Raw genomic sequence first — 72,089 nt, forward strand, 5'->3', positions numbered from 1 at the left:
CTCCAGAGCAGTCCAGGCAGGGAAAGCATTTTTTCAGCATTTCATGTGACTGCATGGCTTTCACTTTATGCATGCTCCATATATGTGCATGGTTTATGTACCAGAGTCATCAGCCGTGATGTCAAAGGATAGCCCTTGTTTCCCAGTATAGTCACTCTTTGGTTTGCCATTATGGCTGAAATGCAACCGGCACAGTGAACCGCTGCAGTATGAAGGTATCATGACTGCTGCCAGGATACTGAGCAGTGACATGCATCATTCTCTGCCTCCAGTCACACATCAATTGGGTGTTGAGGGTGTGGAATTCCTTTTGGTTCCAGTACAGGTCAGAGTTGAGATGCTGCACCTGCAAAGGGATGTGTGTGCAGTTAATGACACCATGACCCAAGGGAAAGCCTGAAACCCTAGCGAAGTTGTGTGTTTGCTCTGCCTGCTTCTTGCTGACAAGAAAGGATGAAATAAAATTAGCTCTCGTTGAATAGAGAGCCTCAGTGACCCCCACTACACAATGAACAGGACAGCAAACTGAAAGGTGTAGTAAATATTCTCAGCTCCAGCCTGGAAAGAGTGAGGCATATAAAAGTTAATTTCCATAGTCACCTTCACAGCCAGTGCCCTGCCCTGAGGTTCCTGCTGTGGCTGTAGAGGGCGGCATATTTCAGTGAGGATGCTCATACTAAAGTACATACCTTGCACACATTGTTCTTCACTGGGGTTCAGGAAGGAGAATTATGCTCTTAACACGCTGCTGAGAGCCCTTCATTACTCTTCCCTCTCCCTCTTCCAGTATCTTGTCCTGCTCTGTGTGGCCTCTGTTCTTTCTCCAAGCCTTGCTGTGTTCCAAGGGGAATAGCTACTGGTGCACCCATGTCTGAGAGCAACTGGTTTGTGCAGAAGCTTTGAAGTCAGCAATAAGTCCTTCAGCACCTATCACACTACTCCCTGTGGACTTTTGCAACTTTAAACAGCTATTAAAAAGCACCAAACTCTTGTAGAATCAAAGCAACAGCCAGAAGGAATCAATATGCAAATAATGTGTCAGTAGTTGATCATCCCTTTAGATAGCACTGGTGGTGGCGGGGGTCATTCCTGCTGCTGAACACGTGCAAGGTTAAGAGAGGGTATTACCTGGAGCAGTGAGCTCCGAAAGGCTCCCCTCATGCCAAATCTGCATGTGTCCGTCACGATCTGCCAGCTCTGCATGCTTCTGTGGCTGTTCACTGTGCGTGCACAAACACCCTCACCAGTGTGATGCAACTCATCTCAAACATATATAAGGATATAATCCAGGATCTTAATACTGTATAGCATATTGTGCATTGAGAATCTAGGAGGGTTACACAATGTACGCAGTATTATTAAATAATCCAGGAGCATTATACTATGCACAGTGTATTTTATCATCCAGAATTGTTGCATCATTTAACACACGCTCTATTATTACATATTACATTGGGGCTATACTGCATCAGTAGAGCTATGGAAACCCTGGAAACATATTGAACATCTGGGCCAACCGGGAAAGAAATAGTTTTGCTTCATGAGCTGCATGATGCCGGCACTGACAGAACCTCCCAAAAGAGGAGAAGCTCCATCTATCCATGAAAAGCTAGAAGGCAACCTTAACCCCAGCTTCTGTCCACTTGTGTCAATCTAGCTTGGCCCAGGCAGTTACATTTTCCACTTCCTGACTGAAGATTCCTTAGAACTCCATCTACACACAGCTGCACACCAGGAGTAAGGGCTGAGGACTGCGCCAGGCCTATTTTGGTTAGATAAACAAGGTGGCACTGTGTTGCCCCAGTGCCACAAAGCAGAACTACAACTGTACCATCTGAGGAGACAGCAATAGAGAAGATGAGAATTGTTTTTACACAACAAGTTGTTATGAACATATGAACAAGGAGCAGGAGTAGGTCATTTGACCCATCGAGCCTGTTCCGCTATTCAATAAGATCTGGCTAATCTGATAGTAACATCAAATCTGCATCCTACCTACCCCGATAGCCTATCACCCCCTTGCTTACCAAGAATCTATCCACCTCTGTCTCAAAAATATTCAAGGATTCTGCTTCCACCGCCTTTTCAGGAAGAGATTTCAAAGACTCACAACTCTTTGAGAGAAAATTTTTTGCCTCATCTCTGTCTTAAATGGGAAGCCCCTTATTTTTAAACAGTGACCCCTAATTCTAGATTCTCCCACAAAAGGAAACATCCTCTCACATCCACCCTGTCAAGACCCCTCAGGATCTTACATGTTTCAATCAAGTCGCCTTTTACTCTTCTAAACTCCAGCGGATACAAGCCTAGCCTGTCCAACCTTTCCTCATAAGACAACCTGCCCATTCCAAGTATTAGACTGGTAAACCTTCTCTGTTTCCAATGCATTTACATCTTTCCTTAAAAAAGGTGACCAATACTGTACGCAATACTCCAGATGTGGTCTCACTACTGCTCTGCATAACTGAAGCATAACCTCCTTACTTTTGTATTCAATTCCCATCGCAGTAAATGCTAACATGCTATTAGCTTTCCTAATTACTTGCTGCACCTGCATACTAGCCTTTTGAGATTCATGCATTCATGCACAAAGACACAAAGATCCCTCTGAATCTCAGAGCTCTGTGGTCTTTCACCATTTAGATAATATGATTCTCTTTTATTCTTCCTGCCAAAATGGACAATTTCACACTTTTCTACATTATACTCCATTTGCCAGAACTTTGTCCACTCACTTTACCTATCTATATCTTTTTGTAGCCTCCTTATGTCCTCTTCACAATTTACTTTCCTACCTATCTTTGTGTTATCATCAAATTTGGTAACCATCCCATCCATCCCTTCATCGAAGTCATTATATAAATTGTAAACAGCTGAGGTCCCAAGACTGATCCCTGTGGCACACCACGCGTTACATCTTGCCAACCTGAAAAAGACCCATTTATGCCTAATCTTTGCTTCCTGTTAGCCAGCCAGCCTTCTATCCATGCCAACATGTTACCCCTATACCATGAGCTTTTATTTTCCACAATAATCTTTGATGTGGCATTTTATTCAATGCCTTCTGGAAATCTAAGTACAGTACATCCACTGGTTTCCCTTTATCTACAGCACATGTTACTTCCTCAGAGAGCTCCAATAAGTTGGTTGAACATGATTTCCCTTTCACAAAAGCATGTTGACGCTTCCTGATTACCTTGAACTTATCCAAGTGCCCTGCTATAGCTTCTTTAATAATAGCTTCTAACATTTTCCCTATGACAGAAGTTAAGCTAACTGGCCTGTAGTTTCCTGGTTTCTGTCTCCCTCCCTTTTTGAATAATGGAGTTACATTTGGTATCTTGCAATCTAATGGGACCTTCCCCAAATCTAGGGAGTTTCGGAAAATTAAAACCAATGCATCAAACATTAACTCTGTTTCTCTCTCCACAGATGCTGCCAGACCTGCTGAGATTTTCTAGCATTTCCTGTTTTTATTTCAGACTTCCAGCATCCGCAGTATTTTGCTTTTAGCTTTTAGCATCAACTGTCTCACTAGCCACTTCTTTTAAGACTCTAGGATAAAGCCCATCAGGACCCGGGCACTTGTCAGCCCGCAGCTCCAACAATTTACTCAGTACCACTTCTCTGGTGACTGTAATTTTCCTGAGTTCCTCCCTCCCTTCCATTTCCTGATTTATAGCTGTTTCTGGGATGTTACTTGTATCCTTTATTGTGAAGACTGACGCAAAATACCTGTTCAATTCATCTGCCATTTCCTTGTTTTCCATTATGAATTCTCCAGACTCACTTTCTATAGGACCAACACTCACTTTGTTACCTTGTTGCTTTTTAAAATATTTATAGAAATTCTTACTATCTGTTTTTATATTTCTGGCTAGCTTTCTCCTGTACTCTAATTTTTCCCTCCTTATTAATATTTTAGTCTTCCTTTGCTGTTCCTTATGTCAATCTTCTGGCCTTCCACCCATTTTTGCACAATTATATACTTTTTCTTTAAGTTTGATACTATCTTTAACCTTTCTAGTTAACCACAGATGGTGTGTCCATCCCATGGACTTTTTCTTACTCATTAGAATGTATCTATTTTGTGTATTCTGAAATATCCCCTTAAATGTTTGTCACTGCATCTCTATTGACCTGTCCCTTAACCTAATTTGCCAATTTACTTTAGCCGACTCTGCTTTCATGCCCTCACAATTGCCCTTATTTAAGTTTAAAAACATAGCCTTGGACCCACTCATCTCTCCCTCAAACTGAATGTAAAATTCAATCATATTATGGTCACTGCTACCTAGGGGCGCCTTCATTATGAGATCATTAATTAATCCCATCTCATTCCACAATACCAGGTTATGCTTGTGATCAGTTGTAAATAATAAATACTGCTGAATGGGAACATATTTTGCTAATATTTGCCTTAAAGAGTGGTTGGAGCATATTCAACTTTCAAAAGAGAATCCGATTTATACTTGGAAAAGAAAGTTTTGCAGGGCTATGGGGAAATAGCAGGGGAGTTGGATTTATTGGATAGTTTTTTTCAAAGAACTGACATAGATGTGATGGGCCAATTGGCATCCTTTTGATCCATAAAATTCTATGATATTATAATGAAATTTGTTAAAAAGAGAGCCATATTCCTGAAGCTTTTTGTCTTGCACTCATCCGGACAAATGCAAGAATGCCAAATTGCAAACGATCACAAAATGTATACTACAGGAGAAAAGGGGTACTGAGTGGTTGGCAAGTCAACTCTGATTGGCCAAGGTGTTGCCATGGAGAAAACAATGGGGAACTATAGGCTCCAGGTAATTCTGGGTAATTCAGAAAAGGCTCAAAGCTTGAACATTTGTTTATAGAGAACCCGTCCCTAGGTATGAATGTATGTTGCTTCTACCGGGTGTAAATGAGCCATGTTACAAGCTCAACTGATTATCTTAAATTGGTTGTTAGTGTAGCTATGAGTGCACTCAGGGTTGTTCAGCAAGTGCTGCGAAATTGCAGAATCGCATCTAACAGTAGATGTTTTGTTTTGGGTTTTACAAGTGCAGGCTGGTTGAGTATAGTCTGTGCTCTGCCTATTGTGAACAGCCAGAGGGACATGTTGTTTAATTCGATCAACCAGTCTTTGGGATGGATAGCCTACATATCTGGCATTGCATCAGCACTGAAATTCATAAACAACATTGCTTATAGTTGTCAATTGTTTTTTGCATGGTAATGCCTCAATCAATCAGATTCAACTTGCCAACCATTTAGTTTTTCTCCCGTAGTAGTATGAATTGTGTGATCATTTGAAATTTGGCATTCTTGCATTTGTCCTGATGAGTAAAAGACAAAAAGCTTCAGCAACATGACTCTCTTTTCAACAATATTCAAGTTCTGTGCTACCAAGCATCTGTTTGGATAATATAATGATCCAAACAGGAGATCCAATCAAATTAAGAGAAGCTTAGCTTGAAGCAAAATCATAATATTATTATTCATGTCAACTGAACAGTGTCATGCCCTGCTGTGCCTACTAATCATGAAGAGAACTGCACCAGGTAATTAGCAATACACCCAAAGCAAGCATCACTGCAACTTGGCAAATCGAAAAATAAGGGTGGAAAATTACTCCATTGCGGAGCTCTATTTTAGTTGGGCCAGTGAGGGTGATCCTGGTTTATGCCAAATACCACCAATCATTCTTCACGCGCTCTCCTTTGAGCAGGTGCCACTAATAAAATACAACTGAACCCCCAACGTTATAATAAAATCATGCCTGGGCTACTGCTGGGTGTCAAATCTCACTCTAATAAATCTTGATGAGACGACTGGCAATGGAAGTCTGCAAGTGCACATGGCTTAGTTATACCCAGTTGCCACTAGAGGCCCTTGAACTGGAGCAAGTGGGCAGAGAGAAAGTTCCTGATGATCCTGGACCTGCATGCTTAGAGAAGCTTTTCACCAGGACCAGATGTGGATCTACTGGGAGTTCCTGCCACCTGCTTGCCTTGTGTACGACTTGGCCAAAGGTAAGCATTATAAGTGAGAAATGGAGCCAGAGATCAAGGAGTAGCCCCTTTAAATAGTGGGAAACAGGCTACAACCTTGGGTAGCTGCCTCTATCTCTTGCATCAATATGATGAACAAAACCTTTAAGTTCTTGCAAGTCAAATGACCTTCAAGAGCTCATCATGTGAATGATTTGACGAGAACTGATTGAAGGACAATCAGTAAATCCAAAGTGCCAATAGGAGGTTGATAAATCACACTGTGCCAGTACAGTAGGTTGATAAATCTTACTGTGCCAGTACAGAAGGTTGGTAAATCACATTTTGCCAATACAGGAGGTTGGTAATTCATACTGTGTCAGCACAGAAGGTTGGTAAATCACATGTTGCCAGTATAGGAGGTTGATAAATCACACTGTGCCAGTACAGGAGGTTGGTAAATCACATTTTATGAGTACAGGAGATTGGTAAGTCACACTGCGTCAGTACAGAAGGTTGGTAAATCACATTTTGTCAGTACAGGAGGTTGGTAATTCATACTGTGTCAGCACAAGAGGCTGGCAAATCTCATTGTGCTAGTACAAGAGCTTGGTAAATCATATTGTGCCATACAGGAGGTTGGTAAATAATATTGTGCCAGTACAGGAGGTTGACAAATTTCATTGTGCCAGTAAGGAGATTGGTAAATAACATTGTGCGTACTCCTGCCCTCCTGCCATGGAGTTGCAGCATCACACCTGTTTTGATTGCACCAGTAATCTCTGAGATTTGTCTTTCTTTCACTGAAGACAGGCTTATCCCAGCATTCCTAGTGGTAGTGAAAGGCCTCTATTAAAACTGCAGGATGTACAGTTTTAATAGAAGGCTTTCACTTACAGTTATGAATGCTGGGATAGCACTCATGTAGTAGAAAGACTTGCATATACTATAGCCTTAGGGTCTGTGGAAGAAAATAAAAGAAAGAAATATGGAGATAGATAAGACAAAATTGACAAAGGGAAAGACAGAAGAGAGAGAAAGGGATGTGTCTCCTGTTGCCACTTTTATAAAAGTTGCAGCTTATGTAACTTTGCTTATGTTGTACTGCCAATCACTGTGGGCATGTAGTTTGTGACTAAACTTCCACTAGATTCTACCTCTCACCACCACACAACCCACCCCCCCCCAAATGTTGAGAGTAGGCTGTGTGACTGCTCACTCACTGTTCAATATAACCTAGCAATCATGTGGTGCCACAAGCAATATAATGCCATTCGTATAGATGTAGATCTGCTGTTATACAAAACTGTCCAGACCTTTGAATTCATGTGCAGATACAAAAGATGCAATGCTTCAGCTCAGGACTGGAAAAATATCTATGTGGGTTGAGAATGAAAGGGCACGTGGGTGGGCGACCGCATGCCACTGTACAGGGCAGTCCAATGGGTTCATTTATTTTCAAGTGATTAGAGTTGTGCCAGTTAATTATCCTCAGAAATCACTCAGCGAGATAAGTTACGCACTTCATAATGAGAGCTCCAAGATCTCCCTGTGTGCCTGTGCTTGTATGCTTTCAAACTACTGGTCAAAGGCATCTTGAAAAGCAGACATTTTGTGCATAGTCCCTTAATGACATCAGCAGTGAGATAAGAGGGTTATGGTCAGCACACTCAATTCCTGCTGCCACTGAAAAGCAGATTCTCCACAAAATGTCTCCTCCCAGCTGCCTCTAACCAAAACCCAGAGCACAGAAAGGGGGGGGGGGGGGGGGGTGCAGCTAAAGCACACAGACCATTAAGTGTGAGGACATGTTTCTGATAAATAATTACCCTTGCCCTTCATGTAAATGGAGGGAACGAGGCTAAGCGTTGCTGGAGCGAACGCACGAAAAAGGAAGCGGTTCCTCTCTTAAAGGCACAGTAAAAAAAAAATGTGATCCTACAGTAAAGGACTCCATATTAATACGTTCAGGAAGCCTTCCTTGCTGCAATTAAAAGAAGCGACCTCAAAGCACCGGTGAATGGAACGGGCGAAATCCTGCAACTCTGACCCGAAGTTATCTCAATAAATTAATGTAGTAAAGGGAGAAACGGGGGGGCGGGGGGGAGGAATAAAATGTAGTCTACCGATCCCTACCGTGTTAAACAATATGCAAGCTGCAATCTAAACATTCGGTAACTGCCTGACCCCATTCATTTTTCCCCTGCCTTGCTTAAAATGTAATCGCCTCACTACCATATTTGGACATCGTGCTACCAAAATGACCTTGGATTGTTGCTGCGGACCTTACCGGGGGCGGGGAGAGGTTTTGGGGGGGGGGGGGGGAGATGTATTGCAAATATATGTCAAAAAATTATGTATAAAGGGGGCAGAACTCAAGAGCAAGTTAACTTTTTTTTCCCCTATCGGAGTAAACAATAGAAAGTTTTGATGAAAAGTTAAAAGCGGTTTTATTTATTTAACGTGAGGGTGGCAACAAATAACGTGGTTATGCCGTTGCATTTATTTATTCTTTTTTTAAATATATATAACCGGGTGGTCCCAATGCACGGTTACATATTTAATTAAAAGTGGGGCAAAAGATGGATGAGGGGGTTGCATTTCGCATTGTATTGCAGCAGCTATGGGACATGGTGCTTTGTTCGCATTTTTGTTCGATTACCGGGAAATGGGGGAGGAGGAGGAGGAGGGGGAATCAATGGTCCCGGTTGACCGGCTACAAAGCGGTTGTATTTGTGTGCATGTGTGTGTAATTGGCCGCCGAGGCCGCTCGGCCGGCGCCCCCTCTGCTAGCCTGTCCTGTCGCCCTCGCGCCGCCTCAGCGCCCCGGGAGCTCTCAGCCCACTCCGGTCATGTGACCGGCGAACGTAACGGAACGTGCAGCAACCGTTTGGCAGTTTGGTTGGGAGGGAGGAAGGCGGCGGCGGCGGAGCGGAGCTTCGGTCGGTGTGCGAGAGAGCAGAAACCGAGAGAGGGGAGTGCGCGTAGGTGGGAGAGGGAAAGGGGGGGCAAAAGGGCCGGATTTGGACAAATATTAACCGAAACGCCGCACGGAGCTGGAGGAGGCAGGTCGGTACCGGGGGATTTTCTTCTTAAGGAGGGGAAGGGGGGGGGGGAGGGAGAGGGAGCGGGACCGGGAGTTGGTTGGGAAGGAGAGGGGTGGGGAGGCTGTTCGCTGGGGGGGGTCGGAGTCTCCTCGCACGGGGCGGCGTGCTCGGGCTAGGCCCCCGGGAGGACGGTCACGCCGCGCGCACGGCCCGCGCCGAGCGAGCCAGTCCGGCGAGATTGCCGGTCCCCGGTCTCTTCTTTGTCCCGCCCGCCATGTCCTCCCCACCCCCTCGAGGTGCGGAAGTGGCGGCCTGTGATCAGAGATACTCATCCGGTCACACGGGGAGAGAGAGAGAGAGAGTGAGTGAGTGTGTGGCGGCCCCACAGCGCCACCAGCAAAACGGGGCGGGATCCCAGCGAACTGCTGCAGTAATGCCGGGGCCGGGGCCGGGGCTGGGCCGGGGAGTCGGTCACAGCCCCCGCCAACACCTTCTCCGGACTCCTCCATCCCCACTCTCTTTTATTTCTTTCACTGTTAGAGAGTCCGCCGCCGCCGCCCCCCCCCCCTTTCCCTCCCTTGCACCTTTCCTCGGACGGGCGATTCTTCCACCATCCCTCCCCTCCCCTCCCAACTCTACTTTTAAAATCACATCACTTTTCTAAAATCAATTTGCAGCTTTCAATTGGCTGAGCACTTTATTTCTTTGATATTCGTGTATGTAAATTTTGTGTGTGATCGGTAAGGTTTGAGATGTGACTTTCCGCTGGTGATTTTGTGTGTGTGTGTTTGAGGAGAATACTGGGAGTTTGCCGACTTCCTTTAACTAGTCACTGTCCCCCGGGTGTAGGAATTTGGTACCGTTAACTTGGCAGACGAAGGCTTTAAATCGTACTGGTAAACGTCAGCGCGATGTTAGTTTAAATATAGTATGAACAGTCTGTGAACGATTCATGTAGTACAAATTGCAAGAGTACATTGATGTACTGCTTTGTTGAACAGTAAATGTGCTCCTTGGTACTTGAGTCTCTTCTCTTCCCCCCCCCCCCCCAATATGTCCATATGTGACAAATAAAGCAGCTGGAACTATGACCATCACCTTTTAACTAGTTGACTGATGACTGGGTCATGACTCGATGTTGTTTCCCTAAATCAATGGGTACTAGCTTAAAGGAAAGCCACTCTTGGCACAATGATAATGGATTGTATTCCGAGAGTGAACAGTGCCTCATGTTTCTGTACTTAATCATATTTAAGTTGCTATCTTTGTTGCTATTGCCACCAACTAAATGATCAGTATTTAGTGATCCTCATTAGGAAGTTTACCAGAAGGCAGTTGCTCATTTCTGGAGAGGAGGTTCACACCTAATTTTTTTTTTAATATATTTTTCTTTTCCTACCTATTTCCATTATTATTAAATGTATTTCCATGCATTGTTTTATCTCTACCTTTTAGCCTATTTCGATCCCTTCCCCCACCCCCATTAGGGCTATCTGTCACTTGCTCATCCTGCTTAATGTCATCATTAGCACATTCCTTAGCTAATATCACCACCGTCAACACCCTTTTGTCTATGACATCTTTGGCAATCTATTCTTTGCCTCCATCTATCACTGGCCCGCTATCCAGCTCTACCTGTCCCACCCCCTCAACCAGCTTATATTTCACCTCATTTCTATATTTCTTAGTTCTGATGAAGAGTCATACGGACTCAAAACGTTAACTGTATTCCTCTCCGCAGATGCTGTCAGACCTGCAGAGTTTTTCCAGCTATTTTTGTTTTTGTTTCAGATTTCCAGCATCCGCAGAATTTTGCTTTTATCACACCTGAGGTCCCTGGTTTTCTTGGAAAATCACAATGTTATCCTAGAAATATGGTATAAGTTCCAGGGAATAAAAAGCATTTGACTGAATCACCATGGTTATAAGGGGTTAGCAACCCTTTGTATACAATCGGAAAGCATTGTTTTTATTTTATTTTTTAAAATGTGGATGAAATCAAAGTAGTCCCCAAAACACCAATAACAGTATCCAAAACTTTTATGACCAGTTGAAAAGGAGTGAACCTGGCTCCCTTCTATTCAACTTCCTCAGTTGGTCACAACAGGGTTTTAAGTTTCTTTTTCATGAGGATATGTCTTTTCCAAACCCAAGTGTATTTAACTGGTTATACAGTGAACAATGAAGAGCCAATCAAACAATGTTTTCTTGATTTAAAGAAAGAGCAAATTTAACCACTAAACCTAAGGGGAAAAAAATATTAAAATGCACCGTCTCTCTCTCTTTCGCGTGCGCGCACACACATAGATATCAGAAGGGAAGTTAGAGTCCAACTTTTATAAAGTTAAAAGAATATACGGTTAAGTGTCCTTCGCTTGTCCTTGAGGCATAGATTGTTAAACGTCGCAGCCAATTTAGGTTAGCTGGTTTCTTGGATGCAGTTGGAGATGTTGCAATTATTATGAGATCTTAGTTCATTGGTAGGTTTCTGTTAGTTGACTTCTCAAACTGGGTGACACACACTTTTTCCAAAAGAGAGAGAGGGAGAGAACGCAGCTTTTTATCCTGTTTCCACTGCTGAAAACTTCTTGGCACTTCATGTCACTTTCAATCTCTCTTCAGTGGCTGCAGACTGACCTGTTATACTTCACCCATTGTGTATTTCCAAAGGACTTAGGCTATGTCTGTGCAGCCATTGTTTTAACATCCAGAAATTTGCATATTAATGCCTCTTCTTTAGACAGTGACGAGTTTCAGTGGATTTTTGAATTATAAGAAATGGCCTCTCTTCACAGTCCTGAGGGTATCTGATTGCTTTTTCACCTTCACCTTGGCAAGTGGCCTTGCATTTTTAAGTAGTTTGTTCTGTCTCACTTAAAATTGCAAAATTTGCAGTCAGTTGAAAAGTCCTGTTTTCAAAAATAATGGGGTATAGCCTCGTGATGATACCCATGACATAAAAATGAAATTTAGCTTATTTGGTTACTATGTAAACCTTGCAGGTGACCTTATCTGTTATCTACACTTAAAATAAAAACTTGCATTTATATAGTGCTTTTCATGAGCACTGGATGTCTCAATGCACTTTACAGCCAATGAAGTACTTTTGAATTGTAGTCGCTACTATAATGTCAGAAACACAACAGTCAGTTTACATACAGCAAGCTCCCATAAACAGCAAAAGGATACTGGGCAGATAATCTGTTCCTGTCACGTTGACTGAGGGATAAATATTCACCAGGATACTGGAAATAACTCTCTGGCTCTACTTCAAAATAGTGCCATGGGATCTTTGACCACCTGAGAGGGCGGATGGTGCCTTGGTTCAATGTCTCACCCGGAAGACAGTACCTTTGGCAGTGCAATAGTCCCTCATTACTGCACCGGAGAATTAACCTTGATTTTGGTGCTCCAACCCTGGAGTAGGATTCACCCGGGACATTCTAATTTGGCAAGAATGCAACCAACTGAGTTACAGCTGATACCTGAAAGTAAAAACAAATACGGCTTATTCCATGTGTGGGTTTATCATTTAGTGGATATACTACCGCAGGTAATAATCACAGCTGACTACATTAAATGGTCACTTGTTACATTTCTGAGTGCAGACTTGGGGAAAATGGAGTAATTTGTATATAAACTGTTGTATTAATAGTAAGCATTTTATTTAAGAATATTTGTCCCAGAGATAACCAGCTGGTCCTGCTTTTGGTCATTTTGAAATGACCTTTACGAAAGTTGTTAGTCTTTATTGGAGCAGATCCTTAAAACGCCCATAAACCGTTATTAATGCATCTAACCTATAGTACGGGCCTAACACATATTACTGCAGAATCCTAACTCTATCCAGATGTCAAGCATCTCAGACTTCTCATCTGCAGCATGACCTCAGTCATAACCTGTCAACTAACTGGAGGAGTTGACATGTAGTCTCAGCTCCCCCAAGTTGGGTTCAGCATATGTACGCCCTTTCCAGTTTATCCTGTTGTAATTTTTAACTGGGGTTGTAGTATAGTTGAAAGACCGAATAAAAAACATATCAGAAGAACACACTTCAATAAATAGTACCAAAGTCACTATTAGTGTAACCACAAGCTAATTTGAAACATAATCAAGCAGCCCTGCAAATGGTACTGAAATAGAATTCTGCAACTTAAATTGGCAGCCCTGCTGCCATTTTAAGTACAACAGCAGGGGGCAGCTATATGTGTCATCTACATTCAGAGTTCAGCTCCACTTTTATGAGGGGTGTTCTACAATGATTCCATTTTTGCATATTTTTGGTGAAAGGAGTCGTATTTTGAAGTGCCAGTTCGCACTTTGGGAGATGTGGTGTTAGGGCTGGAATTTTGCCCTTTCATCTGTGAAATCTAGGTTTGAATTAATGATAGGCTCAGAGTGAAAGTATCCTGTCTGCTGGTTTAAAAGTGTCCTATGTAAAATGAGCTTAGGAATTCTGAGAAACCTTTTGTTCTGAAATCAAAATCTAATTCTTAATGAATGAATTCAAAGCAAAAGACTGCCCGATGTCCACTACAAATTGGCCATAAGGAAGGTTGGTTTGGGGAATCAGAAAAAATTCTTCTGGTGCCATCAGGCTGAGTCTTGAAGTTTAGTTGGGATAGAGTTGAGAATTCTACTGAGTCTTGTGTTTGAATCTGACATTGGATACCCACAGGCCTTTTATTTCATCACTGTTGACATTGCCTGAATAAATGGACCCAGAAATTCAAATTTAAAGCTTTTATTACAGAGCTAGAATAAAAGAAAATCTGTGATTAGGATTGGTCAATTGGGTAAGAGTATGGAGAGATATGGATCAAAGGAGCATAAATGGATTTAAAGTGCAGATCAGCCATGATCTATTTGAATTGTGGATCATGCTGAAGGAGATGAATGGCCTATTCCAGACAGTTGCTATTGTAATTAACAACAAATTCACCACTTGGTGCCAACATCCAAATAACTAACAAAAAAATAATAATTTGAAAGTGGGTCTAAAGTTGAGCCTTGTGTGACCAATTAAATGGTTTGTATGAGGCTGTCAAATAACATGGGAATTAGGGATGTTGGGTTGTGGGAGAGATTGTAGCTACTATATGTATCAAATTCTTAGATATGTTTCAAACAAGGGGCTTATGATTTTGTTATATGTAACAAGCAGAGGAAACCATACTCTGATATGACTGCAATTTACACCAAAAGGTATGGGGAAAGGGAGGGGGTCACTTTTTTGGGCATAAATTGCTGAGGTTAAACTTTAAGTTTTTGAATCCATTGAGACAAATCTAGGAGTCTGTTTGGAGAGGAAAAATAACTAAGAGGTTTAGTTTATATTTGCCACATCATCCACACTTGACAACCCAGTAAAAATAGCAACAAAAACTTGCATTTATGTATTCATTGGATTTATTAATGTTGTAAAACATCCCAAGGTGCTTTGCAGGAGCATTATCAAACCAAATTTGAAATCAAGCCACATATGCAGACCTTGGGGCAGATGGGAAAGGTAGGTTTTAAGGAGGTGGAGACATATAGGGAGCAAATTCCAGAGTTTGAGGTCTTGGTAGCTGAAGGCACCGCTGCCATTGGTGGAGAGATTGAAATTGGGGATGCTCACCAGAGAGGATGAAGAAATGGAGGAGGGCAGATATTTTGGGGAATTGTAGGCCTGGAGGAGATTACATTAATGGGTCAGGGGGAGGCCATGAAGGGATTTGAAAAGAAGGATGAGAATTTTAAAATAAAGGTGTTGCTTATCTGGGAGCCAGTGTATGTCAGCAAGAGCAGGGGTGATGGGTGAATGGGAATTGTTGAGAATTAGGATGCGGGCAGCAGAGTTTAGAATGGCCTTTATGGAGGTTGGAGATGCATTGTCATGGAGATGAAAATAAGCTGTCTTAGCAATGGTGTGGATATGTGGACTGAAACTCATCTCTGGATCAAATAGGATGTCAAAGTTGCGAACAGTTGGGTGCAGCAAGAAGGCAGTAAAAAGAGGCAGTCATATTTTTACAACTAACGGGCTGAATATTTCATCCTGCACCTAGAGACCCGCAAAGTGGTTTTACCTCAGTCATTCTGGAAAGGAGAGCAGCTAGATAATCCTAAATAGTAACTTCAAGTAGCTGTGTGAGCACAAGTGCACTTCGTGCTCTGGTTGCTGTAGAAGTCACATTGACGCATCGTTGCAGAACATGTTCAGGAAATGGTTCCAATATAAATAAATGTACTTCTTTTGATAGCGTCCCTGGTCTTGAGAGGTAATGATACCAGCTCGTCTAGTGTGTTTCATCACCATCTGGGCTAGTGGTGTGGTAAAATACTATGTCATTTGAGCAATGTTAGCTGTGTAAGTGATACTTTTTCTTTCCCTACTGGTTGAGTTAAGAGAAAAATGGATAAACTATTTGCATATATTATTGTATAACGTTTTAAGCATTTACATGGAAGACTCCATGTAAATTTGAGGGACAGTCGTGGTTCAGTTCCCAGCATTCTTGCCTCTGAATCACGGTGGTCCAGGTCCCACTCCAAGGCATTCCAGTGCAGAACTGAGGGAACACTGCAGTGTTGAGGTGCTGTCTTTTGGATGAGCCCTTAAACTGAGGCCCCTCTGCCTACTCAGATGGATGTAAAAAATCCCATGGCACTATTTCGAAGAAGAGCAGGTGAGTTATCCCTGGCCAATATTTATCCCTCAATCAACATCACAAAGGACAGATTATCTGGCCATTGCACATTGCTGTTTGTTGGAGTTTGATGAGTCCATATTGGTTGCCATGTTTCATACATTACAGCAGTGGTTACCCTTCACAAAGTTCCTTGTATCTGTGAAGTACTTTGAAATGTCCGGCCTTTCTTTCTTTACTCCAAGAATCATATATGTGTACATTGTAATTTTAATGGCCAAAGGACTTTAAAGTGTTGCCTCTATGGGTTTTAGAAGTCTTCAAGAATGTTATCATTCATATTCTGGTGATAACGTTACACAAAAAAAAGTTATCTTCCTGTCATGCCACAGTGATTTAACATATTTGTTCTTCAACTTTGGTCACGTAGTTCTAATCTCTGTGCTCCAATGCCCCCAAGTGGTTGATTTGCTATGCACCAGAAATCCAAATAAATATCGTTCGTTGTAAATTGAACTTCCAGCATGCTGGAATTTTGGCAGATGCTAAGGAAGGGTGTGGTCTGGCACAGCAGGCTTTTAAACTTTTAAAAATAAAAATGACAACAGAATTTGAAAACTCAAAGTCTGTAAGCACCGAAACAAAGCTCTACTGACATTGGATTCATAGTTTAATTTTCCTGACTTGCTGCTTATAACGTGTGCAAACAACTAATCTCCATAATCAGAGATTAAATTAATGAACGCACAGAAATGCATGAGCTAACTGGACCATTCAGCATGATTTATAAAGGGCTTGACTTAACATTTGTTATTTTATCAAAAAGCTCAAATAGATAAAGGAAACATGATGGATATTGTTTATATAGATTTTCAGCAATTGTTTGATGTACTACATATAGTTTACATGCAAAGTATTAAAGTAAATATTGTTATGACTGCAGCTGATGTTATTCGCTGAGCAAGCCAAATCCCAGAGGGAAAATTGTGTTACTGATCATAACTTTTTTTCTTATATTTTGAAAATGAGGGGAAAACTACTGATCCTAGAAGCATAGAATCCCAGTAACACTTCTAGGGTTTTAAAATTAAAAGATTTATTAACAAGAGAAAAAAAAACTTAAACCCACACAAGATTAAAATTACACAGTTGAAACAGTTTTACAAAACATTCGGCCAAAAAAAGCCACTTGGTCAGAACGCACAAGTAAACTACTTGGCAACAGCTCCCTTTTAGATTTTTAACTATAAAATTCCAGTAATATTAACCGAGGCAAAAACTGCTGCTACTTCAATAAAGTATACCACACGACATCTCATTCGCTCTCTTCCTCTCTACTATGGAAGTCTGTAAGAAGTTCAGAAACAGTCTGTTTTCTGAAAACAAAGACTTAATTGGCTTGAAACTGGGTGGCTGCTTCAAATTCACAACATTTCTCAGCACAGAGCTGGTCTCAGGACATCTCCCGCACAGCCACCTCAACTCAACCAAACATCTCCCTTAAATATCTTTTTTCCCCTTTCATCCTAGACTCCATTGTCCTAAGCACCTCTTTGAACTCAACTTTTCCAAAATATAAAATCTTTCATGTCTGCCTATTGCCTCCACTTTCAGGTCAAATAAAATTTAATAACCTTTCCCCATTTACTTATGAAACCTTTGTAAGTTGTAAAAGTCCCTTAAACTCCCTTTGAAATTTAGTAGCTGAAAATTCATCTTTACCTATCACCTAATGCAAATTTTAAAACTCAACTTATTTATTTATTATTCCAATTTCACCATAACCTCTCATTACAAATACATGCATCTAGTACCTTTACTTTTAATCTCTCAGTTCCCACAGACAAGCTGTCTTTACTAACCTTCCCCCAGTTTAATTACCCTTGGACACACACACACATCCTTCTTTACAGAACAGCACCAAATTCCCAAAAATATTTAAAAAGCTAACATCCATCTTCACACCTCCCTCAACGGAAAAAAAAATGAAACGTCATATTTCAAGAAGATGTTTTCATTTTCTAAACCCATTTCATATTACTTATTGTACTTATCTATATGCAAAAAAAACTATTACGCTATGGTGTACATGCATCAACTATGAAAATATCAACAACTCTTTTGTAAGAATAAAGATCATTGCAGCCCATTCTCAATTCCCCAACATCAAAGTCCTTTTGAATTTAAGCTCTTGACAACGCATCTGCAATTAAATTCTCTTGTCCAGCCACATCTATAATTTTTAAATTGAACGGTTGCAATAACAAACTCCACCTGAATAGTCTGGTGTTTTTATCTCTCAACTTTTCCAGAAATTTCAAAGGATTGTTGTCCATATATACTACTGTCTCAGAAGAGTTGTTTGTAATATTCACTTCAAAATGCTGCATAGCTACAACTAAACTTAAAGTCCCTTTTTTGATAGTTGAATATTTCTTCTGATGCACATTCAACTTCTGTGAGAAATACCCCACTGGCTTCTCAAGTCCCAGTTCATCTTCCTGCAGCAACACAGTACCAACACCGACATCACTGGTGCCAATAGCCATTTTAAACTGTTTCGCATAATCAGGCACTGTTAGAACAGGTGTAGTGGTTAGTATGGCTTACAAGCTGTCAAATACAGTCTGACACTCCTGTGTCCATTGGAATCTCCTGTTCTTTTTCAGTAATCCAGCCAGTGGAGCAAGTACACTGCTGAAATTTGGCATGAATTTCCCATAAAATCGGCTCATGTCCATAAATCTCAAAACTTCCCATTTCGTTGTAGGCACTGGGCACTCTACAGTAGCTTTTACTTTTGCATCTCATGAGGCCACTTGACCATGTCCAACAGTAAATATGTAATTTGTGTTTTCGCAAATTCACTTTTAGCCAAATTTACAACCAAATTGGCTTCCTGTAGTCGGTCAGACAGTTCTTTAAATGTCGTAGATGTTCTTCCCAGGTTTGACTGAATACCACTGAGTCATCAATATAGACAGCACAATTGCTTAGTCCTTCAATCGCTTTGTTAGTCTCTGAAATGTTGCTGGTGCATTTTCCATTCTAAAGGGCAATACTTTTCATTGATATAAATCATCAGGTGTCACAAAAGCTGGTATCTATTTTTCCCTTTCTGATCAGGGTACTTGCCAATATCCTCGCAGCAAGTCAATCTTTGTGATAAACGCTGACTGTCCCACTCTTTTGATACAATCCTCTAATTGTGCAAAAGGATATGAATCTGTGTTTACTTTGCGGTAATCAATGCATAGCCTTTGTGATCTGTCCGGTTTTGACACAGTTACAATGGGTGAACTCCAATTACTGTGACTGGGCTCTCTTGTAATTTTCAAGCATAAATTCAATTTCTTTCCATGCTTGAGCCAATTTTACTGCATTTAATCTGTATGGGTGTTGCCTTATTGAAACTTAATCCTCCACATCAACATCATGCAAAGCCAAATTTGTCTTCCCTGGTCTTTTTCCACAAATTGCTTTGTGTGATTGCAACAGCTCTTGTAAATCAGTTCAACAGCTTTCTGGAAGGTAACTTAATGCCACATTTAGATTCTTAAGTACTTCCTCATTTCCCAATTTAATCAGAGGAAGATCAATTTTAGAATCATTAATCCTGTTTCTTCCTCCTTACCTACCACTACCAGTACCTCCTGTTTATCCTCTCTGTCAAAGTATAACTGTTTTAATTCTGGCCCCTTTGGGAGTAATTCCACTAACTTCAATGAATTAAACACCTCAACCTCATCCCCTCTAATCTCCTCCCCTTGAGTAATTTTTTCAAAGATTAACCCAGCCAACTGAGGTTCTGTATCCTCACCCTGTCTTTTAGATTCTTCTCTTCCTGTTACAGTTTGTGCAGTGATGGGATCACAGACACACAACCTGGAAACAATCCAGGATGCTCTTTCTGTAAAACCTGTTGATTGTATCTCAATGGGTTCCTCTATTACAGTAGGCATAGTCAATATTTGCAATCCAGCTATATCATTCTCTAGAATAAAATGAACCCCATGCAATAGGCAATCTCTCCACCACACTAACAATCACCTCTCCTGTTTTCAAGTCACTCTTTAAATTTTCTTTATATAATGAACTAGGCTTGATCCCTCCATGAATTCCACTAACATTTCTCCTGCTGCAACCCTTCTGAACAGCAGGTAGCACTATTCCAAAACATTCATGACTGGCTAGCCCCTGTATCTCTTAAGATCTTAACAGTCTTTCCTGCTCCTCCTGGAACACGTTGATATACTTTCCTTTCGCATATAAAATCTTTAAACACTTCTGTAACTTGCCCTTCAGAACTTCCTTGGATGGGTTGTGAACACATGCCCACCTCTCTGGCTAATACTGACTCTTCCTTTTTCACCTGTACAAATGTACTGGTCTGTCTGGCACTTGGGTCTCGGAGCCCACAACACTTTTACTTACAGAACTTTTCTGAGTTCCTATTTCTGCAATCACTCTCCTGTTTAACCTCCAACAATTCGATCTTGTATGTCCAGCCTTGTTACAATGGCAACATACTACTTTTCTTCCTTCACCTCTGCCTTCTACCTTTTCATCTTTAATAGACTGGCGTCCTTCAACTAGCTCCTTGTTACTAATATTTTACCATCACTAGGTTTTCTATATCTCCAATTTCCTTGCTGACTCCCATAGGATCATTTTCCTACACTCAACTGTCTGTGTGAAATATAAGTATCAGCTAAAACAGCAGCTTCCCTGACCTTTTTTCTTAGTTTTTCATCTAAATATGCTTTGATAGTTACTGGAATGCTATTTCTAAATTTTTCCATAATTATAATTTCTCTTACATTTTCAAAAGTCTTGTCTAACTTTAATGCCCTAAACCATCGATCGCAGAAAGTTTTTTCTTCTCTTGCAAGGTCTTATTAGGTCTCTTTCTTACAGTCCTAAACTTCAACTGATAAGCTTCAGGGACAAGCTCATAAGCATTTAGTATTGCCTTTTTTACTACCTCGTAGTCTGCAGATTGCTCCTCTGATAAGCTAACATACACATTCATTGCTGCACCTGACAAAACACTCTGTAACATTATAGTCCAAGCATCTCTTGGTCAATTCAATTTTATAGATATCTTTTCAAATGAGGTGAAATATCTTTCAACTCCATCCTCTGTAAATTTAGGCACTAACTGAAGATTTTTTTTAGTTAAATCAAATTCCTCAAAGGAATCAAAGTCACCATCTGAACCACCATCTCTCCTTTATTCTAAGCTTCACTTTAGACAATTCATACTGTCTGGCTTCTTTCTCTCTCTGAAGCTCTCAATCTCTTTCCTTCTCTCTTTCCTCACTTGCTAACTTCTCTCTCTGCAGTTGAAGTTCAAGCTTTCGCATTTCAATCTCTTGCAATCTCTTCTTTTCCTTTTCCTGCTCTTTTTCCCATTAAGCTTTTTCATTTCTTCTACTTTTAATCTATTTTCTTCTTTCTCTTTCTCCTTTCTCTCTAATTCAAATTTTCTCATTTCTCTTTCTTCCAATTCAAGTTTCTGCCTTTCCTTATCTCTTTCTATATAAGCTGCTTCATCTGCAGTAGAAGTCTTAATACCTCCAGCTGTGACACACTAAGCTCAGGTGTCTCCTTCTCCAACTTTTGATGTTGAGTAAGCACTTTAAACCATATCAGCCTTATGAAATTCTGCTTTTATTTCTACTTGCGCTTCATCTGCTAACTCTCTTAGCTGAGCTTAAGTCACAGATTTCAACTACTCCACAGTTACATATTCCACTCCCAGAAAAGTCTTAGCAATTTCCAAAGCTATGTTGCAGTCCAACCACTTTAAAATCCCTCAACACAAAACTCCTGAGTTCAGTACTCTCCTTGTACTTGTATCCATTAAATTTAAAAATCACAATTCAATCAAGGAATTTTAAATCCTGCAAAGAGCCCCCAAATTTGTTATGACTGCAGCCGATGTTATTCACTGAGCAAGCCAAATTCCAGAGGGAAACTTGTCTTACCGATCATAACTTTTTTCTGAAAACAAGGCGAAAACTACTGATCCCAGAAGCATAGAATCACTTTTAGGGTTTTAAAATCAAAAGATTTAATAACAAGAAAAAAGAAACATAAACACGCATAAGATTAAAATTACACAGTTGAAACAGTCTTAAGAAACATTCTGCCCAAAAAACCTACTTGGTCAGATTACACAAGTAAGCAAACTACTTGGCAACGGCTCCCTTATAGATTTTTAACCATAAAAATCCAGTAATATTACCCAAGGCAAAAACTGCTACTTCAATAAAGTATACTAGATGACTTCACTCTCTCTTTGGATTTCCACAGCAGAGTGGAAGTTCAGAAACGGGCAGCTTCCTGAAATCAAAGACTTCTCTGGCTTGAAACTGGATGGCTGCTTCAAATTCACAACTTTTCTCAGCACAGAGCTGGTCTCAGGATATCTCCCCCGCACAGCCACCTCAACTCAACTAAATATCTCCCATCAGTATCTTTTTTTCCCCTTTCATGCTAGATTCCATTGTCCTGAGCACCCCTTTGAACTCAACTTTTCCAAAATATAAACTCTTTAATGTCTTCCTATTACCTCCACTTTTGTATCAAATAAAATTTAATAACCTTTCCCCATTTACTTATGAAACTGCTGTAAGTTGTAAAAGTCCCTTAAACTTCCTTTGAAATTTAGCAGCTGAAAAATCAAGTCCTTACCTATCACCTAATGCAAATTTTAGACCCCAACTTATTTACTTGTAATTCCAACTTCTCATATGCTCTCATTACGAATGCCTGCATCTAGCACCTTTACTTTTCATCTCTCAGTTCCCACAGACAAACTGTCATTACTAACATTACCCCAATTTAATTACCTATGGACACACTTCTTTACAGAATAGCACCATATTCCCAAAAATATTAAAAAAGATAACATCCATCTTCACAATATAGTAGCATAGATAGAGAAATGGCTATGGACAGAAAGCAAAAAGGTGACCTGAATGAATGCTTTTTGAATTGGTGGAATGTGGATGGTGCTGCACCCTAGGGATCTGTGCTGATTCCTCTTAAATTCTGTTTATGTGAACGACTAGTCATAAACACAATGACGTGGCATCAAATTAGGGGACATGGCAAACTTTGGAGGAATGGTGAGAGGACATAGACATAGGCAGGCTGGGCAGTCTGGTGGCAGATGTTCAGTAGTGAGAAATGTAAAAATGTATTTTAAAGGTAATGAATTCAGATTGTTATCAGAGTGGAAAACAGAGATCTTAAGGTGTAAACACAAAGATCTTCAAATGTGGGTAGAAAAGGCTGAGAGAATTCAGTATTTTTTAGAATATATAGAAGCAAGGAAGTGATGTTGCGTTTATACCAGATTGGTTTAAAATATTATGTGTGTCCTAGGCACCCAAAAAGGGAAACATATTGGAACCATAAAAGGATACAGTGAAGCTTCACTAGGATAACACCAGGAATGAGAGGTTATTGTTCTAGGGAATGGCTTGAAAAACTTGTTTTCCCCAGTGGAAGAGAAAAGATTAATGGGAGGAGGGAGGGAGGGTGGGTGGATGTATAATAAAATTATGAGATTGAGGTTAAATAATGTGTATTGATTGACTTCTTGTCATGCCATACACTGATGATGATCACTAGTAAAGTACAGAGGGAAATTTTTTTCTACACATAACAGCCGTTGAAACATGGAATGCTTTATCACAAGTGACTGTTAAGACAGACACTATAGCGTCACTTAAAAGGGAATTGGATAAATATTTGAAGAGGAAGAATAGAATTGGGAAAGCCTAAAAAAACTGGAATTAGCCTAGATGGTAGTAGTTGAGGTCTAGTACTGATGCCAGAATCTGAATGACCTCTTGTGCTGTAATGGATGGAGTGGGAAGAGAGAGAATACAAAACATGATGTGTGATGCAGCTGTTAGTACCTCAAAATGTGTGAACTTGATCATGCTGCAAAATTCTGCCCATTGTCTTCATGCCCCAGTCTGTTATCAACTTTCAGTTCAATTTGGGGGAGACGGTAGCATTGTGGTAATGTCACTGAACTAGTAATCCAGAGGCCCAGGCTACTGCTTTGAGGACATAAATTCCCACCACGGCAGCTGGTGGAATTTGAATTCAAAAGATAAAATCTGGAATTGAAAGCTGGTCTCAGTAATAGTAACCATGGCTGAGATTTTCTGGTCCCGCCCGCAGTGGGAATCGTCGTGGGCAAGATGGAAAATTTGACGGATCAGCCAAAGGTCTGTTGACTTCAAACTACCATCAATGGTTCACTTATGTCCTTTAGGGAAGGGAATCTGACACCCTGACTTGGCCTGGCCTACATGTGACTCCAGACCCACAGCGATGTGGTTGACTCTTAACTTCCCTCTGAAATGGCCTAGCAAGCCACTCAGTTCAAGGGCAATTGGGCATGGACAAGAAATGCTGGCCTTGCCAGCGACACCTACATACCATGAAATAATACATTTTCTAAAAAGTCAACACTCTTAAAACTGGACACAAACAGATTATTAAAATAGCTGCTGCAAATCATGCGATCTTTGGCATTCGAGCTATAGACAGGACTAAGTCTTAAGTGAATACCTTATTAAGTATGGACATTCACAGCCATCTGGGGAATTCACACTTCTCTTTGTTTTAGGCTGGACCAACACAAAAGGACTATAGACTTTCCAGCCATCATGTCTCTCTCTGTTTCACCCTGGACAAAAGGAAACATTGAAATTCAATGTGTGTAAGAATGCTTATCAATATGCATTGAATGGACCCTGTCAACCTTCCATTGTGTTATGGTGGTTTCCCCCATCCAAACTAGACTGCATGAATGTCAAGGCGTTAAACAACAACACAGGATGTTACAGTCAACCTACACACCTCGCCTTTGGAAAAAGGATTTTGAACTTGTGAAAGTCATATGATGAGGGAGCCATTTTGTTGCCTGCTTTTAAAATCAGCCAGAAGCTATATTGCAGATAGAGCTCCACCAGAGAGCTATCAAACTAACTGCAAGTCATCCAAGCAATCAAGGTGATTAACAGCAATATCTTGAAAGCGATAGATCTTGAAAGAGAGAAGGACTCCCCCAACCCATTCCAACTTCAAGTTCACTTGAAAACCAACTTCCTGGAAAATCGACTACAAAAAAATCTCAGACTGCTGAAAACCCTTTGCTTTACAAGACCCTCATTTCAGACTTGAAGCATCAAAACCATCTAAGAAACTACAGGCTAGCCACAAAGAGAGACTGAGATGATTTACAGTCTGTAACAATATGATATCTTCGTCTGTATCTAATCTTTGTGTGTATGTGTGTGTGAGAGATGAGTGAGTGAATTGTTATTTTAATGGGGAGTGAGTGAGAATAAATAACATTTATTTTTAAACTCCTAAAGCTTGCTGCTGGAATTATTTGGGTTCCACGCTTTGTGGGTGAGAAAACCCACACCTCTTACATACAAAAACATACTGATCACGGGCAGTAATGGGAACACACAGGTTCTGCCCATGGCAATGCATATTGACATGCTTACCAATGTCACTGCTTTATTAGCAAAAACAGGATAAGTACTATTCTATCTGAAGTTGAAATATAATGACAATAACTTGTATTTATAAAGTGTGCTTATTATAAATCAATATAAGAGCTTCATGAATGCATCTTAGGAAGCAAAATGAGAGAAAACGATTACTAAATAGTAAATCTTTAAAAAGAGTAAATGACCAGAGAGACTTGTCAGGAGGATACACAAATCTTTAAAAGTGGGAGGACAGGGTAATAAATCTATACAAATCCTAGAACAGACTGCATATTGTGTCCAGTTTTGGGCGCCTTTAGGAAATATGTCAAAGCAGTGGTGGATTAGAGGCTCTTGTCTAAGATGATACCAGGAATGAGAGACTTCAGTTATGTTGAGAGGCTATAGAAACTTGGAAAATTAAAGGAAAGAGTACAAATGCCTGAAAATACAGCAGTCAGTATCTGTAAAGAGAGAAGACAGGTTATGACATTTTAGGTATGTATCTTAAACCTGTGTAATGCAGTATTTTCTGATTTTATTTCAAGAGAAATTTGGAATCTTTATTAGAAATAAGATGAAAAGGAATTTTGAATAGAAGATCCTAAAATATTGGGTTTTGATAAGCAACTATTTCCATTGGTTGATGATTCAGCCCTTCAGGCCTGTTCCTCCATTTTATTAGATCATGACTCTTAACTCCATCTAACCCCCTTGATTCTGTAACCTTAATACTCTTGTCCCGCATAAATCTATTGACTTCAGTTTTGAAATATCCAATTGACTTAGTCTTAACAGCTTTTTAGGGGACAGATTTACATATTATAGAGTAGTCACGACTGAATGTAACAAAACCATGTGTGAAGATTTCAAAGGTGGGGGAGGTGATGGAGCATGAGGCAAGATGGGCAATGTTATAATCGTGGAAGTAAGCCGTTGATAATCAGATGTAAGGTTTGAATCTCAGTTTGGGATCAGGGGCATTAAGATTGCAATTAACATGGTTCAGCCTGAGTGTGGTTGGAGAGAAGGATACAATGAGTGGTAAGTGAGTAGAATTTATGTTGCAGTCTGAAAGTGATAGTTTTGGTCTTGCTGATGTTCAATGGAGAAAATTGGAACTCATTCAGGATTTGATATTGGAGTAGGGTAAGGGAGGGTAGAGCTTTGTATCTGCAACGTACATATGAAAGCTAACTTCATACTGCTGATGATATTGCCAACTCAGCCAACTGCCACCCCATCAGTCTACTTTCAATCATCAACAGTGCTATTAAGCAGCACTTGCTTAGCGATAACCTGCTCACTGAAGCTCAGTTTGGGTTTCACCAGGGTCACTCAGCTCCTGACCTCATTATAGCTTTGATTCAAACATGGACAAAAGAGCTGAACTCGAGATGAAGTGAGAATGACTGACCTTGACATCAAGGCAGCATTTGACCAAGTATGGCACTGAGGAGCCCTAGCAAAACTGGATGTATGGGAATTGGGAAAAATCCTCCACTGGTTGGAGTCATACCTGGCACAGAGGAAGATGGTTGTGGTTATTGGAAGTCAATCATCTTCAGTTGCTTCAACAGGACATCTGGATTTTCTCAGGGGAGCATCCCAGGCACAACCATCTTCAGTTGCTTCATCAGCGACCTTCCTTCCATCATAAGCTCAGAGGTTGGGGATGCTTGTGACTCCTCAGGTATTGAGGCAGTCCATGCCCAAATGCAGCAAGACCTGGACAATATCCAGGCTTGGGATGACAAGTGGCAAGTAACATTCGCATCACACAAGTGCCAGGCAATGACCATCTCCAACAAGAGAGAATTTAACCATTGCCCCATGAGATTCAATGGCATTACCATCACTGAGTCCCCCCAATCAACACCCTGGGGGTTACCATTGACCAGAAACTGAACTGAACTGGACTAGCCATATGAATACTGTGGCTACAAGAGCAAGTCAGAGGCTAGCAATCCTGTGGCGAGTAACACCTCCTGACTCCTGAAAGCCTGCCCACGCCTACAAGGCACAGGTCGGGGGTGTGATGGAATACCCTTGCCTGGATGAGTGCAGCTCTAATAACACTCAAGAAGCTTGACACCATCCAGGACAAAGCCCACTTGATTGGCACCCCAACCACAAACATTCACTTACTCCACCACTGAGGCACAGTGGCAGCAGTGTGTACTATTTAAAAAGATGCCCTGCAACAACTCACCAAGGTTCCTTAGACAGCATCTTCCAAACCCACGACCGCTACCATCTACAAGGACAAGGGCAGTAGACAGATGGGAACACCACCACCTGGAAGTTCCCCTCCAAACCACTCACCATCCTGACTTGGAAATATATTGCTGTTCCTTTTCTGTTGCTGGGTCAAAATCCTGGAACTCCATCCCTAACAGCACCGTGGGTGTACCTACACCACATGGACTGCAGCGGTTCAAGAACGCAGCTCACTACCACCTTCTCAAGGGCAATTAGGGATGAGCAATAAATGCTGGCCTAGCCAGGAACACCCACATCCCATGAATGAATAAAAAAACAAAGGCAAAGGAGGTTGAGGATAGATCTTTGGTGGAGGGAAGAGGAGCCATTGCTTCGAGATCCTTTGATTGTATTTGCATAACTGAGAATGGAATCAAGAAAGGGCAGTTGCACAATAATGCACAACAGAGACGTTTTAAAAGAGGATGCTGTGGTCAACTGTACTGAGTATTGCAGATAATAGTGAGAATGGATAAAGTGCCACAGTTACAAAGATGTCATTCATAACTATGGCTAAAGGAGCCTTGCAGCTAAGTGTAGGGCTGAAGCCAGTTGGAGTTTTGGAAGAAGTGAGAATGGAATTGGAATGTGACACATTTGCAGATCTTGGAGTGGGAAGGGAAGTAAAATGAAAAAACACACATGAGCTAGAAGATTGTATGTGTTATAGACAATTTCTCTCCAGGAATGTGAGATACAGTAAGCACAATTTCTAATGGCTTTATAAATCTTTGAAGGTAGAAGGACATATTGAGAGAGTGGTTAGCAAAGGGTATTGCATCTAGTTCTGGACACCACACATTTGGAAGGATGTGAAGGTCCTTTAGGGCATGCACAGGAGATTTATCAGAATGGTCCCAGGGATGGGGAATTTTAGCTACAAGGTTAGGTTGGAGGAGCTGGCGTTGTTCTCTTTGAAGCAAAGGAGGCTGAGGGAAGACTTAATAAAGATGTACAAGATTATGACAGTATTAGATAGGGTGGTCAAAGAAAAGTTGTTCATATTTAGATTATAGTATAAAACTAGGGAACACCAATTTAAGATTTCAGTGTAAAGGAAATTTCATTTTTTCCCCTAACATTACAGTGGGATACTGAAGCAGGCTTGTATGTGTAACTAATTTAATTAACTGAAGACAGTCAGATTGCAAGGTTTGAATCATCAAAGGAGTTAGGTGTAAAAGCAAGCATTTTGAAATGGAGATGGGCAAGCTAAGATGAGATCCCAGTAGATACAGTGTGAATGGGAATTTGCATTTGTAGAGAGGTTTGAATTTCAAAAGAGATATAATATGAAGTTTTGCAACTGGCAAAAATTGTAAAAAAAAATAGGTGTTTACGTTTATTTTTCCTGAAAATGCTGGCCATAATGACAATATGAAAGATTTTTATATTCTGGGAAAAGTAACTTCCAAAGAAAGTTTAAAACAATGGGTTTTAAAGAGCAAAAGGGAGAAAATATATTTAAGGAAAGATTGAAAGCTGTATAGGCAGTGGCTATATGAGATCTTGAAAGGTGGGCTGTTACGATCCCAACTGAAGTTACCCCTGGACAAGCCTGATCCCAGAGTGGAATCCAGCTTGATAAATCCTAACTTTTATTTGTTTGTTTAGATACGAGGAGAGGGGCTACTGAACAGAGCCACAGGTGTCAGCTCATGAACTTTTAACGAAATAATAAAACATTTATTCAACAAGAAAATATGAACCATATTACAATACTCCTTCACCCACACCTATACCTTTACAGATATATACAGATTTGTAAGGATAACACAAGTTACAAAAGCTATCTTATACTTTAATGTTCACAGTAAATACAGAGTTCACGTACCAATAGGTGTCCTGTGGTCAGACACACCACACTCTGAAACCAAGGGACAGATATCACCTCAACCAGATGCTATGGATCTCTTCTCAACTCCCCCCAAATGATTGTCACACCATGAGCCAACCAGTCTCACTGAACTCTGTCTTTCACAAGAGGGTTTCCAATCTCCACTCTCCAAGGCTTGGAATCTTGGAATCTTTTCCCAAACCAATACTTTCTCTCAGGCGCCTTCCCTTGCGGTTCACCTCCAAGGTGTCAAACTCTCCTTCCGATGTTCCTCATCCCTGGGTTGCCACATGCATTCAAGCTGTCTTCCACGCACACTCTCCCTCCGTCTCAGCTGTCAACAATATACCGATGCTTCACATGCCCATTGTAAGAGTTACAGACCTTCATTTGTTTCTTTGGACCTTCTTGCCTCTTACAAGCTGTTCTCACTTTAAATCTGCTTTCTGCAGCTTTTGTCTCTTTAAATCTGAAGCTTGGAGCCATTCACTCTGCCCCTCACTCTTAACTTCATTAACAGGAACTTTTCCAGGTTCCTATCCTTTCTTGGACTAGAATCAAGGGTTATGGGGATAAGGAAGGAAAGTGGAGTTGAGGATTATCAGATCAGCCATGATCTCACTGAATGGCAGAGCAGACTCGATAGGCTGAATGGCCTACTTCTGATCCTACGTCTTGTGGTCTTATGAACAAAACCTTGCTTTTCTGGAACAAGCGAGCACTTCTCTGGGGTGGTTAGAGCTTCTAGTGGGACTTGTTCCACTCCCCTGGATTTTGGGGTCTTTTCTTTAGCTTGTGACTGGCTATATGTTCCCTTTTACTCCAGTCTCTCTCTGGCAGCTACTTTCAAAACCAGCTGAACTCCAACAGCTTCCAAAAAAAGCTGCTGTTTCTAGCTTTTCCATGTATCTGTGTCTGTGGGAGGGACCTGCCTCTCTGGCCTTCTGTTGCTAGGCAACAGCCCAATTCTTCTACTCTTGTCTGCTTAACCTAGATCACAGTCGTTCAAAACCTCATTAGAAATGCAGGCACCTTTTTAAAGTGAAACTAAAACTCTACCTGACCTTTCCTTAACACGCACTTACAGAAATACAGATAAAAATTAAACCTTACAGCTAAAACTCATTCCTAACACCTACAAATACCAATATAACTTACTTAAACTGTCTCTATTTCCTAACACTGTGCAAAGACAGACTTGTGAATAAGCAGCCTCTAGCCACCCCAGAGAAGTGCTCGCTTGTTCCAGAAAAGCAAGGTTTTGTTCATAAGACCACAAGACGTAGGATCAGAAGTAGGCCATTCAGCCTATCGAGTCTGCTCTGCCATTCAGTGAGATCATGGCTGATCTGATAATCCTCAACTCCACTTTCCTTCCATATCCCCATAACCCTTGATTCCCTTACTGATTAAAATTCTATCTCAGCCTTGAATACACTTAATGATCCAGCCTCTACAGCCTTTTGCGGTAACGAATTCCACAAATTGACTACCCTCTGAGAGAAGAAATTCCTCCTCATCTCTGCCTTAAGTGGGTGCCCCCTTACTCTGAGATTATGCCCTCTGGTCCGAGACTCTCCCGTAAGGGGAAACAACTTCTCAGCATCCACGCTGTCAAGCCCCCTAAGAATCTTATATGTTCCAATAAGGTCGTCTCTCAATCTCCTAAACTCCAAAGAGTACAGGCCCAACCGACTCAACCTCTCCTCATAAGAAAACCCCTCCATACCCGGAAACAACCTAGTGAACCTTCTCTGGACTGCCTCCAATACCAGTATATCTTTCCTTAGATAAGGGGACCAAAACTGTTCACAGCATTCTCGGTGTGGTCTAACTAGTGCCTTGTATAGTTCTAGCAAGACTTCCCTATTTTTATACTCCATTCCTTTTGAAATAAAGACCAACATTCCATTTTCCTTCCCTATTACCTGCTGAACTAATGCTAACTTTTTGGGACTCATGCACGAGGACCTCCAAATCCCTCTGTGCTGTAGCTTTCTTCAGTCTTTTTCTATTTAAATAAGATTCAGCTCCTCTATTCTTCCTGCCAAAGTGCATTACTTCACATTTTCCCACATTATATTCCATCTGCCACGTTTTTGCCCATTCACTTAACCTGTCTATATCCCTTTGTAGACTCTGTGTCATCCTCACCACTTGCCTTCCCACCTATTTTTGCGCCATCCGCAAACTTCGTGATAGCACATTCACTTCCCTCATCCAAGTCATTGATATATATAATAAATAATTGTGGCCCTAGCACTGATGATCGCTGTGGCACTCCACTAGTTACAGGTTGCCATTCTGAAAATGGCCCCCATATTCCAATTCTCTGTCTTCTATTAGTTAGGCAGTCCTCTATCCATGCTAATACACTACCCTTAATACCATGGGCTCTTATCTTATTAGGTAGCTTTATGTGTGGTACCTTATTGAACGCCCTTTGGAAATCAAAATAAACTACATCTACTGGTTCTCCTTTATCTATCTTGCTTGTTACCACCTCAAAGAATTCTAATAAATTTGTCAGGCATGTTTTCCCCTTCATGAAGCCATGCTGACTCTACTGGATTGTATTATGCATTTCTAAATGCCCTGCTATTACATCCTTTATAATACACTCCCACATTTTCCCAATGACAGATGTTAAGCTTACTGGCCTATAGTTACCTGTTTTTTGTTTCCCTCCCATTTTGTATAAGGATATTACATTGGCAGTTTTCCAATCCTCAGGGACTTTTCCAGAATCTAAGGACTCTTGGAAGATTACTACCAGTGCATCCACTATCTCTGCAGCTATTTCTTTTAATATCCTAAGATGCAACCCATCAGGTCCAGGTGACTTATTGGCCTTTAGCCCCATTAGTTTCCCTAATAATTTTCCTCTAGTGATAGTTATTGTATTTATTTCCTCCCCCACCCCCCCTTTTGCCCCATGATTATTTAGAATTTTTAGTATGCTATTAGTGTCTTCTACCATGAGGACTGATGCAAAATATTTATTCAACTCCTCTGCCATTTCCTGGATCCCCATTATTATTTCCCCAGCTTCGTTCTCTAAGGGGCCTATGTTCATTTTGGCCTCTCTCTTCCTTTTTATATTTTTAAAGAAGTTTTTACTGTCCATTTTTATATTACTTGCCAGTTTACCCTCAAAGTTTATTTTCTCAAAGCCTTGGAATTCCATTGTTAAGTGAGAGGAAGAGAAAAGCTGTGAACTACCTTGCTATAGCAACAGTGCATTGTTTTATGGTTTAAGAATCTATTTGGACTGTTGCCTGGAAAAGGGTGTTTATTTGAGAGTCTAGCAAGAAATCTTTTGGGACATGTGGTAAGACTGTGTAACTGTAATCTTGTGAGTTGAAGTTTTCTTTTGTTAGTTTTTTTTTATTCGTTCATGTGGGCATCATTGGCTATGCCAGCATTTATTGCCCATCCCTAATTGCCCTTGTTTCGAGGACATTGAAGAGTCAGCCACATTGCTGTGGGTCTGGAGTCACATGTAGGCCAGACCAGGTAAGGACAGCAGATTTCTTTCACTAAAGGACATACAGCAAGAAATACAGCAAGGATGTGCGGAAGAACTTTTAAACCCAGCGAGTGGTAATGACCTGGAATTCACTGCCTACGAGGGTGGTGGAAACAGAGTATAATTTCAAAAAGAAATTGGATGGGCACTTGAGGGAAATAAACTTGCAGGTCTATGGGATCGAGTGGGGAAATGGGACTGACTGGATTGTTCTACAGAGAGCTGACATAGACTTGATGGACCAAATGGCCACCTCCTGTTTCCTAATGACTCTTAAGTTACATGTATTTTAAGTAGCTCAACATTGTAGTATTATTAGAACTGCTTGATTATATGTTATAACTAACGATGTACTCCCACCTGGCTGTTTTCATGTACTGCCTGAAGGAGAAAGAGCCTCCTTGTAACATTTAAAGTAATAGCATCATTTATGCAAGAAGGGTATTGAACATTTGTTTAACAGGCAAGCTAAGATATTAGGATGTAATGAAAGAGAAATGTGCTAATTTGATGTTGGAAAAATTGTTGCTTTTTTAAGAATTTTCTTGCTTTATCCAATACACTAAACCTTCTGAAATGTTTTCAAGTCAGACTTGTTAGAGATTCCAGCCTTATTACGGATGCTAATAAATAAGATTCTTCAGGCTGTATTACTGTGACAGACTCCCAGTGTTTCATTTGTTTATTGTTGATCACAGACAATAACTGGTCAGACAAAATCATTCAAGTTACAACTAGAAAGGTTCCATCCTACTGGACAGTATTATTTTCATTCCTAATAATTCTATGAATGTTCTTTTGAGCATTTCATTATTTCTTCTCTGTTAAATCGAATCTGTTAATTTCCTGATTAACCCTGAAACAATTCATGTTTTTGTAAATTTGACCACCGTTTTGATATTCTTGATGCAATATTTATTCTTGTATTCTGCAACAAATGTATTTGAGTTTTGGTAAAAACATACAATACTTGAAAAATGTGCTTCTTGTGCCAATGTGTTTGCATCCCAACTGAGTTTTCAAACTTCACTTCAATACTAACTTAATCCTCTTGCAGCACTGTGCTTAAGTGGTGTGTTAAGTGCTCCATGCCCTTTAATGGGGTAACCAAAATTATACTTCACTTCTTAAATAACTTAGTTTCCTCCTTTTCTTTGCAAATCCAACCTATTCTCTATCGGAAAGTCAAGTGGTGAAGGATAGAACTGGAGTCAATTTTTCAGCACTTTATAAGCTTTATTTATGGAGATACACATTACAAGCATTCAGGTCCTAACTTAGCGACCATAATTTCAGCCTGTTCCTATTTATAGGAGCACAAGTAAATCACAGTTAATGCCCACCAACTGTATAGAATTAAACATAATTAATGTACAATTAACACAACCAATAGGTAATGCCTCTTAATTTTGATATATGGACTCTTAGTCCTTTATTGACATTCTGGTCATCTCTGACCTCAAATGAATCTCCCAGATCTTTGCTATTGCAAAGGTGTTCGCAAGAACTATTTTCCTGCCAGTTACCTTTATGTGCTACACCTCAAAAATCATCTGCAAGCAGAGATCATGTGTTCCAAATGTGCCAACAATGACATCTAATTCTATCTGACTGCCTCATCAAATCCTGGATGAGTCAAATTTTTTGTGGGCTCAACACTAAACAGATTGGTGCAATCCTTTACTGGCTCCTGTCTGTACCTAGTGACCTCAGGTACCAGCCCCTTTGGTTTCCTGAAAAGTTATTGGTACACGACTTCTGCATTTAATTTGTCTCCGTACTAGGTTTTTGACTCCATGTCCAGTCAGTCATCCAGGCTGTTTCCACTTCAGGATTTGATTCCACTTCATCTCACTTAACACCATATCTCTTCTCTTCTTTTGAAACTCTAATCTACACCTCCAATTTGAGAATTGAGTTTTAAAATGTTTCCCCTGCCATCCTCACGTTCTTTCTTCACAACCTTCATGTAATTCACAACTCGACAGCCTGACTGGTTACCCACTTAGAGTCCTGCAGACTTATTGTCTCCTTACTTGCCAGTTCTTCTTCTTCACCAGCAATTCCCTGCACAACCTCAATTCCACCTTCAATCTCTAATTCTGGATTGGCTGTTTATTCCCAACTCCCTTTGTTCCACAATGGATGCCTCCGAACTTCCCCTTCAGTACTCTGGAATTCTCTCCCTGCTTTACTACCTCCCCTGCCTTTACGGTTTTTCAACCATGCTTTTGATTTCCCCTCTTCTACCTATAACTCAGTGTAAAGAAATTGAAGATGTTACTTTATTGAGATGTGGCATGTTAGCATGGGGGGAATGTTTTTCTTCTGATCTGTCATTTAGAGTCACCAGTGAGCAATCTCAGATTAGCAACAATGCAGTCAGATGTAGTAAGTCTTTCTTTACTCTGCCCCAACAACATCCCTCAGGTCCAAACTTAGCTGCATTAGATGCTGACACTGGGTGATGATTTTCTTGTGGCACTGCCAAATTATGTTCTGTTTGGTGCTGTAGGCCCCTGCCTACCAGGGACAGGACAGTTTCATTTCACATTGGACTGTCACAGCCTGCAGGCTTCCATCCACTCATTCTGGGGCTGGATTTGAACCCAACAACCAGTGTGAAAGACCTATGCCTAACCCTTGTGCATGAACATTATGTAAATACAAATTGTTTTACACTTAACTATTTAGCATTCAACTTTATCCAAAATTTCAAAATTCGAGAACCTGGTGAACCATCAGCACAGTGGAAGCGGTAAAGAAAGCAATTAAGATCTTGCGTGTTTAGCCAGTGGGAATGCATAAGGCCCAGGCAGTGATCATGTTATAACTGCACAAAGCACTGAACCAGTCCAGCCAGGAGCACTGTACTACAGTGGGAACTCCTGGCATTAGAGGGAGTACAGCACAGCTGTAAAATTATAAAATGATACAGCATAGAAGGAGACCAAGTGTGCCATCTCTTTAAAAGAACTGTCCAATTAGTCCCACTCCCCTGCAACCTAAGTCTATTTTCCTGCCATTGCCCAATGATCACTTAATACCTTTGGATAACAAGTATCTATCAATCTCAGATTTAAAATTTACAGTTGATCCATTAATTGTAATTTGTGAAGGGAATACCAAACTTCTACCACACTTTGCATGTAAAATTATTTCCTAGTTTCACTCCTGAAAAGCCTGGCTCTATTTTTAGACTATTCCCCCTAGTCCTAGACTCCCCAACCAGTGGAATAGTTTTTACCTAGCTACCCATCTTTTGCCTTTAATATCTTGAAAACCTCGATCCTATCGATCCTTAACAGCCCTAGTTTGTGTAATCTCTCCCTTTGGAGTCCAGGTACCATTCTATGCTGCATTTCCCTCCAAGGGCAATATATCCTTCCTAAAGAGTCATGCGCAGAACTGTTCATTCCAGGTGTGTTCTAACCAGATTTTGTACAGCTGAAGCATGACTTCTACCACCCCCCTTATATTCTAGTTGTTTAGAAATAAAGGCCATCATTCCATGAGTCTTTTAAATTATTTTCTGTGCCTGTTCATGACATTTTGATGATCTATGTACCTAAATCCCCAGAATTCTTTGGGCCCCCCACTGTTTCTGAGCATTAGCATTCTGTTCTATCCTTTTTCAGGTCTAAAGTGGATGACCTCATATTTATCTATCTTGAAATCCATTTGCTACAGCCTTGCCTATTTACATAATCTACAATTTTATGTTTCCATCTACACTGCTTACAATGCTGCCTATCTTTATGTCATTGACAAATTCGGATATGTGGCTTTCTATCCCATCACCTAAGTCATTAATAAATAGTGAATAGTTGAAGCCCCAGCACATTCTTGTGGACCACTAGTCTCATCCTGCCAGTGAGTGTACCTGCTCATTTTCCCTACTGTCCTGCCAATTTCTGAACCAGGTCAATAACATGCCTTCAATTCTATGGGCTTCATCTTTAGCTGCTAATCTCTTATGAGAGACTTAATCAGATGCCTCATGAAAATCCATATAAATAACATCCATAGATATTCTCCTGTGCAATACTTCAGTCACCTCTTCAAAAGAAATCAGTTATGTTCATGTAGTGATTGTAGGTATAATCTTTCCTACTGCCTTTAGGGGTCACATGATTATACTGACGATTGAGCCCCAAGCGCAGGTAATCTTAGGGGCAGAGCTTTCTAGTCATGGACTTAGTTCAAGCATGTAGCTTCTAAGCAAGCTCTGTAATAAAGTTATCTGTTTCAAGTAAGAAACTTGTCCGGTACATCAATTTCATTACAATTGGCGACGAGGATAAATAGCTATGACACTGTACCTTGCCTTCTGAATGTGAGTACATCAATTCTTAAGGAAAGAAAGCAAAGTATACTCACCAGTCATGCCACTGTTGGGCAGAATCAACCCTTATGACTCGTCCGTGGAAGACTGGAGCCAGTACATAGAGCGCCTGGGTTTTTATTTTGTAGCAAATTAAATAACAATAACAGCGGAGGAGAAGCAGAAAGTAATTCTTTTAAGTGTCTGTGGTAGCAAGACATATAACCTCATCCGCAGTCTGACGGCCCCAAACGTGCCCAATTCTAAATCTTCCAACAAATTGGTAGAGCTCGTAAAGAAGCATTTTCAGCCAAAGCCATCAGTAATTATGCAGAGATTTAAGTTCAACTCCAAAGTAAGAGCCCTGTGAGAGTCCATCGGAACTTATATAGTGAAGTTGAAGCAGTTGACTGAGCACTGCGACTTCGGAGATAAACTCAATGACGTTGCAGGATCAGTTGGTTTGTGGCATTCACGAAGATGCCATTCAGTGCCGCTCACTTGAAGAAGTTAAACATTGATTTGAAGTGCACCATGGAACGCTAGCATGGAGAGTGCTTAGAGGGACTCAGGCTGTATAGAATGTGCAACATGGCACCATTCTTCAGTTGGGGTGGAAACCAACCACCGGGCATGGCGTGAATGCCAGAGAGACAGCTGCGAAGCAGGAGGCAGTCTCTGCTGCTCGAAAAATGAAAAGGCATAGTGGAAGCATTTCAGCAGCGATTCAGAAATCAATCTGTTATTGATGTTGGGGTAACCATGTCCTGGAAACCTGCAGATTTAAGGAGGCAGAATGCCATTACTGCTACAAAAAAGGGCACGTAATAAAGTAATGCAGGGTGAAATCAAGACAGCGCAACAGTCAGCAGACCAAAATGATTGAAGTGCACATTATAACAGAACCAGAAGCTGCCGATACTGATATCTATTCCCCATATTCGCTCCTTGGTATCCAATGGCATTACCATCACTGAATCCCCCACTATCAACATCCTGAGGTTACCATCGACCAAAAACTGAACTGGACCAGCCATATAAATACAATGGCTACAAGAGCAGGTCAGAGGCTAGGAATTGTGTGACAAGTAACTCACCCCCTGACTCCTCAAAGACTGTCCACTATCTACAAGGCACAAGTCAGGAATATGATGGAATACTCCCCACTTGCCTGGATGAGTGCAGCTCCTACAACATTCAAGAAGCTGGACACCGTCCAGGACAAAGCACCCCGTTTGATTGGCACCACATCCACTAACATTCATTCCCTCCGCCACCGACGCACAGTGGCAGCAGTGTGTACCATTTACAAGATGCACTGCAGGAATTCACCAAGGCTCCTTAGACAGCACCTTCCAAACCCATGACCACTACCATCTAGAAGGACAAGGACAGCAGATAAATGGGAACACCACCACCTGGAAGTTCCCCTCCAAGTCACTCACCATCCTGACTTGGAAATATACTGCCATTCCTTCACTGTCGCTGGGTCAAAATCTTGGAACTCCTTTCCTAACAGCACTGTGGGTGTACCTACACCACATGGACATCAGCAGTTCAAGAAGGCAGCTCACCACCACCTCCTCAAGGGCAACTAGGGATATGCAATTAATACTGGCCCAGCCAGCGAAGCCCACATCCCATGAACGAATAAAAAAAAAGAAAAAGAAATACAATGTCACGGCAGTAAAATCTGAACCAATAACCCTCACCCTTCAAGTGAATGGGAAGCCTCTAGTCATGGAGGTAGATACAGGAGCCTTGACCACAGTGGTGGGAGATCGCATGTTTAAATTGCTAAATGAAGGTACCGAACCACTGAATCTGGAGCAAACCATGGCTCAACTGAAGACATACACTGGAGAGTCAATACAGGTAAAGGGCATCGCCACAGAACCTGTGTCCTACAGGTAACACAAAGCCCAGCTTCCAGTGATCATTGTAACAGGTGAAGGACCTAGTCTTCTGGGCCGCGATTGGTTACAAAAAATTAAGCTCAGCTGGTCAGAAATATTTCAACTGAGAACAGGAGGAATTCCTGAGCTGTTAAGGAAGTATAACAGCGTGTTTCGTGACGAATTGGGAAAGATAAAAGGCTTACGAGCAAAAATATATGTAGATTCGAAGGCAACACCCCGGTTCTTTAAGGCCAGACCTATGCCTTATGCCCTAAAGGAGAAGGTGGATGCAGAATTGAGCCACTAAGAAAAGCTAGGCATAATCCAGCCAGTCCAATTTTTGGAGTGGGCAATGCCCATAATCCCTGTAATGCAACCAGATCAAACTATTCGCATTTGTGGAGACTATAAATTAATTAATTGTGAACAAGGTTGCTATGTTAGATAAATATCTTGTCCCGAGGAAAGAAGATTTGTACCCGAAACTAATTGGAGGAAAGTCCTACACCAAACTGGACATGAGCCCTGCGTACCAACAGTTAGAGCTGGACAGCATGCCGAGAGGGTATGTAACCATCAACACACACAAGGGCCTGTACCAATATACATGCCTTTGGTGTATCATCTGCATGTGCACTCTTCAAAAGACCATGGTAGGCCTACTGCAAGGACTTCCCCGGTAGTAGTGTACCTGTATGATGTCCTTATCACAGGATCAACGGAAGCTGAACATTTGACCAATCTAGAAGAGGTTTTAAGAAGATTTTTGGAAGCTGGTGTACGATTGAAGGAAGAGAAATGTACATTCCAAGTGACTGAAGTCACTTACTTGGGTCACTGAGTGGATGCCCAGGGGTTGCATCCAGTAGAGGAGAAAGTCAGGGCAATCAAAGAGGCACCCTCTCCTACCAGTGTCACTGAACTGAAGTCTTTTTTGGGCATGGTAAATTATTACAGTTGCTTCTCGCCAAACTTGTCAACTGTGTTAGCACTTATACACTTATTATTGAAAAAGAACCATCATTGGTCATGGAATGCACAATAAGAAGAAGCCTTTGCAAAAGTCGAGAAGCTATTATCTTGTCTACTAGTAGATTATGACTCATCAAAATAATTAATATTAACCTATGATCTCCCTACGGGGTGGGAACTGTGTTATCACACAGAATGGAAGATGGTTCTGAAAGACCAATAGGCCATGTCTCCAGAACCATCTCTACAGCCGAGAAAGGTTATTCACAACTTGAAAAGGAAGGTTCATCAGTAATGTTTGGAGTGAAGAAATTCCACCAGTATCTGCGTGGTCGCATTTCACCGTAGTGTTGGACAATAAATCGTTAATGGGTTTACTCAGTGAGGATAAGGCCATTCCACCAATAGTCTCAGCCAGAATTCAACGTTGGGCTTTGATTTTACCAGCATGTGAGTATACCTTTTATGCACTGTCCTGGTGTGCATATTGCAAATGCAGACGCACTCAGTCGTCTTCCATTACCAGATAGCATTGTACGTGCTCCAGTGCCACAAGAAGTTGTGCTTGTGTTGAATTTCTTGGACTCTTTGCTGGTCTGTGTGAAGCAACTAAAGAATTGGACAGAGATCCAATTTTGTCAAAACTCCGAGACCAGGTATTGCAAGGATGGTCAAATTCAACAGTGTCTGAAGAGAGAAGACCATTCCACGCGTGTAAATCAGAGTTAAGTTGTCGTGATGGAATCTTGTTGTGGGGAGCAAGAGTCGTCGTCTCTTTGCAAGGAAGACAACCACTCTTGACACTTCAAAGTGCACATCCAGGCATTTCGAAGATGAAGATACTTGCGCAAAGCTATGTTTGGTGGCCAGGCATAGACAGTGATATTGAAAGCATGGTCAAGCGCTGTCTCCAGTGTCAGCAGCAGCAGAAGTTGCCTGTTTCAGCTCCACTGCATCTGTGGAAGTGGCCTGGTATGCCCTGGGCTAGACTACATATCGACTATATAGGTTCATTTTTAGTTTCCATATTTTTATTAATCATCAGTGTGCATTCTAAGTGGATGGATGTGTACGAAGTTAGATCACCAACATAGTGTGCAACTATTGAAAAGCTGTGCTAATGTTTTAGTATACATGGCCTACCGGAAGTCATTTGTTTCAGATAATGGTACTGTCTTCACTTGTACAGAATTTGAGATTCATGAGTTTAAATGGAATTAAGCATATTAAAACAGCACCATATCATTCATCCCTGATCAAATGGGTTAGCTGAAAGAGCAGTGCAAACTTTCAAATGAAGAATGAGGAATGAAGAAGTTATCCAAAGGTACTTTAGAAACTCAACTTTCATGTTTTCTTCTCAATTGTCATATGACTCTTCATGCAACTACGGGTTCAACACTGCCTGAATTACTGATGAAACATTGCCTTTGTACAAGGTTAAGTCTGGCGTTTCCAAACTTAGAGGAGATGGTTTGAGAAGAACCAGAGTAGTCAGAAATTAAATCACGATATTCATAGCAAAGCTCAAAGACTGTGGGAAATAGTTTTCGTACAGAATTTTGGAAAAGTTGGGTTCCTGGTATAATTGTCTCTGAAACTGGACTCTCGTCATTCCAAGTCGAAGCGGAAGACCGGATTGTTCGAAAACATGTGGATCATCTAAGGAGTAGAGAGACAATTCCAACAACCAACTATTTCACCTGTAATTGATGTCAAACCTTTAACCCCTGAGGTGACAGATCGATCTAGAATAGACATAACTGATGCCTCTGTTGAATTACCTAATCCTGAATTTCCACTGTCTAAGGATGTCCCTGATACTGCAGTTCCTGATCATGTCAATTGTTATGGCAGGCAGATGGTAAATGCCAAGCTGCCCAAATTCCAGACGGAAACTTGAAGCAGCTGCCACAACCATTTGCAATTTGTACTTATTTCAAGATGCGGGCTTTGAATTCAGTGAAAAAAAGGCCACCAAGTCTTATAGGTTTCTAAAAAAGCTAAATTAAACCTTTATTAATAGAAGAAATGATTTTGAGCACATACATAAATCTACAAATTACTACTATGATAACATGTAAATCCCCTAATTAATCTAAACCCCAGTTATACCTCCATTAAGGCAACAGTGAGATACAGATTTTAAAAGACCCAAGCAAAGTAACACAATATCCTGAACAGTCCAATTCAAAGTACGTTTTTCTCAGCTTCAGTTCCTTGTAGACAGCAGCTTGAGGCTTAGATGCTAAAGGCTTTTCACACCTGTGTTAGATCTTGGAATGCCTGCCCTTACATATAAGCTTCACTCCTTTGTACATATTTTCGTCTTTGAATGCAAATTCCCATTGTTTCACTGTGTCTTTGGACTTTACCTCTCTAATAATAAAAATCCGTCAAAGTACCAATTTTAGCAGTACAAATCTTTGGGGAAAAATAAACACGTTGTTTCTTAACTTCCCCTGGCTAGGTGTAACATTTCACCCCCTCTTTTGAATTCAATCTAGTCTGGTTTAATTAAAAATGCAAATGTTCCCTTTACACCTTGTATTCTAAAACTTCCCCATGTTTACCTACTTAACGTTTCAAACCTAGCTTATCTTCTGATACATCAAAGCCTTCAGACGAGTTACCTTTAATTCAGTTAAGACACACACACACACAATTACTCTACTTCACAATAAATTCCAATAACATTATGAAAATTATTATATCTTCCTGACATCAGTCCAGTGGGCGAATCTCAAGTGGTAGAGCTATGCTGCTCTAACCGAATTAGAAAACCACCTCAGAGACTTGATCTTTAATTGCATGACTTGAGTATAAATGCATATGTTGTGGATTAAAATATTCTGTGTAAATAGGAAATGTAAAAAAAATTAAAGTGAGAGGAAATGTAGTGATTGTAGGTATAACCTTTCCTGCTGCTTTTAGGGGTCATGTGATTGTACTGATGAATGAGCCCTAAGCATGGGTGATCTTAGGGGTGGAGCTTTCTAGTCGTGGATCTGGTTCAAGCATGTAGCTTCTAAACGAAAACAGAATTACCTGGAAAAACTCAGCAGGTCTGGCAGCATCGGCGGAGAAGAAAAGAGTTGACGTTTCGAGTCCTCATGACCCTTCAACAGAACTAAGTAATATTAGGAGAGGGGTGAAATATAAGCTGGTTTAAGGTGGGGGGTCTCGAAACGTCAACTCTTTTCTTCTCCGCCGATGCTGCCAGACCTGCTGAGTTTTTCCAGGTAATTCTGTTTTTGTTTTGGATTTCCAGCATCCGCAGTAGTTTTTTGTTTTTATAGCTTCTAAACAAGCTCTGTAATAAAGTTATCTGTTTCAAATAAGAAACCTGTCCGGTACATCAAGTTCATTACAGTTCATCAGCCTCCCTTTTACAAATCCATGTTGGCCCTCTCTGCTCACTTGAAATTTTCAGTGTTCAGCCACCCTATCTTTAATTGTAGTAATTCCCCGACAACAGTTGAGGCTAAGTCTATAACTCCCTGGTTTCCCCAGTTGCTCCCTCACTGGAAAATGCTCCACTTGCCCCACTCATTCCCTAGAAGTAGATCCTACACTGCTTTCCTCCTCATTGGACTGGAAACATACTGATCAAGAAAGTTCGCTGGTACAGACTTCAGAACTTTTGACCTCATTGCCCTTTGCACTGTTAGTTTCCTAGTATATTTTAGGATAGTTGAACTCTCCCATTATCACTACTCTAGTCTTCATGCAATTTGCCTACAAATTTGCTCCTCCTCCGCCTTCCTCAGAAAATTTGGAATGTTTGCATTGATTTTAATATGAATGCTATTCCATAAGTGACTACGTTTTGTAATTAAATGCATATTATTTTTCAGGTTTAGCACGATTGCATAATGAGACAGGACGTGTGAAATGTTTTTCTGTTTCTGCTGCGTCTGCTTTAGTGCAACAGTAAGCCTAGTCCTTTTCCTGTAAGTACCCCGAAATGTGAGACCACTACTCTCTCGAGACTTCTCCAGAATGCTCATCAACTCCCCCCTTCCCCACAAAAGCACATGAGCCCCAGAACCTCATTTCCAGTTACCCCAGATGCATTTCCTGCCCCCCTTGTCTCACCCAATTAATTAATCTGCAACCTGAAAGCTGACGGGCTCAATAATAATCCCATCCTGTTCAGTGCTCTTAAACCCAGATGACTTCTCTTCTCCAAACCTCTTCAAATGGTGGCAACCTACACCTGCTGTGCTTTCTTTCTGCCCAAGTATTCTTGGACCTCTCACCCCCAAACTACCACTGAGGTACCAGGATACTGACTTATTTGTTTACCTCAGAATTTTAATATCAATTTCTTTTTAAATCTGTAACTATATCATGCAAAACCAAAGGCATCAATTCCCAGTCAACATATAGAATCCTGTATAGTCATTGCTATAAACAATGGAATTAACTCAGTTATTAATTTCAAACAAAAACTGAAAATGTTTGAAACCTTTAGAAGGGTCTACACTTGAAACATTATCTAGTCTCTTCTCCCCACAGATGCTGACTAACATGTTTGGCATTTACAGCATTTTCTATGTTTATTTCAGATGTCCAACATCTGCAGTTTTTTTGCTTTCAATTATTTAACAGTTTAGAAGTTTTGAACTTAAAAAGTGGGTGTGGGTGATAGGACTAGGCATATATTTTAAGGGGCTACATTTGCTCCACCCAGAATACCTGAAGTCAGTGAAAATCCAGTAAAATGCACCAATGATTTCATAGATCTTTTTCACCACAATTTTAAGGGACAGATAATAAATTTAGTTTCTTATCATCCTTAATATGTTATCTGATTCATGGTCTAGAAATTTGTTGGTGATTTTGGGCATATGAATGCTTAATACATTTGAACAACATTCCTGTGCATACTATTTTAACAGAGGTGTTAACCCTTTTAAGATCAATCAACCGCAGTTTGTACTCTCGAGTATGACATCCTTCACTCTACCATTACATCAAGCCAGGGGACTAATCCTGGTTCAATGAAGAGTGTAGAAGAGCATGCTAGGAGCAGCATCCGGCATACCTGAAAATGAGGTGCCAACCTGGTGAAGCTACAACATGCATGCCAATAGCGGAAGCAACATTTTGGAGACAGAGTTAAGCAATCCCACAACCAGCATCAGATCAAAGCTCTGCAGACCTGGCACATCGGTCATGAATGGTGAGGACAATTAACTGACTGGAGGGAGGAGATTCCATAAACATCCCCGACATCCTCATCCTCAGTGATGCAAAAGACAACGCTGAATGGTTTGCAAGCATCTTTAGCTGAATGGATGAACCTTTTGGCCTCCTTCTCAGGATGCCACCATCACAGAAACTAGCCTTCAGCCAACTCAGTTCACTCCACATAATATCAAGAAATGGCTGAATGTAGCAAAAACTACAGGTCCCAACAGCATTTCAGTTGTAGGGCTGAAGATTTCTGTTCCAAAACTAGCCATGCCTGTAGTCAAGCTGTTCCAGCACAGCTCCAACACTAGCGTTACCTAATAAAGTGGAAAATTTATCCACGTATGTCCTGTCCACGGAAAGCAGAACAGATCCAATCTGACCAATTATCACCCCATCTACTTTCAATCAGCTGTAAAGTGATGGATGGGGTCATCGAAAATGCACTTACAAATCTGCTCACTGATACTCAGTTGGGTTCTGCCAAGAGCAATCGGCTCCAGACCTCGTTGCAGCCTTGGTCCAAAGATGAACAAAAGAGCTGAATTCCAGAGATGAGGTGAGGATTACTGCCCTTTACATCATGACAGCATTTGACCAAGTGTGGCATCAAAGAACCCTTGTAAAATTAAAGTTGAAGGGAATGGGAAGGGTGATGTTGGGGGTACACGCTTCACTGAGGAAAGTCATAACTTAGCACAAGGGTTGGAGGCCAATCATCTTAGCCTTAGAGCATCGATGCAGGAGTTCCTCAACATCATGTTCTAGGCCCAACCATCTTAAGCTACCTCACCAATGATCTTCAAACCATCATAAGGTCAGAGATGGGATGTTTGCTGATTGCAGAATGTTCAGTTCAATTCCATTTGTAACTCAGATAATGAAGCAATCCGTGCTTGCAAGCAACAAGACCTATACCAGAAACTTAGCTAGACCACTTCTGTGGTTACATGAGCAGATCAGAATTTGGGTATTCTACAGTGAGTAACCATCTACTGATTTCACCAAAGCTTTCCACCATTTACAAGGCATAAGTCGAGAGTGTAATGGAATACTCTTCACTTGCCTGGGTAAGTGCAGTTTCAACAATAATCAAAGTCCATCCAGGACAAAACAACCCACTTGATTCGCCTTAAACATTCACTTTCTTGACCACTGATACACCATGGTTGCAATGTATGCCATCTACAAAGTGCACCCAGCAACTTGCCAAAGCTTCTGCAACAGTGCCATCCAGCTACCATATAGAAGGAAAAGGGCAGCAAGCACATGAGAATGCCACCAGCTGCAAGTCGCATACTATCCTGCTTGGAAATATATCACCGCTCTTCCATCGTTGCTGGGTCAATGTCCTAGAATTCCCTGCGTAACAGCACTGCGTGCGTACCTCGATCTCCCCCGCCCCTCCCCATGCTCTCCCCCACCCCTCCCTGCAATCTCCCCTGCCCGGCACTCTCCACACTCCACCCTCTCCCCTGCCCACCATGTATGCCCAAATAGACGGTGTTGCCCATGGGATCCCCTCTAGGCCCAGCTCTCTCAAACATATTTGTTGGGTTTCATGAGAAACGTGTCTTCGATGGAATAACACCTAACCTCCTACCCCCCCGCAGATTTCTGATATGTGGATGATACGTTTGCTATGTTTAAATCTGTAGCTGCATGTAACAATTCCCTTGCATGCCTTAATGGGCTCCATCTTGCGCTCAAATTCACTTATGAAATGGAGCAGTCAAATGAACTTCTCTTCCTTGACGTACTAGTTGAGAAATCTGCCAGAGGATTCTCTACCATGGCCTACCACAATATACTGGTCAATATACGTATTGGGATTCTTACAGTTCCACACGTTATAAGATTGGTTTTATTGGCAACTTTGTAAATAGGGCCTGAACCATTTGCTTACCATGCAAGCTTGATGCTGAATTAGAGTGGATTGAAGGCATCCTGAAGGATAATGGCTACCCTGATTGGATCATTTCGCGCTATATATCACGCAAGCTCATTAATGGGCCTAAGGCCGTCACTTTTGATCCTGAAAAATGTCCAGTCTACTTCAGATTACCCTGGAAGGGCAAGATATCTCAAAAATTTGAGCAACAGGTTTCACACTGCTACTATGCAGTAACAACACGAGTGGTATTCGTCACTAACAGGATGCTGCCGCCAAATCAAAAAGACATTCTGCCTATCACACAAATGAGTAATGTGGTCTATGAATGTCAGTGCCAGTGTGATGCTAGCTATATAGGCCGTACCTCCCAAAGACTGGCATATCGTATCAAACCACATATCACAGCCGCTGTTGACAATGGGTAGGGTACAGACCGTACCCAACCAGCACGTGCTTACAAAACTCAAAACGTAGTGTCCAACATTAGATGTGAATTCACGAATGGACAACATTTGTTAAATAATCCTCAATGTGCTAAGAATTACACTGGACAACCAGTTTAAAATTGTCAGTTGGGATCGAATGTGGCGCTTTTGCGTATACTGGAAGCTACATATATTAATATGCAAGGTCCTGTTATTTGCAGACAGAAAGAACATGTACACACACTGTGCCTGTTTCAGCTAAACAAAATAAGTGACAGTCATTCGCTGACTCATTCTTCAGGGCAATGCCTTGACCAATCATGGTCAAGCTGCCTGGTTTAAATTTCAAACAATGCTTGGCAGTTAACTGTCAGTCATCATCACTGGTGCATTCTCCATGGCAATGCCACTTGCCAACCAATTAGCACTCTCTTCACATGCAGCATAAATTGTTGTTTTCCCCCTTATATTGGTATTCTTGTGAGTGTCCTGATGAGTGCAAGATGAAAATCTTAGACATGTCTCTTTTTTCAGCAATGCTAAAGAGTGCTCAATTGAGTCATGAAAAAGAAATAAAAAATATTCTTTATAATCTTCTAGGCACCTAAGAAAAAGGAGGAAGGTTTCAAGGATAAACACCTAAAGCACTTGTATCTTAAGCAAATTCACCCTGGCTGTTGGGATTAAGTATACATATTTTATGATAAGAATAAAAAGGTTTGAGGAAGAGAAAAGAGAATTACTTGCATCTTACATACAATGGGAGGTAAACAGTATTATAACTATATACTTATGATACCTTTATCTTTCAGCACCAATATGTAATATATTTATCCTCTATCAGTTAGTTACCTCATAAATTGCTTAATTAAAGATAGGTTTAAGCTATTAAAAAAAATCATAATAAACATCAGATAATAAACTCCACATCCCAGACTGCTCTTGGCAATGCTATTGAAGATCTATTAGTGCTGCTTTATTTACATTAAATGCATTAAACACTGCACTGCTCCAATAAGAATTGATTTGTACTATATACACAAGACAATCCTGTGTGCAGATAATAACGTGCAGTTTGAGAATATAACTCTTAATTCTATAGTTTTAACTTCTCCGATTAGTTTGGTCATTCACTTTCATTTTTAGATTTCATGTGATTTATTTGACCATCTTTTTGTTTTATCTCCATTTAGTTAATGTATTCTTTGCGTCTGAATACCATAGTTTAGAATTAAACTATATATCACTGGCCCCCCCCTAATAAAAACTGCATAGGATGTAGAGTGGTCTTGGTTGCTGGTGAATCACTGCAAAATTCACACTATTTTACCAGAGTTAAAACTGTCAAAAGTTTCAAAATTGCAACCTGTAACTTCTAGTAGGAGTAGACAATTCAGCCCTTTGGAGCTGTTGGTTAGATCATTAGCTGATTTGTACTGGTCAATTCCTGTGCTAAACAGTGGTCACTGGAATTGATGAGCAGATCAAAGTGCACAATTGAAGAGCCTTAGAGGTTGGCCTTTAGCATTCTTCTGGAGATCCACTGCCAGTCATCAACCCTGCAATTTCCAACCTTTTTCTCCCTTTGTATTCAAATTTGTGTTTCTTGACGCTGAATAATAATTATTAATAATGAAAGTATTTTCCTTTTCCTGTTTTTTAAATGAGATATTAAACCAAAGCCCTGGGTGCCTTCTCAGGCGGATGTAAGAAAAGAGGAGCATGGGAATCCTCCCAGTGCCCTCAACAATATTTATCCTTCAACCAACACCACTAAAACAGATGATCTTGTCATTTTTCTCATTGCTGTTTGTGGGGTCTTGCAAATCTTCTAAATTGGCTGCCACACTTTTTTACAACAGTGCCTACAGTTAAAGTATTACTTGGCTAGGTGGAATTATGGGTAGGAGAATAACATTCTACTGTAAGTGATGACTTGCACCAAGTGTGGCAAGCGAGGAACCTCTCTGGAAGTGCAATCTCACTAAATTTGTCTTCGTATGATTTGGTTACAGCAAAAGATTTTGCCTGATAAAACTTCTAAAAAAAGATGGAATGAACTGTGGAAATTACTCGGATTGTTAAGTGGTACATGTACAGTAATGTTATTTGAAGAATAAGGAATATTCCATCAAGGTAAGTTACTTTTTTTTCTGTTTTAAAACTCCGCTTTCTCCCCTTGTATGTTGCCTTGGGTAGTATTTCTTTGCTAAAAGCGCTATAAATGTAAGCTGTTGAATTCTGGGTATTCATGTGTAACATATTAATTCCTGAAAAAAAAACTTTTTAAACTTGAGATCCAGCTGATTATTTTATTTACATTTGTTGATATGGATATTAAAATATGTAAATGATCTTAGTGTATCGTGGAGGAATATGAAACTTTAAAGTACATCCAAAATGAGTGCAGCTTTGGATAATAAGTTCAGCTATTATGTGTCTTGTGTTTAATGTAACTCCTTTCTTGTGCTTTCTAGGGTCTAAATATGGAACTGGCTAATCATGGTCTAATCCTGCTTCAACAACTAAATGCCCAGCGAGAATTTGGGTTCCTGTGTGACTGCACAGTGGCTATAGGTGATGTCTATTTCAAGGCACATAAAGCAGTCCTTGCCTCTTTCTCCAATTACTTCAAAATGCTTTTTATCCATCAAACCAGGTAATGCGTTGACTCCGATGTTAAACTAAAAAAAAAATTACTGTTATCGTTATTTGCACAAATTTATTTTTCTTCTTTGTCCATCTTCTTACCCCAGTGGTCCCAAAATAGGAATGTTCTAAAGTGTGATACATTTTGGCATTGATGGCACTAACTTGTCTGCCATGTGACTGCTACCCCCTCACCTGCAGGATGAAGGGTGCATTCTGCCCACGGATCATTTTTCCCCAAGTGACAAAACTGTCTCTCTTGAACTGTGCTTTGCTTTATTTAACGTTAAAGTGACTTTTGTTTACTTGGTTCTATTTGTTCTACTTTATGCGTCTGCTAGTCTGAAAATATTTTAAAATATTTTTTCACAGTGACTGTGTCCGACTGAAACCAACGGATATTCAGCCAGATATCTTTAGCTACCTCCTACATTTGATGTACACTGGGAAGATGGCTCCCCAGATTATTGATCCGGTCCGTCTCGAGCAGGGGATTAAGTTCTTACATGCATACCCATTGGTTCAGGAAGCCAGCTTAGCCAGCCATGGAGCGATTCCTCGTCCTGATCAGGTTTTCGCGTGGACATCTTCACTCTATGGCATCCAGATTGCAGATAATCAAACCACAGCTCAGAGTAGGTTATCAGCAGCAGCAGAAAAGTCCGGGCGAGAGCCCAGATCACATACTCATCCTTCTCGGATGGAGCAAGAACGAGGTGCAGAAGGTAACCAGCAGCATCTCCAGAGTGCACAGATTCTCCAACCTTCACAGCATTTTGGGCAGTCATCTGTGGCACCTTCAGGCACACAAGGCTTGATTTCTCCAGCTGGTCCCCCAACAGCTGAAGAACGATGCGAGAATATCCCCCTGTTAGATGGGCAGCCAGGAATACATGCAATAGCTCATGTTAAGCCCAGTATTATGAAAAGGAATAGTGGTTTTCCAAAGTTTTACGTCTGTCATCTTTGTGGCAGAAGGTTCACTCTACGAAGCAGCCTGCGTGAGCACCTACAGCTCCATACAGGAATGTCACTTCCAGTTACCAACCCAACAGGAATGAATATGCTGGGACAATTGGTAGAGCCTGGGAAACCGACAAAAGATCCTGAAGAAATACCAGAAGCAGAAGTAATTAGCGATGGTGAACTGCAACAGAAAAACGATTCACCAATGGCGGATGGCCAACTACAAGCAGAAACACCACCCCCATCAGACATTGCAGACATTGACAACATAGAGCTAGGGGATCAAGATCGGGAAGTAAAAAGGCGAAAATATGAATGCTCCATCTGTGGACGTAAATTCATCCAGAAAAGTCACTGGCGAGAGCATATGTATATTCACACAGGCAAACCATACAAGTGTAGTACCTGTGATAAAACATTCTGTAGGGCCAACCAGGCTGCCAGGCATGTGTGCCTTAACCAGAACTCTGATACCTATATGATGGTGGATAATAAGCAAGCGATGCTCACTGAAGGTTCCTCGGAAGAAACGAGTCAGTCACTAATGGATCCAGTGTACCTAGCAACAAACCAGTCAAACCAATCGTACAAGTGCAATCTGTGTGATAAAAGCTTCTCGACTGCGAGTGAAGCTGTTCGGCATTCGTGCCAAAACCAGAACTCTGATACCTTTGTTTTGATGGAAGGCCAACCAACAGTTCAGGGGGAGGGCTCTTCAGAAGCTTGTGAAGTGACAGAAGTGAGCCAGTCATTGTCAGAAACAGTGCATAACGTGGAGGATGGCCAGGCTGTTTTAGTGGAATGAAAACTCTGTTCATTTACTCACTTTTCAATGTATTTCTTATAATGTACAATTCAAAATTAATAGTCATTAGATATGAAGACGTTAAAATTTTATTTTCTAAATTAGATCTGAGCTCTCTTTGGTAAAAGCATGTCATTCATTATCCAAGGACCTTGTTACTTTTAAGATGAAAATTCAGGTGGCATAATTGTATCAGTCAGTGTTTGCACTAGAATTCAGACTAGCCCCTGTCAATCATGAGCTGCTTTGGGACCAGGTTAATATAAAGGAAACTGATGTGTGTTGTTCTTTACTTGTACTGGTGTTACCTGATGAGTACCTCCCTTGTAAAGTGGATTGAGTAGGAAATTAAATCACGCTGTTCCAAATGCATAGAAGTTATCACATCATGTATATGCTTCACTGAGCTATTTCTGCACAGCCTCCCTGAACCAACTCCAGACTCAAAGAAGTGAACAAAGTCCTGTTGAGCTCTTTGGATGTGTACTCAAACTAAAAGGTACCCAGTTTGAATAAAGCATTGGTGACTGACAGTTTCCAGGGGTCACGGTGCAGCAGTTGACATTTTGTGATTAAGCAAAACTCATGTTCTCCCAAAAGAGACACAAGAGCTGTTGACAAATGTTCTTATGCTTCACTAATTATCAGCTGATCACTGAGCACACACCATCTGTTGGTAGTATAATGAATGCCACAAATGACGAATCATAAGGAACATGAGGAAATAGGAGCAGGCCATTCGGCCTAAATAAACAATATGCAGACAGAATGTGGCATTGCTGAACCAATAATGAATCCAGAGTATGGTTATACCCTGGGTGAAGTCAGCATATGACTAATTCTCTCAAAAGTGGAACAACAATTCAGTCAATGTTATTGGCAAAGAAAAATGTATGAACCTGGGTGGGTGAAGGTATTGCAGTAAATCCTATGTCAACTAGAATGCCCTTCTAACGAATGAATTATATATATGAGAAGTATTTCCTAGATAGAACTTGTTTGATATGGTATTAAATACAAATTGCTCACATTTGGAAATTTTGTTTCGAGACCCGTTTTCCAGTGTGATAGAACAAAGCAGTGCTCTGGTGCTCCATGTTCTTCCCTATTCACTTGTATAATCTTGTTTTTAAATGTGTTCAGTGTAACTCTGAATATCACTTTTACCTCACTTATTTACAATTTGCTCTTTGACATGTCTGTAATTTGCTTTCAAAAGTGGGTATGGGGGGATTTAAAAGTACATCTATGCATGCTGACTTCAAAATACAGTAGTAGTATTTGTAACTTGTTTTACAGAAGTACTAGATGCATTATTTATTCTGTGTTGTATGTCTTTATACATTTAAGAGTCCTTAATAAATACTGGAAAAAATCTAAGCTGTAGAATAGCAACCCTTAAAGAAAAAAAAACTATCCTTTCATCATTTCCAGATTAACTGTATGGAGATTCATAATATGCAAAAAAAAAAATCACGGTAACATTGCTGTCTGAAAGGGTAAAAAGTGGGTGTGTGCCACGAAAATAAATTCACATTTGGTTTCTTGCTCAAAATATTTAGTAAGTGTGCACACGTACCAAAAATGTAAGCACTTGTCCTGTAGATATTGTATTAGCTGTGTAGAAATTTACTTTTCTCCACAAAGTGGCATGTGCGAAACATTTACCTAGATTGGAACAGAAGTGGCAATTTTTTAAATGTCCCATTACCTTGAAATTGAGCAAATTTTAAGAAGTGTGCTTGTGATGATTGATTTTTCCAATTAGCCTATTTTTATTTGCTAATTAGTACACATGCTAACTTCATTCAGTACTGTACTACTATCAGTTAGTACGATAGTGTTAGAGTGCTCTTATTGTAGACAAGCACTAAAAACCACTATCTGGAGTACACAGAATGAATAAGTATGATACTTGCTCAAACAAAATGATAATTTTACCAATAGGTTATGAAAGGGTACACCAGACTCGTACATTTGGAACTGTTACATATAAATGCTAATGTTACAAGAAGCATTGAACCCCAAGATATTTTGTTTTACTGTTTATTATTTGTAGTTTTGTGTCTATATAGCTATTTAACTAGTTGCTCAGTAAACCCCCAGATTATACTAAGGTATTACTCGCAAACTTAAATTCCTAAAACACAACAATGAAATTCCAAGAAATAATGGATGTAAATTGCTCTGTTGTTACAAGTTTCATTTAGACTTATTATGATAGAATTAGTACTTGAAATAAAGTTCAACTGCCTTAAAATACTGAAAGCATAACCATGATGTTCAGTGTCAAACCTATTATTTGCATTAATTATGGTTCAAAAAAAGTGTAGTTTTTTAAATCAGTATTTGTAAAGCTTGTTTCAAGAGAGAGAGAATAATGTAGTTCAGTCTTGTAAGATGAGTCCCAGGTGAGGAAAGTACATTCCTTCGTTCTAGTTAACAAGTAATACACTGTAGTATCCTTGACCAAAACAAATCGAGGGTTAGCCAGTTTAATTGGGGGCATATAAACATTTTCTTTTGGCCCACAATGGCTCTTTTAAAATTTTTCTGATCGTGTTTTTAAATATGTTGATAATAGCAAAGTCGAACTTTACTTGAATTTTAAATTGCTGAGGTTAAGAGCATTGTTTTCTGTGATATCACCTGCGGTAGTGCTCCTTACCAGCATTGTCAAAATTTGAATGCATTGTACGGTGTTGCCTTTTTTGTGTAACTTTTAAGTTGCTGCTCAAAAGCTAGCCAGTTCACCTGTATAATTGGGGCCTTATTTGACAAAGCATACATGCAGATTCTTTATCCTTGCTGTATACAATAATAGACTACAGATTAGTTGGAGAAGAGTTGTGTATGCCTTGTTGACTAAGTCACAGGTCTAAATTTCAGCCTTACTTTTTTCAATGACTTGCCATTGTGTTTAGTCCTAAATCTGCAAACTGAATACACACCGCACCTGTATTTGTCTTGATTCCATGCCACAACTTTACTGTTAAATCAAAAATTTTGTTAGTTAATAACTGTATAATGTGTAATATAACGCTGCCAATACCAAAGACTTGAATAAAACGAGCTTGGTAGGAACTGGAAACATTGTTGTACTGTCTCGCTGAAATCTTTCTGCAGTACATTGTACCCATTACAGATTGTAGCTTAACTATCTCTGGTATTTCTGGCTGCCACGAATTGAAATACAGCTGGACTAGTATTACAAGATAATTATAAATGAGGCTCATCTTGATTCATTCATTTAGAGAGATGCTATTCCTGCCCCATCGAAATGGACAAAACCTTCAAGGTGCAATCTGACTGGGACAAAATTAAGTTTGATCTGTACCTTGTCTGATTTGTGCTCGACGTCCTATTGGCTTTGTTAGGTGCTACTGTGCAATGGTTGGACATGTTAAGCGTTGAGTCTACTAAGACTGCTAGATCTATTTCACCTTCATCGTTAACTATCTTGGCGCATGCGTGTCTTTTTTTTCCAATGTGTAGTACTTACATTTGCCTACATTAATTTTCACCTCCCATTGGTCTGCCTACTTAAGTAGCTTGACTAACTCATTCTGTAATTTTTGAACTACCCCTTCAGCTTCCACTATCCCTCCTAATTTAATATCAAATGCAATTGTAGCACTTTGAGTTTCTGAATCTAGATCGCTTATTGAAGTTAGAAACTGGAGTGGTTCAGTTCTCTCTTAACAACTACTCATTTCCCACCTTTCAACCAATTTCTTATCAGTTCCTAGAATTTCTCATAATTCTGGCAAAGTCGAGAAGGATCCTGTGTCTTTGGAATGTGGCAGAAGAAAGGCAGGTAGATGACTGGAGGAAACCCCACCCTAAGCACCAGCCCACACCTCCACTCCCAGAGACTCTGGTGTGACCATCCTCATTGACAGATTTTCCATACCCTCCTCCTAGGCTATGCAGTTGTATCTATACCTATTTTGCACCCATTTTTGTTTATGTACTTCTAACCTGCCAGCTGAAGGACCAGTAATACATCGCCAAAAGCAGAGGACGATGAGGGACCCAGGCTACAGGTAAGTGACGGAGAGATCCCTTTTGTTATTTAATCACTCCTGACCTATCACATATTACAAGGTTTTTCTCTATTCCCCCGCCCCCATTTTCCCTGGTTCTGCATTTGTGTTAAAGCTGTAAATTTCTAACATCCTCCCATTCTTGCCAGCACAATCCCCTATTTAGCTGTCTCTGCATTTACCATTCTATTAAGGAGGGTGGGTAGGCTGCTGATGCTGCATGGAATGTGGAGAGGTGGGTGTGGCTGATGCAGGCCCAGGACCACAGGTGGGAGCGACACCTCAACATGGAGGTGTTCTCGCTGATCAATACAGAAGGGCTGCACTGAAGATCCTGAAGCCAGTAGGGAAATCAGGTTGGAGGGGATACCTCTCCGCCGACCTGTTCACTGAAAGGCTGTGGCCTTTCATTGCCATAGCCCTGTCTTTGGCATATGTATCCTCTGGCTCTGATGACCTGCTGTTGGGAAGCTGTCTCAGTTGAGCTAGTGGCTACAGTACATGGTAGGGAGCTGCTTTGATATCAGTACAATGTTAAAACAGGTTCAGAATGTCCTCTGTGAAGCGGGCACCAACCCAGTTCTCAGTCTGCCTGGGAAAGTCCCTTGGAGGCATGAATGCATTGGGGAGTTGTCCTGACAGTTCCTCAATGTTTTCCCAAGCCTATGCTTCCACAAGGTCAAGAAAATCCAGCCCATTAATTGTTTCTCTCCCATAGATGTCACCTGGCCACTGATTGTTTCCAGTATTTTTCTATTATTATGATAAAGTGCATGCATTCATTGGGTTTGCTTGTGGGCTGTGAAGCTGGGGGGGGGTGCCCCTTGTTCAAAGGTACTAGGTGCCTAATGGAGGGCCCAGCATTGGGAAGGGAGGCTATGTTGGAAGCAAACCCCACCCCTTCAACTATCTGCCAATGACCCCCATCACTCAAATGTAGCCTGGGTCCCTCATCGCTCCTCAGCCACTGACGATACATTACCAGTCCTTCAGCTGGCAGGCAAAACCCCGGTTGTCAACATTAAATTCTGCCCAATTCTTTACTAGTGTCCTGCTCGACAAACATACTTGACCTCTTTAAAGATATTAGAAATAATGTGGATGCTGGAACTCTTTTTAATAAAGATTTAAGCAAGACTTAATTTAAAGCTGCAAGAATCCATGATAGAATATGGAAGTGAGTTAGAAGTTTATTATTTTTTAATCATTGGGTACCTATGATGAATGGAATTTAAAATTCCAACCCCCCTCCACACATACCATCTGGAAAAGGTGAATCAAATTGAGTCGTGCACAGATTATTCCACACTGATCAATATAACAATTGTTCCTTTGCTCTAGATATGCCGCATGTAGATGAATAGAAGTTCAAGTGCCCACAGGAACCTTTCATCTAAAAGCATGCATAGTTACACTAGAACCTTAGCTCTCTTCACCCCAAGGGATTTTGACCATGAAATGACTAATGAGTGAGCAGGGACCAGTAACCACCTGGCTGAAGGGGGCAACCAAACCCTGTTCATCTTCAGTATGCAGGATTTGGCTGATTTCTCTGGATGTTTTCCAAGCATCAAAGATTACTGGAGTCATTGGAGAATGAGTAGTAACTTTAAGCTCAGAGGAGCCACTGTGGAGGTGTCCACAACTTGTGCTGTGTCGATGTAAAGAATCAAAACAGTAGTCCACCATGTAGCACGTGGCAACAATAGAGGCAACTACAGTCATCTGGCTCATAAAATCTTAGTCTCACTATCTTGGCCTGGGCAGGTTTGAAGTTTGCATGGAGTGAGCCATTGATAAGGCTTCATTAGTATAATTGGTTTTTGCTGTCACATTGGTTATGATTGGTAGGTGCTGTATATATGTCTCAAGATGACAACATGTGCATCCTTCTAGCATCTTTGTTCAATGACTGCACATATTGCACTGTCTGCAACTGGGCCATCTCAGACTTCTGTTCACAAAGGTCAACAACAATTGCAATCTCACAAGCTGTTTATAGACTCACCGTAACCAGCTTATCTCGCATGCTACAGCTACTGAGAAACCATGTAGAAAAACCCTGGCAGATGAAATGTAACAGGGAGAAGTGTGAAGTGAAATGCTTTCTACAAAAATGTAAGGAGAGGCACTGATCAACTGAATAGAGCAATTTTGGATTAGTTTGAGGAGGCCACCCTCCAGAACATTGGTAGAGATAGCACAGGAACAAGTGATTGTGAATTCAAAGACCTAGCCCATTCATGGTTACTCATTAGCATTAAGCAGAGGGCAATGTTCCAGCGAAGCTCAACGCAAACTGGAGGAACAGCACCTCATCTTCCGATTAAGCACTTTACAGCCTTCCAGACTTTTAACATTTGAGTTCAAGAACTTCAGATCATGAACTCTCCTCCATCCCGATCCCCCTTTTTTCTAATAATTGGTATATTTTAATGTATTTTTCTTTTCCCACCTATTTCTATTATTTTTTTTAATTTCCATCCATTGTTTTATCTCCACCTTATAGCCTATTTCGATCCTTTCCCCCTACCCCACCCCCACTAGGGCCATCTGTCACTTGCTCATCCTGCTTTCTACCCTTAATGTCACCATTGGCACATCCTTTAACTAATATCATCATCGTCGTCACCCCTTTGTCCATGACGTCTTTGGCAATCTCTTTGCCTCCACCTATCACTGGCCCTCTATCCAGCTCTATCTGTCCCACCCCCCTCAACCAGCTTATATTTCACCTCATTTCTATTTTTCTTTAGTTCTGATAGTCATACGAACTCAAAACGTTAACTGTCTTCCTCTCCGCAGATGCTGCCATCTGCTGAGTTTTTTCAGCTATTTTTGTTTGATTTCCAGCATCCGCAGTATTTTGCTTATCTTGCGTCTATCTTTGAAGGTTGTTACAAAGGCAGTTTCGTATCTCACCTTCCCCGAGGCTACTCGGGAGCTGCATCAGGGCCAGTGGGCCTCAAAATACAGCAGCCAATTTGTACACAGCAAGGTCTCACGAACAGTGAGATGACCAGTTAATCCGCTGATTGAAAGGAACTTTGAGAAAAAATGCTGCAGGTTCCTGATGCCTTCAGTATAGGGCAGCAATGTTGGGAGAAGTGAAGCCATGCCCCTTTTTACAGCACTAGCTGTAGAAGGTTGGTGGGGTGGGGGGGAAGCAGTTAAAATTATACTTACCCAACAGCTAGAGATGATTTTAATTCTTCTAACTTTTCGTGGGAACTATTCTGCTAAGAGTTGGAACCTCAGATGGTTCCAAGTGCAGGGCAATTGCCCGTCGGAAGTTTGAACTTCCATGTGTGGAGACTTACAGGGAGGGTGGAGGCCAGCTGATCTTCTGGGATACCTCCTAGGTACAACCTGCTCAGAGATCAGAAATTCTGGGCCAATGTATCCAAAGAAGCAGCTGAGACTGCAGTTCTCATCAGAAAGACTGGACCCTCCTACATTACACTGCTCTTCTGTAACCTTAGCAGATTATGTACATTGGTCTCAGGATAGAATGTTACCACTGAGTTGAACTATAAATTAGGACATTCAGGGCAAGAGATGAATGGGGATGAAGTTTATATTTAAGAACAAAAGATTGAGAGGGATAAAAAAAAACTCTAAGGTTTTGGGAGGGGTTAGGGAAATGCTTGGTTGGCAGGGTAAGTTAGTAGCTTAAGGCTGGCCATCATTTATTGGAGGGGGTGGGTGATGTAAGTCTTTGAACATGGAGATTCAATCGCACTTAACATGCTTCCTTTTTGTCTAAAGTGTTCCTTTTCTGCATGTAACAATTATTGGCAAAATAATCACTTTAAAAGTAACCGGGGGCTTGAGATGAGAAATGTTTACATGCAGTGTTATAGTCTGGAATGAACAATCTGAAAGGGTGGTGGAAACAGGTTCAATAGTAACTTTCAAAAGGGAATTGGATTTATACTAGAAAAGGGCTACAGGGAAAGAGCAGGGGAGTAGGGCTAATTAAAGCATAATAGGTCAAATGGTCTTGTTGTAAAATGATGATTTTGTTCAGAATAGTGGACTAATTTTCTGCCTCATGGCAATCATTAGTAATCAATCTCAGCACAGAACCATACCATGTACAATAATGAAACCACAAGGAAGTTAATGCTAATATTACTTTATTTGTAGAAGTTGTGTTTTGATTATTCCAATATGGCTTTATAGGTACACAGGTAATACAATTTGTACAAATGTCAATTTCACATTCAGTTATAAAAGCACAGCAGTGTTAATGAGAGCAGCAGTGGACTCTCGGTCATAGATCCTGCTCTAGTTAAATACATGCGGTAAATCAGTGTACAGTAGTTACTGTTTGTTAACCTGACCATTTACTGTAAACTACATTAACACAAGACAGGAACTGTACAGTGACAGTGTTACAGGCTAGGTGTTGGTTTATTAATGGAGAGGGGGAGGTAAATGTGCTGGACAGGTCTAACTAACCTGAACAATCAGTTTCAACATTGCTTTAATGCTATTTATTTTGTAAGAAACATGGTGGGGTGGTGAGAAGAGTCACAAATAGACCAAAAGGAAACATCTAAACAGGAACATTACAATGATATGTTGAGCATTAATTGTACACAATACCAAGGCACATCTTGGAGGTTGTTATGAAAGTCCAAACAAACCTTGACTAGTAATCCAATTTAATGCATCTTTTTCACAGATAAACAGGCTTCCCAGTGAGCCTGGCCTCCTCTAACATACAACTCCCTCAGTCAATGAGTTTTAGCAATCTGACCTCAGTTTCCCAACAATCAAAAGCAATTAGCCAAATGATTATTACATTTCATCCTCTGGAACACCCCTAGCTTAACCAGGGCCTCCGTTTAGTCACACTTACAGGTTCAACAACGCTGAAAAATGCATTAAAATTATTTTTAATCCCATAAGGTATTTTAACCTCAAGTCATTCCTTCAAAAGGTCAGTTTTGCCAGCACCTTTTGAGCACACTTCGATATTTTAGTCACCTTGGTGAGGTCCATTTCATTCTGTATCCAAGGTGGCAGCTTCAGCCATGCAAATTAAATGATGAAATATCATCATAGGTGGTAGCTTGTAGTAGCTGCATGATGAGAATTTACAAATTTGTACGGACTTCTTTCGTACTAGATTGTTCTAGGTTTAAACTGTCACCTCAGGAATACTTTAATCGAACATCAAAAATCAGGCCCTGGACAGCTATAGTAAACTTTGATATCTCAATCCAATTCTCCTCTATCCACAGTCACAGTGATAACCTTAAGGAAAATGATTCTCTTGCATTTAGGATATTCTTAGAATTACATTTCACATTAAAATAACAATATGATACAGGGAGAATCTTTAGTTCCGTGAACAAATACCCCAACCCCTTCCTCGAACATTCAGGCACCATCTTCCTGCACACACAACCTGAAGAAAGCAGGAAAGGGCATTGGTTCAACAATATTTATCATCAGGCTAAAAGCAAGAAACTATTACGTTAAATAACTATAACAGTGTAGATATAGCTCTCGAACTGATTCGGGATTGTCAATCAACAGGACACAACAGTGGTACTTGGTCTTGTCACAGTAGAGTTGTGCGATATTCCTACAGCCTTGTCGCCTTCACATTGTTTTTCACGAGTGTTTGTTTGGAGCTCTGTAAGTGTATACACACAAAATTAATATTTTACAAGGAGTTAGGGGAGAAGGGTGGGTGGTTAGTGTGTAGTGCATAATGATACCAACAGCATAGCTTCAAATCCTTGTACAGGCTGTGTTAGTTCACAGAAGCCTGCCTCCTTACCTTGTTCTACACTTGATGTGGAGTGGTGCCTCTCTCACCATATAACTAATTGCCTGTCTATAATGAAGAGATATATATACCCATGATCCTTCTTACACTATGGCTAATTAATTACTTATGAGTATAGCTGCTGCTACTCAATTTATAACAGTGAATTCCAATTGTGAGTCACAATGTTTGATAAGGCTCCTCTTAAGAAAATGCTACAAAGCAAAAAAGGCACTCTGACATTTGGGAGCAGTGGGGCTTCAAGGCAGAATTGGAAATGAGTTAGGCAGATGAAGCCTCAGCCTAAAAACTTGTATCTAGAAGACATCAGACAATGCAGTACTCCCTCCGTACTGGGATTGTTTGGTTACTAAGACTTACCAGGGTAGCAGGGGTATCTGAATGACTCACCCCAGGGTGTGGTCAACCCTGCCCTTTTGCAAGGCCCAGTCCATCTGGCAATACCTGAAAGGGTCCCATGCTCAGGTTATGAGTGATGACCGGGAGTGGATCCTATGGCGTTGAAGGCAGAGGACCTACAAGCTCAGAGGGCAATGTTTCACTGATGCCAGGCAGAGGGATCCTCTGGGAAGTGCGGTTGTGTTCCCTTCAAACACACAAAGGCAGCAACAGGAAACCACTCACTTTCTTTTCTGTATTCAAATATGGTCAGTACAAACAATTTTTATCAAGACAACAGCATGAATGGGGGTTGGCACCGCTCAGGCCAACACCTTGCTGGGTACAGACATCCATGGACTACAAGTAGACTCAGATGCATACTACCACGCAACCCTCAAAAGGCTAAGAACAAGCATAAGAAAAGAAAAACTGACACCAAAAGAATTGCTACTTGGAAAGTTAAAACATTATATCAAGCTGGGAAAGCAGAAAATGCCATTCAAGAGATGTGCAGATTGTCAATCAATATTCTTGGCTTATGTGAAGTATGGGAGCTGGGAAGTAACAACACAATGATGGAGTCATTATCTACTTGGGTGGAGAGAAACATGAAAAAGTAGTCACAGTGGCTTTATCATCAAAAAACATTGCAACCTCCATTTAGAATATCAGGCTATTTCTCAGAGAATTCTAGTCAGAATAGCAGGTACACCTTCCGAATTGAGTATTATGCAAGTACATACCCCAGAGTGTGTCAGATGAGGACCCTGAAATGCTGTATGAACAACTAGATCAAGAAAACAATGCAGTTCAAGATATCATCATCATCATGGGAGATCTCAGTGCAAAGGTAGGAAACTCGTGTACAAGAGATTGTTTGCTCAAGATCTCAGAGAACGTAACAGAAGTGACATATGGATCGACTGGTGCTGTCAGAACAGTTAAACCACATGTTTGTAATAATTTAAGCATCACCCCAGGAAAAGCTGGACATGGAAAAGTCCAGGTGACCAATCAAGAAATCAGATTGATTATTACAATAAGTAGATGTTTCAGAAACTACATTAAACAGTCAAAATCATATCCTGGAGCAGACTGTGACAGCGATCACATACTAGTGGTTGCCAGAATGAATGTCAAGCTGAAAATTCCTATTAAAGCAAAAGGAAAGCCAAGGAGACCAGTTCTTGAATGACTGAAAGAATTCCACTTAGACCCTGTCCTTAAAGAGAAGGTAAAGAAGTGCTTTGCAGCACTGGAGGTGGAAAAAACAATACATAGTAGGGGAGTTTAACATGTTCAAGGAGGTCTTCATGGAAAGTGCGAAAGTTAAGATTCCTATGAAAACAAAGCATTTCAAACAAAAAATGGATGAAACAAGAAATCATGGAATTGATGGAAGAAAAAGGAAACTGTCAGAATCAAACATACTGAAGAGAAATAACAAAGCGCAGAGAGAAGAAAAATAAAAATGGCTGAATGTCTCAATTGAAATGCATTTGTCAATGAAAAGCTTGCATCCTAAGGCAATTAAGTTAATGGAATTTTGGGGAAGGGAACAATTTGTATCTCCAGTTTGAGAGCAAAAGATGGTTCAATTCTAATGGAAAAGGACATAACCAGGGAAATATGGAGTGAATACATAGAAGAATTGCAGAACAATGTTGGAAGACCTCAACCACCAAACGAAAATGAAGACAGTCCCAGAAACGGAGAAGCAACAGGAGGGGTAAGAATTGAAAAACTGAGCGTTATCGTGCCAACAATATCTACAACACTGGCATTATCACTGGAGATCTAACAATCAGTTTTTAATCACTTTGCCAAAAAAACCTGGCGCTATAGAATGCAAAGTACGTCCATCAGTCAGACTGAGTCATGGAGTAAAGATTATCCTTACAAACCTAATGGCTAGAGTTGAGAAAATTAAATCAGATTTCAGACACTCTGTGTGGCTTTGTAGAAGATAATGAATGCAATTATGAATGCAAGATAAAGCAATCCCTTTTTAAAACTTTGGCAGAAAGAGCCACTGAAATGCAAACAACCTCTACCTATCATTTATTGACTGTACTAAAGCATTTGATAAAATTTCAACACAATCATCTCATGAAAATGCCGAAAGACATCAACAATCAATGGGAAAGCTCTTCAATTCATCTTGAATATTGACTGGAATCAGGAAGTGACTATCAGATGTGCACGAATGCAGTGATTGGAAGTGATCAAAAAAGCGGGGTTAGACAAGGCTACATTCTCTCACCAGACTGTTTCGCCACATAGTGATTGCATTCTCAGAGGAACTGAAAGGATGGATGGAGTGAGAGACAGCAACAACATCCGCTATGCTAGTGACACCGTACTTATAGCAACAAATGAAGATGACCTGCAAAAATTAATTGACAGTCATAAAGCAAAGTGGTGGTTATGGACTTATACTCAACTGCAAGAAAACATGCATTACGTTAATGACAATGAAAAAAGACATTCCAGACTGCAACATCACAGTAAATGGAAGCAAGTTGGAGCACAGCAATGAATTCCAACTATATGGAAAGCACAATAACATCTGATGTCAAAAGCACTACTGAAGTCCAAAAGAGAATTGGACAAGCTAGAAGTGTTTTGACAAAACTAAGCAACATTCTAAGAAATGTCAGTGAGTCTTGAACCAAAAATGTGTACTAGATAGTTTTAGGTCTGGTTAGTAATGAATTATGGATGTGAAGCTTGGAACATTAGGAAAGAGGAAGAAAATCAACAGCTTCAAAATGCGGTGTCCATGCCCAAGAAGGATCCCAATGGTAAGCTGGCTGGAGAAAAGAACTAATGAAGTAGTACTGAGTGAGGCTGGAAGAACAAGAGAACTCAAGTAATATCAAAAGGCAAAGGGAATTTTTCAAACATGTTATCGTGCAGAGGGGTTGCAGTGCCTAATCACCACTTGAAGGCTTAATGGAACAAGAGCAAGAGGCTGACAGTGAAGGGAGCGGCCAGACAACACTAAAGACTGGCTTAACCAGAACTCCAACGAGGTCATCCACTGTTGCTATGATTAGAAAGTTTGGAAGACCATGGTCACCTATGTCAATCAGTGTGGCACTTAGACGATGACTGAGACTTGAGAAGCCTTTTTTTTGCCAGTTTGACTCAAATAACAACACTTGTCGCTGAGGCAGAGGCCATAGGTTCAACTTCAGAGTTTTGATTCTGCCTCTAACACAGATTGTTGAGTAAATGAACCATAGGGGCCTGGAAGATGGATCAGTGATCACAGCCTGTCAGGAGTTGGCGTTGCTGATGATAGAGGTGCAATGTGTAGTCCATGTCCCTGAGTTAAGGAAGGGGATGTTAGTTGAGGTTCCTGTGCATGGAGTGGATATGTTCTTATGGAACTCAGTCAAATATAGGGTTCTCTCCAATGGTGGCAAAGGGGGTGGGGAGGGTATATCATTTGTAATATGATTTACATTAATGCAATGTGCAAACATTCTACTTGGTGTTCGAAAGAGAAACATTAGAACAGTAATGACAAAAAAGAGTAATCATTGCTTTTAAGTTTCCACATTCTCCCGCCTATGCATCACTGTCCAAACATCTACATGAAATCAAACTCAATTATCATCAGCAGGACTACGAGTGACAGAACGTGCACTTCGGAGTCAGGAGGTCAGTCCCATTCTAGAGATTTGAACACAATCCAGGCTGGCACTCCAGTGCAGTACAGTAAGAGTGGGAAGTACCATTTTTCAGATGAAATGTTAAAAAGAGCCCTCTATCCCTGTTTGCTCTCTTGGTTAGATGCCTGACAAAGGTCAGGAGAGCTTGTCCTGGTGTCCAAACCATTATTTTTCCCTCAAATCACAGATTAGATGGCCAATCACCTGCTTGTAGAATCTTGTTGTGCACAAATTTTCCGTATATTTGCCGACATAACAGTAACTGCATATCAAAAGTACTCATTGGCTTAAGTGTTTTGGGATGTGTCCCAGGAATGGGAAAGGAAAAACTAAAAACAAACCGTTAAAATGTTAAACCACTCTGTTCAGCCAATTTACTGGTTTGTCTCTTTTGATTCTGCTATGCTCAGATAATGAGTTTTAAAATTGGACGGGAAACTTGTAAATGGAACTTAAATTGGTTCCATTCTAGTAACTTGAAATTATATTTACACCAGAACACGGAGGGAAAAGTGAAAAAGAAATCCACCTGGGCAAAAATGGACCTGACATTAGAAACTTTCAAGGATCATTACCCACAACACAGTTAAGGTTTCACTTGCCTCAGGATGGTGTCTTCTCAGCTGCATCTTTTGCACATTCTAAAGTAGATTGATCCATTTGGTGCCCAATCTGCACTTCTTGACTTTCTTGCTTTTCAACTGCCTCAATCACCTTATTTTGATCTGTCTCTTTATCATCCTCATGACCAATGGATTCTGTTGCGTCACCTTCCAGCTTCTCATTTACAACTCCTTGAGTTTGGTTCTCCTCGATAGGAGATATCATTCTGGCTGGGACATCTTGTACTGACATTTTTTCTTCAGCCGGTGGCTGGGTTTTTACAGGTTGGCCTTTTGCCTCGGTGAGTTCTAGAGACAGGCATGTTCCTTCAGGCCTCTCTAATGATTGGCAGCATTCTACTTCAGTCATTTTGGCTACATCAGGCAACACTGCAGACTCTTCAGAAACATGGTCCGACAGCAATTTCCTTTCTTTCTCAGCTCCCACTGATGCACCAGCTTCAGTTTTAACTGGTTTCTGATCATCTTCAAACAACACTTTGGTTGACTGCATCACCACCACCTCTTGCTCTAAAGCTTCAGTGTCCTTGGTTTCTTGGGTTTGCACTCTTTGGCCAACGACTTCATCACCTTTTTCTTCTGTTGTTGTGGCCTTTTGTAGCCCTGGCATCTTTTCTTTATCATATTTATGCATCTGGTCATCATCTTTATCCTGTTCAGTAGAAACAGTATCTACTTGTCCCTCTGTGTTCTCAGTTGGCATGGCAACATCCTGAATTGTTTCTTTGGATAGTTCTACAATGCTTGGGTCTTGCTGTATAATTCCCGTTGCTGGAATCAATGTTTCAACTACGTGTTCTTTTGTTTTCTGCTCATCCATTCTTTCCAGGGTTTTAGTGATCTCTTCATACACTACCTCATTCATTTCAGTTTCCATATTCTCAGCTTCAGCTTCCACATACTTTTTGACTTCAGCCATCTCTTGCATAATCTGGACTGCACTGAACTGCTCTTGTGCTATTTTATCATTGTCTGTTGCCATCACATGTACATCTTTTTCAATTCTTTCAATTTCTCCCTGTTTTATAATCACAAGACCACTTTTTTCTTCAGGTGCAGACTTGCTCTCTTCCACTCCCACCTTCACTAGACCAATATCAATGGTCTCCTCACTACATACAGTCTCCATCACTTCCACTGTTGGATAGATTTCAGTGACCTCTTGACCACCTACAGCTTCTGTCACTTCCACATCTGAACTGACATCAATGGCCTCTTGACTGCATACAGCCGTCTCCTCTACAACTGGACTGACATCAATGGCCTCTTGACCGCGTGCAGGCTCCATTTCCTCCACAACTGGACTGGCATCAGTGGCCTCTTGACCACATACATCCACAGCTGGGCTGGCATCAATGGCCTCTTGACTGTGTACAGCCATCACCTCCACAACTGGACTGGCATCAATGTTCTCTTGGCCACATACAGCTAGTGTCGGCTCCACAACTGGACTGGCAATGGTCTCTTGACTGTGTATGGCCATCACATCCACAACTGGACTGGCATCAATGGTCTCTTGACTACATACAGCCTCCGTCTCTTCCACAACTGGACTGACATTAATCACTTCCACTGCTAGACTGATTTCGGTGATCTCTTCATTACGTCCAGCCTCTGCCACCGCCACCATAGCACTGGCGTCTTCACACACAACCTCCATCACTTCCACAACTGCACTGCTTTTGACAATCTCTTCACTTTCTACAGCCTCCATCACTCCCACTGAAATTACTCCAGTGGTATCTTCACTACACACAATCTCAGTCACCACCACTGGACTGCTTTCGATGGCCTTTTCCCTGCATGCAACCCCCATCGCTTCCACAATGGGGGTGTTTTTATTGGGTGCTTCACTATGTAGCACCTCGGTCACTTCCACTACTGGAGTGATCTGCACATCCTCTTCACTAAGTACAGCCTCGGTCGTTTCCACAACTGGGGTGATGTTGACAGTTTCTTCACTACATACCTTGGTCACCATCACTACTGGAGTGATTTCAATGGCCTTTTCACCATGTACAGCATCAGTCGTTTCCACAACTGGGGTGATGTTGACAGTTTCTTCACTACATACCTTGGTCACCGTCACTACTGGAGTGATTTCAATGGTCTCTTCAAGTACAGCCTCAGTCGTTTCTACAACAGGGGTGATGTTGACATTCTCTTCACTACACACCTCAATCACCGTCACTACTGGAGTGATTTCAACGGTCTCTTCAAGTACAGCCTCAGTCGTTTCTACAACAGGGGTGTTATTGACAGTTTCTTCACTACATACCTTGGTCACCGTCACTACTGGAGTGATTTCAATGATCTCTTCACCAAGTACAGCCTCAGTCGTTTCTACAACTGGGGTGATGTTGACAGTCTCTTCGCTACACACCTCAGTCACCGTCACTACTGGAGTGATTTCAATGGTCTCTTCACCAAGTACAGCCTCAGTCGTTTCTACAACAGGGGTGATGTTGACAGTTTCTTCACTACACACCTCAGTTACCGTCACTACTGGAGTGATTTCAATGGTCTCTTCACCAAGTACAGCCTCAGTCGTTTCTACAACAGGGGTGATGTTGACAGTTTCTTCACTACACACCTCAGTCACCGTCACTACTGGAGTGATTTCAATGGTCTCTTCACCAAGTACGGCCTCAGTCGTTTCTACAGCTGGGGTGATGTTGACAGTCTCTTCGCTACACACCTCAGTCACCGTCACTATTGGAGTGATTTCAATGGTCTCTTCACCAAGTACAGCCTCAGTCGTTTCCACAACTGGAGTGATTTGCACAGTCTCTTCATTACACACAGTTTCAGTCACATTCATTTCCATCTTTGCTGGAATGATTTCAGTGCTCTGTTCACATACCGCCTCAATGTTTTTCACACTTGCTAGAGCCTCTCTGCATATGCCCACAGCCTTTTCTGCTCCCACCTCCCCAATCTCTTGAGCATCTCCAATAGTCTCTTCAAAAACAGCCTCAGCTTTTTCCACTTTCATCCGATGAACAACTTCTGGAATTGCTTCACCCGTCTGTTCCAATACTGCTTCAACATTCTCAGCGATTTCTGCTGGAATTACTTCAGTGGCTTCTCTGCATTCAGCAACTTCCTCTGCTCCCATCTTCTCAGCAGCTTCTGCAGGAGCAGCTTCAGTAGTCTCCTCACATTCTGTCAGATCCTTTTCCATACAGCTTGCTCTAATAGCTTCAGTGGGCTCTTCACATGTAGCCTCTGGTTTTGCCACATCCTCTGCTCGACTGGCTTCCAAGGTCCCTTCAAGTACACTCTCCACTTTTTCTGTCCCCAGCTTGTTTACCACAGCTTCTGACTTTCCAGTTTCAATCTCAGCTATCACATTCTCTTTCACTAAAATGTCATCAGTCTTGTGCAGCATCCCCACAGGCCCTTTAATCTTTTCGTCTCGCAAAATGCCACATTCAACCATGTGTGCTGCATCAACCTCTACATCCTGAACCACCTCAGCTGTAATCTCTAGGTGAGCAGCAGCGCTCTCTATTGGAGGAGTGGTTTCAGGCTGGATGCTCCGGGCAACTGAAATCTCTTGCATTTCAATCGTTGTTCGCTCAACCATTTCACCAAGTTCATGCTGCACATCTTCACTTTCTACAGTTGCCGCCTGGCTAGCCCCTCGAGTTACTTCAGAGGCCTCGGAGGCAGTGTCCGATGTTTCAGTTTCTCCTTTCTGGGCAGACTCAGGCACCTCTATTTCACACGAGGCTTTGACCACTTCATCCTGGATTTTTTCCATGGAAATTTCAGGCTCCTGCATCTCTGATGCAGCCACCGTTTTGCACAAGGACATGACTGGACCTGCTGAGAGCTTCACCTTTTCAGCAGCTTCCTGCAGCACCTCCTGGGTTTGCCTGTTGACTAGGGCTTCATCCTCACGTATAGGGGTGCCCTCTGCAGTTGTCACCGGTGTCTCAGTCAGCTGCGAGACTGCTGAAACCATCTCGGTTGTCTCCTCCGTTAATGATTCCTCGGCTGGGCACTCTGGTGCCGCCACCACCTCAGAGATAATCTCTTGTGCCTCTTCAGCAATCTCAACAGGATAGGTTTCACCAGTCACATCTGCTGATGGGGTTATATCGCCATGCACAATCGGTTCCTTTACAAGTTCATTTGCAGCCACGGTTCCTTCAACTATCTTTTCATCTTCAACATCCTTCACAACGGTGTCTGAAACTGCTGCTGATATCCACGATGGAGATCTTTCATCAATGCTGCTTTTGATGGCTTCTAATGGTCCCCGTTCCACTGTAACGGTTTGCTCAGTACTCAGTTCTCCAGTTTCAAGTGGAGCTTCAGGTGTGATTGGAACTTCACCCATGTAAACTGAGTCAGCTGCTACTGTTATCTGCTGCTCCTTAGTCACTCTCTCTTCTTCTATAGCATCATATTCAGAGAGAGGAACCACTGCTGGTGTATCAGACTCTTCATCACTCTTGCTCACTCCGAACTCTGTCCAGTTGGTCTCTTTTTCAACGTCCTCAGCCAGAGGTTGCTCCGGTTTAGCCTCTGACCTCTTCTTTCTTCGGCCGGGTATCAGTTTTTTGAAAGAAGCCCATGACTCCTCCTTGGCAGTTTCAGTCTCAGGAAGAACAGCTTCAGGGGAGGTCACAGATTCATCCACACGTTCTTCAAGCTTGGATTTGGACTTGCGCCTCGAGGTCACCAACCTCTTAAAAGATTCCCATGTGGAGGCAACACCAGACACTTCACCTTCCACAGGACTCGCAACACCTTCTGGAGATGCTCCACCTTGTTCCTGATCAGTATCTTGCAGACTGCTAGCCTTTAATTCCTCGGCACCATCTCGTACTTGACCGTTTTCCTCAGTCAGCTTTTGGGCCTCTTCGTTTGGTTTTGGGGCCTCTGAATCGGACAGTTTTCTCGCCCTTTTCTTCGAAGATCCGACACAGATTAATGCTTCCCAGGATACAGGAGCATCAGCTTTCTTTTTAGGATCCTCAGTGCTTTGTTCTAAACTTTGCTCCTCAGCAACCGATTTAGCTTCTTCATTATCAACTGAGGCAGCACTCTCATTGGAAGAGATTGTTGCACTCTTCGCTTTATCAGTTGGTTCGTCTTCTTTGTCACTCTCAGATGGTACCTTGGAACGTTTTTTTGACGTCACTAACTTTTTAAACGAAGCCCATGCAGTGATGCTTTCCTTCTTGGTCTCTCCATTGGCAGCACCATTTACTCCTTCTGCCTCTGGATGCACATCAGGCGTTTCTACCGTCTCAACTGGGATCTTCTCACCCATTTCTTCTGGGGAAGTTAAAGGAGTATCTGGCTTCTGGCCTTCAGGGCTGCCTTCAGATTCAGTTGAAGACTGCAAACGCACATCGTCACCAGCATCTCCCAGATTGGTTTCCTCTTTTTTGGCTTTTGTTTTTTTACCAGACAGCTTTTTGATACTACTACCCGTGAAGAGTTTCTTCAGTGGGCTGCCTTGCAACTTTGCCTTTTCTTGTGAAGACAAGAGCTCTGCCTCACTCATTATAGGTTCCAAGGCCTTGAGTGAAGATTGCTCCTGGGCTATATCAGCGTGTTCAGCTCGAAGCTCTTCTGCAGCTTCAATGGAG

General features: G+C 41.2%; 2 protein-coding genes across 11 annotated transcripts in view; one reads left to right on the forward strand and one right to left on the reverse strand.

Moving 5' to 3' along the window:
* The first annotated feature begins 8,953 nt into the window (after nt 1–8,953).
* On the forward strand, nt 8,954–55,035 carry LOC144689479 (zinc finger and BTB domain-containing protein 2-like). 3 transcript variants are annotated; one of them, XM_078556591.1, is made up of 4 exons: nt 8,954–9,044; nt 49,540–49,660; nt 50,002–50,183; nt 50,546–55,035. In XM_078556591.1, the coding sequence occupies exons 3-4, from the start codon at nt 50,011–50,013 to the stop codon at nt 51,942–51,944; spliced, it is 1,572 nt and encodes a 523-aa protein (XP_078412717.1). In that variant the 5' UTR covers nt 8,954–9,044; nt 49,540–49,660; nt 50,002–50,010; the 3' UTR covers nt 51,945–55,035. The 3 variants fall into 3 exon arrangements, with proteins under 3 accessions (XP_078412717.1, XP_078412719.1, XP_078412718.1); XM_078556592.1 differs by lacking the exon at nt 8,954–9,044 and adding an exon at nt 48,187–48,290; XM_078556593.1 differs by lacking the exon at nt 49,540–49,660 and having other exon boundaries at nt 9,003–9,044.
* Nucleotides 55,036–60,112: 5,077 nt separating this feature from the next.
* The window catches only part of LOC144689481 (uncharacterized), a 105,132-nt gene continuing 93,155 nt past the window's right edge, over nt 60,113–72,089 (reverse strand). For 4 of the 8 annotated variants that reach the window (XM_078556594.1, XM_078556601.1, XM_078556600.1 and 1 more), the window contains 2 exons: nt 66,460–72,089; nt 60,113–61,640 (listed from right to left, as the gene is read on the reverse strand). The exon at nt 66,460–72,089 is cut by the window's right edge and continues 970 nt beyond it. In XM_078556594.1, the coding sequence (XP_078412720.1) occupies nt 66,461–72,089 (5,629 nt within the window). In that variant the 3' untranslated portion in view covers nt 60,113–61,640; nt 66,460. The remainder of the gene's footprint in view (nt 61,641–66,459) is intronic. The other 4 variants (XM_078556598.1, XM_078556597.1, XM_078556596.1 and 1 more) reach the window with 4 other exon arrangements.

The sequence above is a fragment of the Cetorhinus maximus genome, chromosome 14, assembly GCF_964194155.1.
Source record: "Cetorhinus maximus chromosome 14, sCetMax3.hap1.1, whole genome shotgun sequence".
Classification (NCBI taxonomy): domain Eukaryota; kingdom Metazoa; phylum Chordata; class Chondrichthyes; order Lamniformes; family Cetorhinidae; genus Cetorhinus; species Cetorhinus maximus.

Coding starts and splice junctions, on each gene's coding strand:
- LOC144689479 (XM_078556591.1), top strand. CDS start 50,011: ATGGAACTGGCTAATCATGGTCTAATCCTGCTTCAACAACTAAATGCC. Junction 50,184..50,545: donor CTTTTTATCCATCAAACCAG/GTAATGCGTTGA, acceptor ATTTTTTCACAG/TGACTGTGTCCGACTGAAAC.